The sequence below is a fragment of the Saccopteryx bilineata genome, chromosome 1 (genome assembly GCF_036850765.1).
Source record: "Saccopteryx bilineata isolate mSacBil1 chromosome 1, mSacBil1_pri_phased_curated, whole genome shotgun sequence".
In the NCBI taxonomy this organism is placed as follows: Eukaryota; Metazoa; Chordata; class Mammalia; order Chiroptera; family Emballonuridae; genus Saccopteryx; species Saccopteryx bilineata.
Genome location: NC_089490.1, coordinates 253257376 through 253329464, shown reverse-complemented (window position 1 = coordinate 253329464; position 72089 = coordinate 253257376). Strand labels below are relative to the sequence as shown.

General features: G+C 43.7%; 2 protein-coding genes across 2 annotated transcripts in view; both read right to left on the bottom strand.

Annotated features, from left to right (window-relative positions):
• Positions 1-22155: 22155 nt before the first annotated feature.
• Positions 22156-35330, bottom strand: GPX8 (glutathione peroxidase 8 (putative)). Its single transcript, XM_066253557.1, has 3 exons — positions 34946-35330; positions 34093-34354; positions 22156-22546 (listed from the first exon to the last, which is right to left on the bottom strand). Exons 1-3 carry the CDS (start codon positions 35147-35149, stop codon positions 22383-22385), a joined length of 630 nt encoding a protein of 209 aa, XP_066109654.1. The 5' UTR covers positions 35150-35330; the 3' UTR covers positions 22156-22382.
• Positions 35331-64070: 28740 nt separating this feature from the next.
• The window catches only part of GZMA (granzyme A), an 8817-nt gene continuing 798 nt past the window's right edge, over positions 64071-72089 (bottom strand). The window contains exons 2-5 of the mRNA XM_066253556.1: positions 69328-69472; positions 67531-67672; positions 67067-67336; positions 64071-64300 (exon numbers count right to left, since the gene is read on the bottom strand). Of these exons, the coding sequence (XP_066109653.1) occupies positions 64139-64300; positions 67067-67336; positions 67531-67672; positions 69328-69472 (719 nt within the window). The 3' untranslated portion in view covers positions 64071-64138. The remainder of the gene's footprint in view (positions 64301-67066; positions 67337-67530; positions 67673-69327; positions 69473-72089) is intronic.

The window sequence follows — 72089 nt, the reverse complement described above, 5'->3', positions numbered from 1 at the left end:
AGAGGAAGGAGAGGGGGAGGGGTGGAGAAGCAGATGGGCGTTTCTCCTGTGTGCCCTGGCTGGGAATCGAACCCGGGACCCCTGCACGCCAGGCCGACGCTCTACCACTGAGCCAACCAGCCAGGGCCTCATTCTAGTTATTTTAAAAACAATTATTGGCAGCCTGACCTGTGGTGACATCACGCAGGGGATAACGTGTCTACCTGGAAGGCTAAGATTGCCAGTTCGAAACCCAGGGCTTACTTGGTCAACACACATATGGGAGTTGATGCTTCCTGCTCCTCCCTCTTTCTCTCTCTGTCTCTGTCTCTCTCTCCTCTCTCTAAAATGAATAAATAAAATATAAAAAATGTTAAAAAATAAAATAAATGAGCTCAACATCCTAAAACTGTAAAAATCCCTCATATATACAAATGTATACTTCTTGTTAGGTGTGTGAGGCCTCTTAGGCTGATAAACCAAGATTCTAAAATTTACACTGTGAGAATTTTATAACAAAACGAGGCATTATTTTTCTCTTGAGGCAAAACCAATGGGTGTAAGCAAAAAGAGCAACATAAGATACCCATGTTCCTCACAGTGTGATGGAAACTTCTAGACGTTTTGTGTGTAGACACATGCAAATACACACTCAGAGAACAGGAATCATACCTCATCGGGCATGCATTTATTTCTCTCCTATTTGACAGTACCTTGGTTCTTTTATGATTTTTATTTCTTAAATATTTTATTGACTTTAACTTTATATTATCATACAGATGTGGAATAATTTAGTTAACCAACACCCTGTGGCTGGATATTTAACAAATCTTCGAAGATCATGAACATTTCCGCAATTATTTCAAAACTGAACAAAATGCTAGGAAGTAAGGAAAGTAAGCTGGTTATTTCAAAATTCAGCCTTTTGGGACTTAAAATGGTAGCACATTTTTTTTCTTTTTAAATTTTTTTATTAATTTTAATTTATTGTGCTTACATAGATTCAAGTGTCCCACCGAATATATTTCCCTCTCCCTCACCCCCATGTTCCCTTTGATACCCCCTTTGACCCCTCCCCCAATGCCCTCCCCACTTCCCCTCAAATTTGCTGTCCTGCTCTCTATAATGCTGTGTTATGTATATATAATTTCACTAATCTCTTTCCCTTCTCTGATCCCATCCTCTCCTCCCCTTTCCCTCTGACCGCTTTCCCTCTGATCCCTTTGATTCTGCCTCTGCCTCTATTCCATTCCTCAGTTCACATTGTTCATTAAATTTCTCATATGAGTGAGGTCATATGATATTTTTCTTTCTCTGCCTGGCTTATTTCACTTAGCACAGTCTCCAGGTCCATCCATGTTGTCGCAAAAGGTAAGATTTCCTTCTTTTTCACGGCCGCGTAGTATTCCATTGTGTATATGTATTATGATGGTACTTTTTAATTTTAATTGCAGTGCAGTTTTGAGTTCTGTAATCTAAGATATTGCTTCTCAGCCTTTTGGCTAAGATCAAGTGTAGTTCTGTAATCTAAGATAAATATCGAAACCTGAGGATTCAGAGGAGGGCAGTAAACAAAGGATTGAGAAATAAGAATTGAAATTATTTGACCTCAAGAAGGGAGATCTTAAAGATGACTCTATTTATATTTAATTGTAGAGGAAGAATGTCCTATAACATCTTGCATTTTCATTATGTCTCTCTCACGCTGGCAATGTTATATTATTATTGTGGATGTCACCTCTTCACCTCTAGTCTAGAGTCCCCAGAGGGTAGTGATGCCCTCATTTCCTCCTTTTCCCCAAGTAAATGCAGCTTGAAGAGAAATTTCCCTGAACAGAAGTTGAATGTACTCATGACACCTCAGAGGACGGTAGACAGACTAGTGAGAACTTAGTCCTACCCTCAGTCACTATGCTAATCTTCATAAACTTCTAAAGGAACTGCCAGCCGTGTGACTGAGCATTATGTGACTACTGAGCGTTATGTGACTGAGCATTGTGGTGCGCTATGTTTCCTGTCCTCTGAAGGAGAATTGAAGAGCTTTTCCTCGCTGCTTTACGCCTAGGAAATCAGGTCCCAGTGTGTAATACTACTGAAATATAAACATAGTGATTGTGCGAAAACTGTGACCCGTTGCTCATTTGAACTGTACGAATTGTTAACCAAAAGCTCCTGTATTTGCACAGCTATGTTTGCTCACTGGGTAAGCACAGTGGGAAGTGTTTCATTTAGGCATGATGACCTGGCTGTCCTGTGGCCAGCCAAGGGGAAATTTTTCCATCATAGTGACTCAGTGCAAGTTTTCTGGGCAGTTTTTGAATGAAATATCTAGGAGGTAGAGATGTAAAGTCTCTAAAGAAAAATTAAGAACTTGGGGCACACAGCAAAACCATGTACACGAATTATGCTGTCTCAAACATGAGGGGTGATAGAACATTTTTTGAGGTAACTAGAACCTTTCAGGTTGTTTGAATCGTGACTTCCCACAGCTGATGACAAAATAATTCACGTGGCCTGTGTCTTGTTAAACCAGGTCTGATTCCAGTGATGGTTGTTCAGTGATTGTAAACAGAAAATGTCCTTGATGTAAAATCTTCATTTATATTTGGTAACAGTAACAAAATAAAGGCTATTTGGTCAAGGCTTCAGTTAATAAAGGCAAACATCATATCTTGTCTCCTTACATGTTATTTCTGGAAAAATCAAAAACAAAACAAAAATAGCAGAGAAACAAGTTTATGAATGCTTAACTTCCCTAGCAAAATCAAGTAAGTTGCAGTTGTGGGATCTAAATATTCTTTTAAAATAGCTTCTTTCTTTATTCCACTGCTGACGTTTATTGTATAAAGTGCTATAGTGTATTTAAAGTGCTTAGGGCAGTGGTTGAACATGGTTAGCATTCAGTCAATTTTAGCTATTAGTTTTTAAAAAAAATAAAAATTCACTCAGAAAGTTGACGGGTGCAGTTACATTAGGCAATAAATTTGACCTCAAAAGAGGACAAGAGTCGAAATGAATTCAGATGATCAAAAGCAATTCAGATGATCAAAGGCCGCAGGGTAACTGAGATATTTAATGTATTTTCACACATAAGGTGAATAAGAGAACAGACCTAATTGCTTTTGCTGGTCCACAGTGCCACCTTCAGGAAAGAGAAATTTTGTTTTCATTGAGAGCAAATGCACCCTTACTGGACACAGCTAGGTCGGGTCGCTAAAGGTCAGACACAATAAAGACAATGTTTGTTGTAGTCTGACCAAGTATCACGAGGTGGTCTGCTCTGGCCCTTTCTGCCTGGCTATGGTCCAGGTCGAAGACCAATATGTGAGCTTCTACATTTGGATGTGAGGCATCAAAAAAAGTGATTAGAAATTGATGCATATGGTTCCTAGTTGAGTTTCTATTGGAACACTGTATCAGGTCATAATAGATGTTACCATTTTTTTTGTTGTTATCTCCAAGAGATTCAACATTCCCCCCTTGATAATTTCTTTCTTTAACCAGTCTCCTAAGGAAAAATTTCATTCTTTCAAATAAAAAGTAGAACTAAAGAATTACTTCTAGTACTTAAAATAGTACCCAATGGATGAATAATTGGTCAAGGCGGCCTGAGGATGTCAGACTAACCAACCCAAGGGAGGAGAAGGGGACGAGCTATGAGGTCTCCTGGGACCCAGGGCCACATTGTGCAGTGTTGAGAGCAGTGCATGCCGGTAGCCTGAACTGAGCTGTGCTAGAACCGTAGGCTGCGCACAGTACTTCAAAAAACAATGCAGAATATTGTAAACTATGTCAGTGATATTTTTATATGGATTGCCCGTGAAAATAATGTTTTGTATATATTTCCAAAACACATTTAAATTAATATCACCTATTTAATTTTACTTTTCCTTTTTTAAAAGACTTTATTCATTTTAGAGGTGAGAGAGAATGAGAGAGAGGGGGTTGAGGGAGAGAGAGAGAGAGAGAAGGAGGAGGAGCAGGAAGCATCAACTCACATATGTGCCTTGACTAGGCAAGCTCAGGATTTCGAACCAGCAACCTCAGCAGTCCAGGTCGATGCTTTATCCACCTCACTACCACAGGTCAGGCATAATGTTACTTTTCTTTATGTGGCTACTAGAAAGTTAAAAATGACATATGTGGCTTGCATTATATTTCTATCAGATGGTCCTGCCCCAGGGCATGCAAATTTATGACAGCGTTACCTGTGATAATGATACATTTACTGAGCACATACCATGTGCCTGGCTTTGTGCTAGGTGCTGATAACGAACCTGTGAGGTCCAGTTCCATAATCCCTCATGTTTTTACCCAGAAATTACAGCTGAGAGATTACATACTCTCCCAAGATATCACAGCTAGTAAGTATATAGAGAGGGGTTATTCGAACTAGATACCCCCCGGAGCCTACTTTCTCAATGTCTGCCTATTCCACTTTATCAATAACTCCTCCCATCACCTTGACTTGGAATTACAGAAGTCAGAGCGATGCACAGAAAGCAGAGACTTCAATTCAATTCACACTCTCAGTTCTATTATATAGTCGGGAACAATGAGGCCCAGGGAAGCTCAGTGACCCTAAGACCTCTTGTTGTGGAGTCATGGGTAGTTTACCGCCTCATTTGGGGTGGGGTAGGTTAGGTTATGATAAATGATAGCTCCTAAGAAGGAAAAGAGGGTTTCTATGACAGCAAGTAATTGGGGGGTGGGAGATGGCCTGAAAAGTCAAAAAAGGAATTCGTGTTTGAATAGGGTAAACATCAACAGAGTCAAAGGGGGGGGGGGGCGTGAGGAGGAAGCAGACATGGGCAGATCCCAACCAGAGAGAGGAGTGTGGCTTCTTCAGGGAAAGGGAAGGACCCTGGGAGGGGGCCTGGGGTCCAGGTAAGGCTGGAGGGAATGACATGGGCCAATCAGGCAGGGAGTTTTAAGCCCTATGAAGATCTGGCCGGTGGCTTGGCCAAGTTCACACTGTAAGTAAGTAGAAACACTGATGCCCAACCCAGATCTACTTTCAAAGCCAGTGGTGTTTTCACAACTCCATGTTATAGAGGAACAAGAGGGCCAGAAGGCACATATTGTGTGTCACTATGAGTTTAAGGGAGATAATAAAATGCATTAATAATTATATTAATTAGAAGGAGAAGCCCTAATATTTGTTGTGGAAGATCCTCTGCCCAGGCCACTCCGGTCTCTCCACATCCTGCTGCATGCACCAAGTGTGTGAGGTCCGGGCTGCTGTCCACCCAGGCTGTTTCTCGGAGCTGACTGCAGCAAGCAGTACTGACAGATGCGGTAACTTCTCCTCCTGGCACAAAGGGCTGGCTTGCTTCTGCTCACTGTAGAAGCAGCAGGTTTCCTAAACTAAGGGGTCCTTTCCTCCTATGCACCCACTGTGGTGGCAGGCATCTACCTGGGCCTCCCACACTGCCCTGTGGGATATGTGAACAAGGTGAGTTGATCTAAACCGGGTGCCTGATCTGCTTGCTGTGTTTTGAGTAATCAAGTCCCTTGTTTCTGACCCAGGAGTCTCATCTAGTGTCCGTGGAACTGCAATAGGCTATCTTATTAGATTGTAAATAGGATAAATCAAGTCTCAGACCCAAAAGTTTGTATCTAAATTATCAGTGGACCCTGCAAAACTTGGGGAAGAAAAGACAAGGTATTAGAGCAAGCAATCATAAAGAAGATAATAAGGGACAAATGTAGATTTTTTTTATAGTGAGAGAGAGAGAGAGACAGAGAGACAGAGAGAGCAAGAGAGACAGACAGGGACAGAGAGATGAGAAGTATCAACTTGTAGTTGCAGCACCTTAGTTGTCCATTGACTGCTTTCTCATATGTGCCTTGACTGAGGATCTCCAGCTCAGCCAGTGACCCCTTGCTCAAGCCAGCAACCTTGGGCTCAAGTCAGTGACCTTGGGCTCAAGTCATTGACCTTGGGCTTAAGTTAGTGACCATAGTGTCATGTCTGTGATCCCACACTCAAGCCGGTGAACTCAGGGTTTTGAACTTGGGTTCTCAGTGTCCTAAGGACTGAGTGTCCCCTAGAGTGGGCCGACACTCTGTGCCACCACCTGGTCAGGCCCAAATATAGATTTTTTTAAATTAGTCAACTTTTTTTTTTTTTTTTTTGTATTTTTCTGAAGCTAGAAATGGGGAGAGACAGTCAGACAGACTCCCGCATGCGCCCGACCGGGATCCACCCGGCATGCCCACCAGGGGGCGACGCTCTGCCCACCAGGGGGTGATGCTCTGCCCCTCCGGGGCGTCGCTCTGCCTCCACCAGAGCCACTCCAGCACCGGGGGCAGAGGCCAAGGAGCCATCCCCAGCTCCCGGGCCATCTTTGCTCCAATGGAGCCTCGGCTGCGGGAGGGGAAGAGAGAGACAGAGAGGAAGGAGAGGGGGAGGGGTGGAGAAGCAGATGGGTGCTTCTCCTGTGTGCCCTGGCCGGGAATCGAACCCGGGACTTCTGCACGCCAGGCCGACGCTCTACCACTGAGCCAACCGGCCAGGGCTAGTCAACTTTTTTAAAACTGCCTCTCCAACTCTTTACCCTCTGGCTTTATAAAAAGCAGCCCTGGTTTTAGGGCTGAACGCTCCAAATTGCCCATTGGTGGTACTCTGCTTCTTTGCATGTTCAGCTCTAGAAAACTACCTTCCCACGTGTTGGCGGGAAGCACTCCAGTGGGCATGGTGTTTCCATGGTCAGGCACAGTAGAAGGACCGCTGGCTATGAAATCAGGCTGTTTCCCAGTCCCTTGGGTCACTCTGGTTGGTCACTTGTGACCTGTATGATGCTGGGGTGGACAGAATGTCAGAGCCCCCTCGATCTACTCTCATCATTTGGCACTTAATCAGACTTTGAGGAGAAGGGCACCTTGGCCAAAGTCACTCTTGAAGTTAATCGCACGTCAGGAGCAGGAGCGTCTGGGCTGGAGTAGAACCCCACTGTTCTTTCTACCGCTCCGGTTCCCTTCTGCTTCTAGGCTGTTCTCAAGGCGTGGGGGTTTGGCACCGACTTACCAAGCTTAGCTCTAGTGGATAAACTCGAATCCAATGCATTTACTCCCCAGACTTACCCTGAAGTCGTAAATCAGAGGGTTGCGAATTGTGCCTTCTCCATCATAGCCATTAGCTAGAGCTATTGGGACCTCTGCTGATTTAGAGCATTTCTGTTTTAAAAACTGGATTGGAAGGTATAATTTATTCACACATATAATATTTATTGACCACTTGTTATACTCAGAGGCAGATTAAGGTTGGTTGAGGCCCTGGGCGCAGAAGAAAATATTGGGCCCCTTAAAAAAAAGAGAGAGAGACAGGGAAAATAAAAAACATATTAACCATATTTTAAATAAATAAAAAATATTATGTACTATGAATGCTAAAATTGCACATATGAAACCAAACTTGGTGTCATTAGAAAAAAGTGTTAAGTTAGGGTTTTGTGGGTGCTTCAGAAGTCAGGGCCCAGGGCGCACGCCTGGTGCGCCCACTGTTAAATCTGTCTCTGGTTATATTGTATTTGATACCTACTGTGTGCGGGCTTTGGATTTGAGGATACTTGTCTTGTCCTCTAGAAAGTGCTTTCTACAGACCTATTTAGTGTCCAAATACTTTTTAAAATTAGCCATGTAGGTACCAGTACATTATTCCAAACAAAAGAAAGGATTTGTACTTTCAGGGATTTTCAGGGGTTTTAAATCTCTCTTGATCCTCACCTTGAATATGCACAGTAGACACTAGTGATCACATTTTACAGATGAGGAACCTGAGTTTGAAGGGATGACATGTTTCAAGTCACACAAGTAACAAGCGGCCAGCCTAGGAAGGCCCAGAGCAACTTTACTTTAAGCACCTTTTTTTCCCCATGACTCCTGTTAATCCACTGTTTTCTTAAAATGGAGTTGATTATATTCTAAGCACAGTCCGAGTAAGGGTTTTCCTTTTGGGACTTAATAGTCCCAGCTCCATGATTTGTGAAAGGTCTTACCCTCATCTCCAGATCAACCCAGCAGAGGTACGCTGAATACCAGCTAGGTAGAAAGCCTACTCTGTTTTGAGTTAATTTTAGTACAGGGGGACAAACTGTAGTCCAGCTTCATTCTTTTCCATGTGGCTTTCCAGTTTTCCCAGCACCATTTGTTGAAGAGGCTTTCTTTTCTCCATTTAGTGTTGTTGGCCCCTTTATCAAAAATTATTTGACTATATATATGTGGTTTTATTTCTGGACTTTCTATTCTGTTCCATTGGTCTGAGTGTCTATTTTTCTGCCAATACCATGTTGTTTTGATTGTCGTGGCCCTATAATAGAGTTTGAAGTCAGGTATTGTAATGCCCCCAGCTTCATTCCTTTTCTTTAGGATTGCTTTGGCTATTCGGGGCTTTTTATAGTTCCATATAAATCTGATTATTTTTTGCTCCATTTCTTTAAAAAATGTCATTGGAATTTTGATGGGAATTGCATTAAATTTGTATATAGCTTTGGGTAATATGGCCATCTTGATTATATTTATTCTACCTAACCAAGAACAAGGAATATTCTTCCATCTCATAATGTCTTTTTCGATTTCCCTTAACAATGGTTTATAGTTTTCATTGTATAAGTCCTTTACATTCTTTGTTATGTTTATTCCTAGGTATTTTATTTTTTTTGTTGCAATCGTGAAGGGGATTATTCTTTTGAGTTCATTCTCAAATGTTTCATTGTTGGCATATAGAAAGGCTATTGACTTCTGTATGTTAATTTTGTATCCTGCGACCTTGCTGTATTGGCTTATTTTTTCTAGAAGTCTTTTTGTGGATTCTTTGGGGTTTTCGATGTATAGGATCATATCATCTGCAAAAAGTGATACCTTTACTTCTTCTTTTCCGATATGGATGCCTTTTATTTCTTTGTCTTGTCTGATTGCTGTGGCAAGAACCTCTAGTACCACATTAAATAAGAGTGGAGAGAGTGGACAACCCTGTCTTGTTCCTGATTTAAGGGGGAAAGCCTTCAGTTTTGTGCCATTTAGTATGATGTTAGCTGATGGTTTATCATATATGGCCTTTATCATGTTGAGATATTTTCCTTCTATACCCATTTTGTTGAGAGTCTTAAACATAAAATTGTGTTGTATTTTATCAAAAGCCTTTTCTGCATCTATTGATAATATCATGTGGTTCTTGTTCTTTGTTTTGTTGATATGGTGTATTACGTTAACCGTTTTACGTATGTTGAACCATCCTTGAGATTCTGGGATGAATCCCACTTGATCATGATGTATTATTTTTTTAATATGTTGTTGTATTCGATTTGCTAGTATTTTGTTTAGTATTTTAGCATCTGTATTCATTAGAGATATTGGTCTGTAGTTTTCTTTTTTTGTGCCATCCTTGCCTGGTTTTGGTATAAGGGTTATGTTTGCCTCATAAAATGTGTTTGGAAGTATTGCTTCTTCTTCAATTTTTTGGAAGACTCTCTGTAGAATAGGAACCAAGTCTTCTTTGAATGTTTGATAAAATTCGCTGGTATAGCCGTCTGGGCCTGGACTTTTATTTTTGGGGAGGTTTTTAATGGTTTTTTCTATTTCTTCTCTACTAATAGGTCTGTTTAGGCTTTCTGCTTCTTCTTGACTCAGTCTAGGAAGGTTGTATTGTTCTAGGAATTTATCCATTTCTTCTAGGTTGTTGAATTTAGTGGCATAAAGTTTTTCATAGTATTCTACAATAATTCTTTGTATATCTACGATGTCCGTGGTGATTTCTCCTCTTTCATTTTGGATTTTGTTTATATGAGTTCTTTCTCTTTTTTCCTTGGTAAGTCTTGCCAAGGGTTTGTCAATTTTGTTGATTTTTTCAAAGAACCAGCTCCTTGTTTTATTAATTTTTTCTAAAATTAACTCAAAATCGATCAAAGATCTAAACATAAGACCTGAAACAATAAAGTACATAGAAGAAGACATAGGCACCAAACTCATGGACCTGGGCTTTAAAGAGCATTTTATGAATTTGACACCACAGGCAAGAGAAGTGAAAGCAAAAATTAATGAATGGGACTACATCAGATTAAGAAGTTTTTGTTCAGCAAGAGAAATTGATAACAAGATAAACAGACAGCCAACTAATTGGGAAATGATATTTTTAAACACCTGCTCAGATAAGGGCCTAATATCCAAAATATACAAAGAACTCATAAAACTCAACGACAAACAAACAAACAATCCAATAAAAAAATGGGAAGAGGATATGAACAGACACTTCTCCCAGGAAGAAATACAAATGGCCAACAGATATATGAAAAGATGCTCATCTTCTTTAGTTATTAGAGAAATGCAAATCAAAACTGCAATGAGATATCACCTCACACCTGTTAGACTAGCTATTATTAACAAGACAGGTAATAGCAAATGTTGGAGAGGTTGTGGAAAAAAAGGAACCCTCATACACTGTTGGTGGGAATGTAAAGTAGTACAACCATTATGGAAGAAAGTATGGTGGTTCCTCAAAAAACTGAAAATAGAACTACCTTATGACCCAGCAATCCCTCTACTGGGTATATACCCCAAAAACTCAGAAACATTGACTTGTAAAGACACATGCAGCCCCATGTTCATTGCAGCATTGTTCACAGTGGCCAGAACATGGAAACAACCAAAAAGCCCGTCAATAGATGACTGGATAAAGAAGATGTGGCACATATACACTATGGAATACTACTCAGCCATAAGAAATGATGACATCGGATCATTTATAGCAAAATGGTGGGATCTTGACAACATTATACGGAGTGAAATAAGTAAATCAGAAAAAACCAGGAACTGCATTTTTCCATACGTAGATGGGACATAAAACTGAGACCAAGAGACATGGACAAGAGTGTGGTGGTTACGGGGGGAGGGGGGAGAGGGAGAGGGAAGGGGGAGGGGGAGGGGCACAAAGAGAACTAGATAGAGGGTGACAGGACAATCTGACTTTGGGTGATGGGTATGCAACATAATTGAACTTTAAGATAACCTGGACATATTACCTTTGAATATATGTATCTTGATTTACTGATGTCACCCCATTAAAAAAAATAAATAAAAAAATAAAAAAATAAAAAAAAGAAAGCCTACTCTGCCCCAAGGCACGGAGCCATTCTTTGGAGAGGTCACAAAGATAAGACAAGACCCTTGTGTTCTCGGCTTCTGATATACTTAGACATATATAAAATCTAGAATGAAGTGGACTGAAGGTGCACACCAAATGCTGTGGGCACATAGAGAAGAGCAAAAACAATGCCAGCTAAGGAGGTTGAGAAGGCTTTTTGGAGAAGGGAACAGAAAATTTCAGGGTAAGAATGGCAGGAGAAGGCGGGGAAACAAGAACCCAGAAGCGAGGTCACCTCAGCAGAGGCCTGTTTGCAAGCAAGAGCTGGGCATCCCCTACTTCACCAGGGTGGGTGGGACGAGGAGATATCGGTGCTATTGTGGGACATGATGCAAGACATGTAGATGTTGATTGTGCCGAGCTTGTGTGTGAGCTAGAGGAATTTGGAAGTTGATTCTATGTGTGAGGAAGAACCTTCCGGAGATTCTGGGCAGGGGAGACATATGACAAGCTCATGATACTGTGGATGGCTTGTTACAGCCTTATCCCTGGGTCTCCATGGTTTCACACAGGGCAGGGCACTTGCTGTGTGCAAACAGATGTGTGAACGGAACTGAGGTCTAATGAATCAGCACTGTGATATATCCGGAAGAGCACAAATGTCAGCACTTCAGAGGTGAAGGTGACTGCCACTGATAGCTGGATTTGCACGGTTAGGGCAAGGAGAGAGGAAAGAAGGTCACTTTGACTTTGCTCCAGGGGAAGGTGGCCTAGTGGGAACCTCGCGCATACAGTAGAAACAATAGTTGTTTGGGAAGAACAGGTTCTCAATTCTGTTTTGCACTAGGTTGTGTTTAAGTGCCTGAAGGAGAGCTAGTCCATGATTTTCTATTCTAGGGCTTGCATGAGCTCTCTTTTGAGAGGGCACTACGTTCATATACTTGGCTTTATCCACTGTTTTATACAGATCTGTACTCATTTCCGTTGACAGTTTCCTTGCATTCTCTAACATGATGGGGAAGTACTTGTTAGTAGCCTGTACAAGAGCTACCCTAAGGAGAAAGGGAAGGCGAAAACGCATCAAAGATGAGTACCGGGAGGTGAGGGGACCTGGTGTCTGTGCTTCAGGCTGGGCAAGCTGGACCTACCGTCTGCACTAACTGGGGCGTGGGTGGGAAGTACAGTTAAAGCAGAGACCCTCCACTGAGCAGTCGGGCAGTCGCGACAAAATGTGGCTATAGGGGAGCTGCTGATAAAGGAAGAAACAGCCCTGCAATCAGAGGTGACACCCTGCTTTATTCACTACGGTTCTGAGGGAAGCTCTCCCACTGCTAGAACCTTTACAAGGTGAGTCTGGGGAGTCCCAGGACGGTCTGAAGGTTGAAGGACTCGTTCATTCCTTCCGGGCTCCGTGCTGAGCTTGGGATTCTGGGGAGCAGACGCGCTCATGGAGTTTCTCAGTCCAGGACACCGTGGTGCCTTCTCTTCCTCGTCCCTGCTCAGCGTGGCTGTCCTGAACTCTCCATCCTGTCTTCCCCCGTCCCACCGGGCCGGAGCCGCGTGGATCCCGGGGACGGTTGAACCGCCAACGGTCCCCTGTGTCCGGTAGGCGCGCGCAGGGGCGGGCGGGCGCGGGACGAGGCGCGGTCCCGGGGCAGGCGCGCCAACGGCCGTTGCCCTGGGGGTGGTGGTGGGGGGACGCTCCCCTTCGCATCTCTGGAAATGCAACTGAATACAGTGCAGTGGAAAGAGCAAGCTGCTGCAAAACGACAAGCGCTGTAAGATCCTGGGGTGGTTCGCAGGCCAAACTCGCCGTGGGTACTCAGTTTGTGTGGACGCGCCCCGAACAGGCGGGCGCCGCGCAGGGAAGCCGTGGGCTGGGAAGCGAGGCAAGGAGCTGACCTGGCACACTGTGTATCGCTGAGATATTTAACATTTTATTATTTAGGTCGTAGTCCTGCAATTGCAAAAAAAAAAAAAAACACACGAAAAAACAACAACCCACAAAACCTGTATGGGGGAAGCCTGGATATCCATTAGTAACCGGGACCTGCTCAGACTCAGAGCTCCCACCGCCAGAGGAGTCAAGTAAAACGTTTCCACCGCCGCCCGCTCCCTCCCTCCCCACTGTGGGATTTCCTCTCCCCTCAGCTTTTCTCAAAACCCCTGATGGCTTCGCGGAGGAGCCTTCTTCACACCTTTCTCTTTATTACAAATCCACTCTTCAAAGGATAGTGGATTACAGGCACTTGGACATTTAAATTTGACATGACTGGATAAAAATTAAGGTATAATTACTCTATGTTCCTTTTTTCTCCCTAACAGTTGTGTAGTGTTTCTTTTATATGACCACATGATGTTAACTATTTTTTTGTTTCCATTTTGAAACAATTTGACTTAGAAAAAAGTTACAAAAGTATTACAAAGAATTCCATTATATATCCAGCTTCTGTAAATGGGAACATTTAACATAATCATAGTGCAATGATCATAACTAGGAAATTGGCTTTACTACTCTACTAATTGACAGATATTATTCAAAGTTCTACAATTATCCAACAAATGTCTGGGTTTTTTTTTATAGTTCAGGATTCAATCCAGGATCCGGCAATACATCTGTTAGTTTCTCCTGATCTGTGACCTATGACAATTTTCTCCGACTTTTTTCATGACTGACACTTTTAAAAAAATTATTTATTTATTTATTTTTTACAGAGAGAGAGAGAGAGAGAGAGAGTCAGAGAGAGGGATAGACAGGGACAGACAGACAGGAATGGAGAGATGAGAAACATCAATCATTAGTTTTTCATTGTGCATTGCGACACCTTAGTTGTTCATTGATTGCTTTCTCATATGTGCCTTGACCGCGGGCCTCCAGCAGACCGAGTAACCCCCTGCTCGAGCCAGCGACCTTGGGTTCAAGCTGGGGGGCTTTTGCTTAAACCAGATGAGCCCGCGCTCAAGCTGGCGACCTCGGGGTCTTGAACCTGGGTCGTTCCGCATCCCAGTCCCACGCTCTATCCACTGTGCCACCGCCTGGTCAGGAATGACTGACACTTTTTTTTTTCTTTTTTAAAAATTTTTATTTTTATTTATTCATTTTAGAGAGGAGAGACAGAGAGAGAGAGGAGAGACAGAGAGAGAGAAGGGGGAGGAGCTGGAAGCATCAACTCCCACATGCGCCCTGACCAGGCAAGCCCAGGGTTTCGAACTGGCGACCTCAGCATTTCCAGGTCGATGCTTTATCCACTGCGCCACCACAGGTCAGGCATGACTGACACTTTTGAAGAGTACTGTTGGCCCAATTATTTTTTGACTGTCCTTCCATTTAGGGTTGTTTATTATTTTCTCATTATTAAATTCAGGTTTTGTATTTTTTGGCAAAAATACCACAAAAAAAGACATATGCTGTTCCCAATGCGTCATATCCAGGAGCTCACGGTGTCACTGTGTCATTTATGGTGACATTATTTGATTACTTGGTTAATGTGGTGTGTGCTGGGTTTGTCCAATGAAAAGCTGTGATTTTTCTTTTTGTATGTAAGCAGAAGAAGCAAGTATCCTCAGAAGTACGCTAATTTTAGCATTCACGATTCCTGACTCTGACAGTACTGTGGTGTTTGCCGGATGATTTTCCTGATCTCATCCTAATGTTAAATTTCAATCTGAAGATTTAAACTCACAATGACATTTTAAATGAAGATATTTGAATTTTTTCTGTTTTACTTAGGGGAAAGAGACAATTTGGAAGTTGTGTGATGTGCTGTGGAATCAGTAGCTAACATGGAATTTATAAAAGTAAATTCATAAGTTGGAATGACAGATAACTGAATTCTAAATGAAGAAGTCACTATTCTTAGTACTTATAAAAATTTAGACTCTAAAATTCCAATTTGCATGGGTTTATGAGCTCATTAATTGAATTGGATTTTATTACTCCCTTATTGGTACCGGATCTTATAAATCGGTAAATGTAAAATAGTATGTAAAAATAGAACAAAGAAAAGAGTCTTTACTATTATTCCCAAGTAAATATTGCTATTTGTAGTTGGCATTCACAAAACTGAATTTAACAATACACCCGACTCTCCTCCAACGATCTCTTCCTTTATTTAGTCCGAATGTTTGCTTTACCAGAAGCTGGAATGAGTGGTCCTTTGAATGCGCTGCAAGGAGGGTCGAATTCTTGTGGGGGTAACTGTGAGATCTTTTAATCAACGTGCTCTTTGACTGTCAAGCAGTTCGATAAATCTCAGTTGAGGATGAAGTCACCCTAAGCAGCATTTCCCCTAACTTGTGTCCCTGTAGACGGAAAACCGGCCTAAGACTGGGTCTTCGCCTTGGTGCCAATTTTTCCTTTCAGTGTGAAAGGTTGCAGAGAGAGAGAGAGAGAGAGAGAGAGAGAGAGAGAGAGAGAATGGCATATATAATATATATTTTAAAGTCACTGATTCATATGAGTATCTGATGAACACTTTTTCCCCAAAATGCACAAACCTACAAGTTGCGCCAGAGCAAAAGCAACCCAAAGTAATGTGGGGGTGGGTGGGTGGAGGAAGGAGAGGTGATGCAGAGGGAGAAGCGGGCAGTCAGACGGTCAGCGGCCTCCCCGGTTTCCGTCTTGCCGCACGCAGCTCAGGTGGGGCGGCCGCGGCTCCGTCCTCGGTCTCCGGGTGGGCTCGTCCCCCTCGGTGGGCGCGCGCGCGCTTGGGGACCGGGCGCAGGAGCCTGCGGAGGGCTAGAGCACAGACAGGGGTAAGACCCCTCCCCCCCCGCCCCGCTGCAGGACGCGGTCTGGGACAAGGTCTCAGCCCCCTCTGCAACGACGACTTTCAGTCTCGGACGTGAACAGCGCGCGCCGTCCGCCCCGCTCGCGGCAAAGCTTGGCGCCCCCGCGCGCGCAGTCGGCCCTGCAGCCGCGGGCCGGGGAAGCCCTCCCGCTTTGGCGTCACCGCGGCACGGGCCAATGGGAAGCCGGAGCCGGAATTCCCGCTCCGCCAGCCGCCCCGCCGGCTTCTTAAAGGGCGCGCTGGCCGCTGCCCTGGGAGCAGTGACCGGAGCGCTGGCCGAAGCGGGGTACCGTTGCGAGACCCGAGTCGGGCTGCTGTGGACCCGTGGCCCAAGGCGGCCGGAAAGCCCGAGCCCCGCCGCGGCCTCGACCCGGGACGGCGTGAGAGCTGCAGAGCCGCGCGGGGTCCCGGCTGAGGAGGGCTGCTGCGGGTGAGTGGCCGGCTCCCCGCGGGGCTGCGGGTGGGGCGCCCTCCCCGTGCTGGTGCGGGACTCCGACCTGGACTCTTGAGAAGCGCGACTTAGCTCTATTCTGGAGGTCGCTTCAAAGACGTGGAACGGGGCAGCCGGAGACACCCCGCCCCCAGTGTCGCGATTTTCCTAAAGAGTGACTGACCCTCCCCTCTCCACCTGTTGCCTCTGTTTCCTTAGGACATCGCCAGGCGGGTGCCCAAGGCCCGGATCGGCGGAGGTGCCAGTGTGTCCCCGGGGGCGTGTTCCGACGCGCTCTCGGTCTCGGTCTCGAATTTGACCTTGAACGAACGCGTTCTTGCTGAAGAAGGTATTTGCTGGACGTACGTACGGGCTGATCTGAAAATACGGAGAATTAAAACTCAGCCTCTTCAATTAGCTACAGCGCTTAATCACAGACTAAAAATAGTTGCGTAAGAAGCACGATCCGTGACAGGTAATGGTGTTGGTTCGTGTCTAGGCGGCACCGTCCAGTTCCTGCCCAGACCTTGCGGACGCGGCATGGGTGCGCGGGGTCAGCAGTGCGGCGCGAGAGGGCTGCGGTCGGTCCATCGCAACGGCTGCCGGCTGCGCCCCCTCCGTCGCGGGTCAAACTCGCCCCAAAGATAAGGAAATGGTGCCATCTTGTGGACGAGAGGCGGCATAGCCCATGGCCCTTGGGTTAGTCCAGTCTTATCGTAAAAGTGGATCCGAGGTAGTCCTTTTTCTCCTTGAAATTCTGAACCCAAAGGCCTGCAGCTTCTCTTGTAACCGGTACAATAGTAAACAGACCCAAGTAACTTTTTTTTCTTATTTTCCCCATAAACAGTCCTCATATGCTTTAAATCTCTCATTATCACTTCATGTTGCTTTTCTCTAGGCTGGTGTTTCACGTTCCTTTACTGAGTCTAGTTTCAAACACATCATCATCTCTATAGATTTTTTCCTGTTCTTTATTTTTCTACATTTAAGTGGTGACACAATAAGTTGAATACACAACTGTGTCTGCAGAATGCAATGGGAGTCAACAAATGACATTTCAGCTTTTAAATTTCCCAAATACTTTAATATTGAAATTTAAACATAGCTGAAGATTTGTCTTACACCCAGTTTGCGTAGGGAGTGCCATGACTCCCAGGTATTTTACTGCTTCATACAGACAGCTGGTCTTTCCATTAGTAAATGGGAGTGATTGGGAAAGGTAGAGTTAAGTATAACTTTTAAAGTTTACTTGTACTGCAATAACCTATTTTCATATCCAGTCTTTTAACTTGGAAAACCTAAGGTATAAGCATTTTGGAAATTTTTCTTTTGAAGGTTTTGCATGATGAAATAAAACATAGGTTTTATTTCTTACAACAGTCTTGGAGGAATATGTTTTGTCTTAAGTTTTCTTCAGTGTGACTCCTGAGATTCAAGTTCTGCCTCTATGTTCACTGTTACCAATGAAACCTCAGTGACCTGAGTCAGGTAGGCAGTGTATTGTCAGCTGACTGCTTTGGGCCAATCAGCAGCCACCACTACCCTGCCACTTGCTTCTGGATAAACTCTTCTTGTTAAGGAATCTCCCTTGCTACCTTTGTGTGATGAGCTGGCAGTGTATTGTTAGCTGGTTGGTATGTGCATGACACCAGCTAACATGCAGCTGCCATCTTATTGCATATACAGTGCACCGAGGGTGAACCCTAAGTACTGTGTGTGTGTGCTTTTGGCTATGAGCCAGAGAGTAAGTATTGTAATATTATTACTGCCACTCAGTTACTCAGTTATAACACAATCGACAGCTTCATAATGGCAGAGAAGCTATTCCCTGATTATTAAAAAAAAAAATTCCAGGTAATATTTTGGTGTATCTAATACTTGTAGGCAGTATGAAAGCATTTGTGAAATATTTGTTTTAAATGTAAAATTTAGAATATAATGGAAATTTGGAATAAAAGCCTAAGATGTCTTTTCAAATTTCCAGCTGTCTTTACTATTCTTTCTGCATGATCAGTTCTTAATTCCCATTAGAGTTGGTCTCTGACATGATGTGGGCCAGACGGAGGGAGAAAAAGTGCCTCTCCAGGCGAGTCACTCACCCAAAATGTTTTCATTTGAAATTGCAAGAACATTGGGATTTTGGGGTGTGGTGGGGGATGGGGTTGAATTATTTGAAAATTTGCCTCATTGTTTCATTTTCTATGAAATCACAGGCTCATATTTGGAAGTGAGAGTGAGATTTAGATTGTGGTGGAGGAAGGATTGACCACACAGTACGATTTTAAGTATTTTCTCATTCCTTCGGAGGCCATTTTGACCCACGGAGCAGGGTCAGGCTGTCCTGGGGCCCAGACAAACAGCGTGCTCACATGGACATTTGCAACAAGGTCATGGAACCGACATTGGTGGTTTGGGCAATTATTGTAGTACACCCTAAATGAGGTGTGAGAAATATATCAGTCTTTAATTGTATTGGATGATGAGTTATTGGTAATACAGTTTTTATTCTTACCTTACTTAAATTTAAATGTTTCTAAAACCATGAGTTAAGTAGATACCTATAATTTCATTCTTATGAATTTTGCTATTCTAAAATTTCACTCTTTTTGTTGTTGCCCAATATCATTTCATTTGCAGGATCTTTGTGTTTAAATATCCCTTCCATGTGAATATTGTTTTTTAAAGTTCTTTTTAAAATTTTTTATCTTGTTTATTTAAAGGTTGAATTTCATATTTTTCATAAACATTTGTAACCTGTTGGTAAAAATAAAACCTACTACACTTAAAGGTTTGTCCTTGGCGTTTTAACTTTTGGAAACTGAAGAGCAAGAATTAAGATGCCAACATGTATGCTCAATAAACAGAAGACGCATGAGAGCTGTCCTTCAGTTCCATGTTATCGGGATGATGAGAGAGCAGGGAAGAGTGGAATCGAATGGGGGACACTGAGGACATCGGGGATCAGGAGGAAGATGGGTACATAAGGTTCAGGAGATGTTGCCAAGAAGTGAGGGAAAGAGGGGGGAGACATCCTTGGAGCCTGGAAGGAGGAGAGGTGGGGTTGATGAAAGAGCAGGTGGCTGGCTAGTTGGGGGTTTCTCCAGGGCAGCCCTGTGCTTCCCTCACCACCTCCAGAGGCTCCTAACCCCTTCTGCTCTTTATTCTCCCCCAAAGGAACCTTCCCTTGGCAAGAGGGCAAGAGGGCAAGGGATGGCCATAGCGGGTCAGCCTCGCGTAAGAAGGGAGTGGAGGGTGGGGGCCATGTGGTGTCATTGTTTGTAGGCGGAACAGTTACTGAAATTTTATTACTATTCCATGGCAAAGGTGAACTCAGGCTGAAGTTTTATTTATTTAGTTATTTATTTTTACAGAGACAGAGAGTCAAAGAGAGGGATAGACAAGGACAGACAGACAGGAACGGAGAGATGAGAAGCATCAATTATAGTTTTTCGTTGCGCGTTGCAACACTTTAATTGTTCATTGATTGCTTTCTCATATATGCCTTGACCATGGGCCTTCAGCAGATCGAGTAACCCCTTGCTTGAGCCAGTGACCTTGGGCTCAAGCTGGTGAGCTTTGCTCAAACCAGTTGAGTCTGCACTCAAGGTGGCGACCTCAGGGTCTTGAACCTGGGTCTTCCGCATCCCAGTCCAACACTCTATCCACTGCGCCACCGCCCAGTCAGGCAGGCTGAGGTTTTAAATATGGTCAGAGCATCCCTGTACTGGCTCCACCCAAACGTGACAGTTTTCTTTCAGGGAAAGATGAGTGAGTGTGACATTTTGCACATGTTGTAGCCTGTGCAAGGCCATCTTTCCAAGCATGGTTAGTATGCTTAAAGGAAATGCCTATAGGAAAACACAGCTTTTGTTTTTTTCTTAGGCTTGGTCTCCATTTCTTTTCCTTTTGTTGTAGGGTTTTCTTAGTTGGGATTACCTGCAGACAGTCCAGTCAGGCCATTTAATGTTAGTGTGATCACACAGTCTGTTGTTAGCAGCTTTTTATAACTTAGTACCTGCATGTATTTCCACATTTTGGTTCAGCCTGTCAAAATAGCACATAATAAAAATGAAGCATGCACATGATACTTTTTTTGCTCTAGATTGATCTCTTTGGAGAGCCTTATGAAACCCTGGCCGAGTCTGATTTTTAAGGATTTTGGTGTGCTAGAGCCTGCTTGAACTGGCTTGTGAGAACTGATTATTAGACTTTCAGGAATTTTGCAGCCAGTTATTAAACCCTGGGTAGATTGACATTGGCCATGTGGGAGCATTGCACCATGGGAATTGACAAAGGCTACAGATTGGGACTCCTTCTACAGAAGGTTGGTGAAACATTTACCAACCCCACTGTCTGTGTGCTGCAGTTGCTAGGAAATGTATATACGTACGGACACATACTACAGATACACAGTTACTAAGCATCGTCAAAGATGAAGTATGACTTTCAGGGCACATTTCGGGAAAATTCATGTTTATTCCAACCTCCAACCCTAATGTTACATTTGCATGCGATGGTGATCAGGAGTTAGTGTGAAGTGCCCCTTTGCTTCCCTAACAAACCCAAACAAACTTCAAGTCAATGAATTACCACAATTAAATGCCTCTCAGTCTGTCCCTTTGTTGTGAGGACAACGGAGGAATGAACACTACCTGTCATGCAATTCCTATGAGTCTTCTATTATGCCCCTCAGTTCAGGCAACTGACAATAGTCTACGTCCCAGCCTTTTTTGATACTGAGATAGGGAAGATACATACAATGCTCAATTCAAGAAAGATGCAGTCTTTTCTGTTCGCCCAGAGGTATTCACCTAAGACGTCAGAGTTATGGGGAGCAGCACAGCAGCAAACGGCTCCACCCGTCTTTTCTTTCTCTCTTTTTTTTAGATTTTTTATTCATTTTCAGAGAGAGAAGAGAGAGAGAAAAGAGAACAGGGGAGGAGCAGGAAGCATCAACTCCCATATGTGCCTTGACCAAGCAAGCCCAGGGTTTCAAACTGGTGACCTCAGCATTCCAGGTCGAAGGTTTATCCACTGCGCCATCACAGGTCAGGCCCACCCGTCTTTTCTTGCTGCACACAGAGCGTTAGAGCACACCAAAACTGACAGGCAGCCATGTGGCACACTGCTCCAGCCCCACCTGCCTCTCTCCTCCACACCCCAGGGCAAGGGTGTCTCTACCACACTGTGACTGTCCTAGAGATTGCAGGTTGAAGATACATAAGCGAAAAACCCACTTTATATGGCTTTGGAGATAATGAGTGACTCTAGGGAAGATGGACATCTGAATTGCGTTCACGGGGCCAGTCCTGGTTGCCCCCAGTGCAGCCCAATGCCGTGGGTGTGGTGCTGGCGTAGACACTTCTGCTCACCTCTAACATGAGCACATAGCTCTCCACCCAGCTGTCCTGTAGCACTGTTAGGACCCCGTGGAAATCGTAGGGCGGGTGCCTGGCAGGAACACTCTGGAAGCAACACTGAGAAAAATAAAGAAATACTGAAAACGGTTTTTTCAAATGTTATGATAATGGCATTTGTAAACGACTATTTGGCCAGACGTAGTAAAACATATTAGGAATCTGTCCTTTAAAAATCAACAAACAAAATCCTGTACATGAAAAAAGTAAAGATTTGAATCTACATGCATATACATTTTACAATGTTTATTTTGCTTTATTACATAAAAATAGTCATTTACCATTAGTTACTGCAGAAATCTCAGCCACACATGCTGTCAGGGACTCCCTGGTCTAGCTAGTGTGTCAGCATTTCCCTCACGTATGAGCCCAGAAGTGTCCAGCTGGACGGTAGGGTATGGAAGCACAGTGGTGCCTGTGTATTCTGAATTCTTTAGTGTGGTCAAACGGAGTCTTAAGTCAACTTCATGTCGCTTCTTTGGGTACTCTTTATTTTTGCTTTGGATAATCTCTGCTGTGGGGACATTCATGACCACTCGCCAGCAAGATAACATTAAAAAAAATCACCTTCCATGCCCTGGCCTATCTGATTATCAGAGAACTTAATGCGAGACCAAACCCTCAGGGAGACATTTCTGCATTTTGATGATTGCATTAGAACGACTCAATGGCATTTTCATAGATCTTCATAGGTCCTCCCTCTTTTTGATGATCATTTGTCTAATCAGATCTGCTATCTCAGGCCTGATGACTTCGATGGGCTCCTCGGGCCTCCAGGACTTCACAACATGACCCTCCGGGTTGACCAGATATTTCCAAAAATTCCATCTTGGTTCCTTTTTTGAAGAATCTAAAATATCAGAATAAATTTTCATGAGCATGATTTTATTTTTGTAGAGATTTTCAATTTTATTACAATCTGAGTGAAAAGTTAAGAATCAAGTTCTGGAGATGACGTCAGAGTAATGGCGGAGTAGGAAGCGATACCGATAAATCTCCCCCAAAACTCAACAAGATCTTCAACCAGAAACAGAAAAACCTATACTTGGAGCCTCCAGATGCTTCACAATACACCCGAAGGTATGGTCGAGTGAAAAATTGGCTAAATATATAACCAAATCCTGAAGGAAATAGGGAGTAAGAAATGCTCCGCCTTCCTCACTAACCTAAACAGGGCGGCTTTCTCTGGTAACTGTGAATATAGAAACTGAGGTGGGCAAAGGGGGTGAATACATCCAGGCCGCGCACAAAAGGCCGAACCAGGCTGTGGCACGGAGATCCTAGCGGAGGAAAAACTGTTCCTGTGGCAAGCCGGGCAATACAAGCTAACACTCGCGCCAAACCCAAACAAAGAAAGACAAGCGGGGCAGCCATTTTACCCGTTCTCCTGGTTGGTGCGCAGTTAGTGGGCGAGAGATCTCTTCCTAAGCCCCAGAAGTGGGTGTCCGTGTTGCCCCACAGAGAGGCAGGGTCAGAGGCCTTTCTGTGGGCCGAAAGCAGAATCTCTGGGCAGCCCCAGTGCCTTGGGAAAGCCGCACACGGGAGGGAGCGAGAACTAATTCCAACGGTGGAGATTTTCCGTGCTGGTGAGGGTTTCACTCAGGGAAACGCGGCCGGCCTCATATCCTGGTGTGCGCGCGCAGATAGGTAGTGAGCGATTCCTCCGAGTGCCTCGGCAGGGCGCGCCCGTGTTATCGCACAGAGGGGCAGAGTCAGGGGCCTTTGTGTGGGCAAAAGCGGAATCTCAGGCCGCCCCAGCGCCTTGCAAAAGCCGCGCACGGGGATGGAGCGAGAGCGAATTCCAGCGCTGCAAATTTCCATGCGGTTGGGGGTTTCACTCAGAGCGTGAGACTGCTGGCCAGATATCCTGGTCTGCGCGCGCAGATAGTGAATGAGAGTTTCCTCCAAGCACCCCGGAAGTGGGTGCCCGCCTGTGTTACCGGACAGAGTGGCAGAGCCAGAGGTCTTTGAGTGGGCGGAAAGCCCGCCTGATTATGCTAGCAGCTCTGACTGACTAAGCCTTACCCAGAGCCCTGTGCTGAGTGGAAATAGAGTGGGGAGTTGCCAGCTCTTTGAACCTCTTACTATCCAGGCAGAGGCAGCAACAACCCCATAGCTGGATTATCAGGCTACTAATTGAGGAAGGAAAGACTAGGAGAAAGGCTCCAGGAACACGGACTCTCTCACTGTCGGAGCCTATGAAAGCTAATGAGCCTTGACTCCCAACGAGACTAAAGCACAATACATGACATTGCCATAGAGACTTATCAACTGCAAACCTCTACCTGAGCGTGCCAAAGGGGCAGAACCTGGGGTACAGAGTCACCGACCAGGAAGAGGGAGAGAAAAGAAAAAACAAGAAGATAACCTCTCAAAATCAAGAATAATCTGCAGACTTTATAACCTATCCCATTTTATTATATTTGTTTGTTTGTTTCTCTCATCTTCATTCTTGATACTTTTTTTCCTCCTCCAATTTGGCCGATTAACTCTCTGCCGGTCTTACTCTCTCCTCTCCTTGAACTACACTACCCATAAGTGTTACATCTCCCATTATCTTTTTTCTCCTCTTCCTTTCTCTCTATGAGGGTTGCACTCCAAAACCCTTAACTCTCTCTCTCTCCTTTCTTTTTTCTTCTTTTACTGGTTCCCTCTTTTTTTCTCTCTCTCTCTTTCTTTTCTCCCTCTATATTAGTTTCTTCCTTTCTCCTTTACATCTCCTCTCATTCAAACCTCAATAACAAACAAATTATCTTATCTGGGACTCAAACTTATGTTTGTGGCATTTTGGGGTTTTTTTTACTTCACCTTTTTAACTCACTAGCAGTGCTCCCATCCCTGGCTCTCCATTTTATCTAGTTCTTGTTCCACTAAATACAATAGTATTTTTTTAATTTGTCCCCCCATTTTTCTGTTCTCTTATTCCTCTCATCATAACTCTTAGACAACACCAACACCTAAAAGCAAATCATTTTATTCTTGACCCAAATTTTTTCCTTATTTGCTTTTTGTGGGTCCATACCGCCCCCCCCTTTTTTTTTTTCCTTTTTTTTGCCCCTTTATTACTTTTCCCCAATTCAGGACCTCCATCACAGGCATTGTTTGTTATAATTCACAGTTCACCACAAGATTTTCTCAAGAAAAAGGGGAGAGGAGAGGAAAAAAGGAGGGGGGGAATAATTTCCTTTTTTTAAAAATTATTATTTTAATTTTCTTTATTTCATTATTAATTTTTTTTTAAAAAAACAACTCTTTTTGATTTTTTATTTTTTTAACTTTTTATTCTTTATTAAATCTCATTAATACTATCAACAAAACCACCCTCAGATGCCATTAAGGAAGAGAAAATCGAATATCATGGATACAAAAGAAAGAGAGGTAACACAGCTAGATGAGGAAAAATCTATGGAGAAAAAATTTAATATATTGGAAACCTTGGAGCTAAATGACAGAGAATTCAAGATAGAAATCCTAAAAATCCTCCGAGATATACAAGAAAACACAGAAAGGCAATTTAGGGAGCTCAGAAAACAACTCAATGAACACAAAGAATATATGTCCAAAGAAATTGAAACTATAAAAACAAATCAAACAGAGATGAAAAACTCAATTCACGAGCTGAAAAACGAAGTAACAAGCTTAGCTAATAGAACAGGTCAGATAGAAGAGAGGATTAGTGAAATAGAAGACAAGCAACTTGAGGCACAACAGAGAGAAGAAGAAAGAGACTCAAAAATTAAAAAAAATGAGATAGCCCTACAAGAATTATCTGACTCCATCAAAAAGAATAACATAAGAATAATAGGTATATCAGAGGGAGAAGAGAGAGAAAATGGAATGGAGAACATACTCAAACAAATAATAGATGAGAACTTTCCAAGCCTGTGGAAAGAACTAAAGCCTCAAATTCAAGAAGCAAACAGAACACCGAGTTTTCTTAACCCCAACAAACCTACTCCAAGGCATATCATAATGAAATTGACACAAACCAACAGCAAAGAAAAAATTCTCAAGGCAGCCAGGGAAAAGAAGAATACAACATATAAAGGAAGGCCCATTAGATTATCATCAGATTTCTCAGCAGAAACTCTACAAGCTAGAAGAGAGTGGACCCCAATATTTAAAGTCCTGAAAGAGAGAAACTTTCAGCCACGAATACTATACCCATCAAAGCTATCCTTCAAATATGAAGGAGAAATAAAAACATTCACAGATACAGAAAAGATGAGGGAATTTATCATCAGAAAACCCCCACTCCAGGAATTACTAAAGGGGGTTCTCCAATCAGATACAAAGAACAAAAAAAAAAACAGAGCCACAAGTAAAAGCTCCAAGAAGAACACAATAAAACCAAATTTAAACTGTGACAACAACAAAAAGAAAGAGGGGGAGAAGATGGAGATTAACAGTAGCAAAGGACGATGGAGTGCAAAAGTACTCACAAAATAGTTTGCTACAATGAACAGGGTAGGGACCCTTTTCATTACTCAAAGGTAACCACCATTGAAAAAACCACCACAGAAGCACATGAGATAAAAAAGATAGCAACAGAGGAAAGATGTATGGAATACAACCAAATAAAAACAAAAGATAGAAAAACGAAAGAGAAGGATCAAACAAGACACAAAACTAACAGAAAGCAAGATATAAAATGGCAATAGGGAACTCACAAGTATCAATAATTACACTAAATGTAAACGGATTAAACTCACCAATAAAAAGGCACAGAGTAGCAGAATGGATTAAAAAAGAAAATCCAACTATATGCTGCCTACAGGAAACTCATCTAAGTAACAAGGATAAAAACAAATTCAAAGTGAAAGGCTGGAAAACAATACTCCAAGCAAATAACATCCAAAAAAAAGCAGGAGTAGCAATACTCATATCGGATAATGCTGACTACAAGACAGGAAAAGTACTCAGAGATAAAAATGGCCATTTCATAATGGCTAAGGGGACACTGAATCAAGAAGACATAACAATTCTTAATATATATGCACCAAACCAAGGAGCACCAAAATATATAAGACAGCTACTTATTGACCTTAAAACAAAAACTGACAAAAATACAATCATACTTGGAGACCTCAATACACCGCTGACGGCTCTAGATCGGTCATCCAAACAGAGAATCAACAAAGACATAGTGGCCTTAAACAAAACACTAGAGCACCTGGATATGATAGACATCTACAGGACATTTCATCCCAAAGTGACTGAGTATACATTTTTCTCCAGTGTACATGGATCATTCTCAAGAATTGACCATATGTTGGGCCACAAAAACAACATCAGCAAATTCAGAAAAACTGAAGTTGTACCAAGCATATTTTCTGATCATAAAGCCTTGAAACTAGAATTCAACTGCAAAAAAGAGGAAAAAAATCCCACAAAAATGTGGAAACTAAACAACATACTTTTAAAAAATGAATGGGTCAAAGAAGAAATAGTGCAGAGATCAAAAGATTTATACAGACTAATGAAAATGACAATACAACATATCAGAATCTATGGGATGCAGCAAAAGCAGTGATAAGAGGGAAGTTCATATCACTTCAGGCATATATGAACAAACAAGAGAGAGCCCAAGTGAACCACTTAACTTCCCACCTTAAGGAACTAGAAAAAGAAGAACAAAGACAACCCAAAAGCAGCCGAAGAAAGGAGATAATAAAAATCAGAGCAGAAATAAATGAATTAGAGAACAGAAAAACTATAGAAAAAATTAATAGAACAAGGAGCTGGTTCTTTGAAAAGATCAATAAAATTGACAAACCCTTGGCAAGACTTACCAAGGAAAAAAGAGAAAGAACTCATATAAACAAAATCCAAAATGAAAGAGGAGAAATCACCACGGACACCGTAGATATACAAAGAATTATTGTAGAATACTATGAAAAACTTTATGCCACTAAATTCAACAACCTAGAAGAAATGGATAAATTCCTAGAACAATACAACCTTCCTAGACTGAGTCAAGAAGAAGCAGAAAGCCTAAACAGACCTATCAGTAGAGAAGAAATAGAAAAAACCATTAAAAACCTCCCCAAAAATAAAAGTCCAGGCCCTGACGGCTATACCAGCGAATTTTATCAAACATTCAAAGAAGACTTGGTTCCTATTCTACTCAAAGTCTTCCAAAAAATTGAAGAAGAAGCAATACTTCCAAACACATTTTATGAGGCCAACATAACCCTCATACCAAAACCAGGCAAGGATGGCACAAAAAAAGAAAACTACAGACCAATATCTCTAATGAATACAGATGCTAAAATATTAAACAAAATACTAGCAAATCGAATACAACAACATATTAAAAAAATAATACATCATGATCAAGTGGGATTCATCCCAGAATCTCAAGGATGGTTCAACATACGTAAAACGGTTAACGTAATACACCATATCAACAAAACAAAGAACAAAAACCACATGATCTTATCAATAGATGCAGAAAAGGCTTTCGATAAAATACAACACAATTTTATGTTTAAGACTCTCAACAAAATGGGTATAGAAGGAAAATATCTCAACATGATAAAGGCCATATATGATAAACCATCAGCTAACATCATATTAAATGGCACTAAACTGAAGGCTTTCCCCCTTAAATCAGGAACAAGACAGGGTTGTCCACTCTCTCCACTCTTATTTAATGTGGTACTAGAGGTTCTCGCCACAGCAATCAGACAAGACAAAGAAATAAAAGGCATCCATATCGGAAAAGAAGAAGTAAAGGTATCACTTTTTGCAGATGATATGATCCTATACATCGAAAACCCCAAAGAATCCACAAAAAGACTACTAGAAACAATAAGCCAATACAGTAAGGTCGCAGGATACAAAATTAACATTCAGAAGTCAATAGCCTTTCTATATGCCAACAATGAAACAACTGAGAAGGAACTCAAAAGAATAATCCCCTTCACGATTGCAACAAAAAAAATAAAATACTTAGGAATAAACATAACAAAGAATGTAAAGGACTTATATAATGAAAACTATAAACCATTGTTAAGGGAAATTGAAAAAGATATAATGAGATGGAAGAATATACCTTGTTCTTGGCTAGGAAGAATAAATATAATCAAGATGGCTATATTACCCAAAGCAATATACAAATTCAATGCAATTCCCATCAAACTTCCAATGACATTTTTTAAAGAAATAGAGCAAAAAATCATCAGATTTATATGGAACTATAAAAAACCCCGAATAGCCAAAGCAATCCTAAAGAAAAGGAATGAAGCTGGGGGCATTACAATACCTGACTTCAAATTCTATTATAGGGCCACGACAATCAAAACAGCATGGTATTGGCAGAAAAATAGACACTCAGACCAATGGAACAGAATAGAAAGTCCAGAAATAAAACCACATATATATAGTCAAATAATTTTTGATAAAGGGGCCAACAACACACAATGGAGAAAAGAAAGCCTCTTCAATAAATGGTGCTGGGAAAACTGGAAAGCCACATGCAAAAGAATGAAACTGGACTACAGTTTGTCCCCCTGTACTAAAATTAACTCAAAATGGATCAAAGATCTAAACATAAGACCTGAAACAATTAAGTACATAGAAGAAGACATAGGTACTCAACTCATGGACCTGGGTTTTAAAGAGCATTTTATGAATTTGACTCCAATGGCAAGAGAAGTGAAGGCAAAAATTAATGAATGGGACTACATCAGACTAAGAAGTTTTTGCTCAGCAAGAGAAACTGATAACAAAATAAACAGAAAGCCAACTAAATGGGAAATGATATTTTCAAACAACAGCTCAGATAAGGGCCTAATATCCAAAATATACAAAGAACTCATAAAACTCAACAACAAACAAACAAACAATCCCATAAAAAAATGGGAAGAGGATATGAACAGACACTTCTCCCAGGAAGAAATACAAATGGCCAACAGATATATGAAAAGATGCTCATCTTCTTTAGCTATTAGAGAAATGCAAATCAAAACAGCAATGAGATACCACCTCACACCTGTTCAATTAGCTATTATTAGCAAGACAGGTAATAGCAAATGTTGGAGAGGCTGTGGAGAAAAAGGAACCCTCATACACTGTTGGTGGGAATGTAAAGTAGTACAACCATTATGGAAGAAAGTATGGTGGTTCCTCAAAAAACTGAAAATAGAACTACCTTATGACCCAGCAATCCCTCTACTGGGTATATACCCCCAAAACTCAGAAACATTGATACATAAAGACACATGCAGCCCCATGTTTATTGCAGCATTGTTCACAGTGGCCAGGACATGGAAACAACCAAAAAGCCCGTCAATAGATGACTGGATAAAGAAGATGTGGCACATATACACTATGGAATACTACTCAGCTATAAGAAATGATGACATCGGAACATTTACAGCAAAATGGTGGGATCTAGATAACATGATACGAAGCGAAATAAGTAAATCAGAAAAACCCAGGAACTGCATTATTCCATACGTAGGTGGGACATAAAAGTGAAACTAAGAGACATTGATAAGAGTGTGGTGGTTACGGGGGGGGGGGGGGGGGGGAGGGAGGAATGGGAGAGGGAAAGGGGGAGGGGGAGGGGCACAAAGAAAACAAGATAGAAGGTGACAGAGGACAATCTGACTTTGGGTGACCGGTATGCATCATAATTGAACGACAAGATACCCTGGTCTTGTTATCTTTGAATATATGTATCCTGATTTATTGATGTCACCCCATTAAAAGAATAAAATTATTTAATAAAAAAAAAAAAAAAAAAATAAAATAGAAAAAAAAAAGAGAATCAAGTTCTAGGATTGTCATAATGTCAAAAACAAAACAAAGGAAAACACCCAAACAAAGGAAGACCCAAGACTGGGGTAACCCCACTCATGATTCTACTGACCTAGACTCATGGTTTATTTCAGATTTGTTGACCTAAACTAAAAATTTATCTTGCCACTAGCTCAAAACTTTTAGTATGTTAACATTTTAAAAGATAAAAATGATATTTTAAAAGTCCTTTGTAAAGGGGATGTGTGGATTACTTTTTGTAATAAAGACATTGATGTTTTTAGCTGAAAATGGTAAGAAATTCTAAATATATTGAGAAATTATGACATTTTTTTGATGCTTCTTAATTTACATAAGAAATGTAGATTTCCCCCATTTATATATTCTCCATTTATGTGCATTATTATTGACTAACATGAATAAAATATGACTAAAATTTATCAAGTGTAGAGATCCTTGCATTACGACAGTCTTTTTTTTTTTTTTTTTTTTTTTTACAGAGGCAGAGATAGACAGGGACAGACAGACAGGAACGGAGAGAGATGAGAAGCATCAATCATTAGTTTCTCGTTGCGTGTTGCGACTTTTTAGTTGTTCATTGATTGCTTTCTCATATGTGCCTTGACCGTGGGCCTTCAGCAGACCGAGCAACCCCTTGCTGGAGCCAGCAACCTTGGGTCCAAGCCAGTGAGCCTTTTGCTCAAACCAGATGAGCTTGCGCTCAAGCTGGCGACCTTGGGGTCTTGAACCTGGATCCTTCCGCATCCTAGTCCGACGCTCTATCTACTGCGCCACCACCTGGTCAGGCACATTACGACAGTCTTGACATATGACGTTCACTCCCATAAAACCTTAAAAAAATTAAGACATGAGTATTTCGGCTTATGCCATTAGCATAAGAAAAATTTTTTACATTCATTTTTTGTCATTTTTTTGTTACTATAGTACAGTGTACAGTACAGTATATTTATGTCCTTTTCTTTTTTCTGTAGCTTAGTTGTGTTTTTATGTTATAGATCAGGGGTAGTCAACCATTTTATACCTACCACCCACTTTTGTATCTCTGTTAGTAGTAAAATTTTCTAACTGCTCACCAGTTCCACAGTAATGGTGATTTATAAAGCAGGGAAGTAACTTTACTTTATAAAATTTATAAAGCAGAGTTACAGCAAGTTAAAGCATATAATAATAATTACTTACCAAGTACTTTATGTCGGATTTTTTGCTAAGTTTGGCAGAATAAATTTTTATAAAACAACTTACTATAGTTAAATCTTTTTATTTATACTTTGGTTGCTCTGCTACCGCCCACCATGAAAGCTGGAACGCCCACTAGTGGGTGGTAGGGACCAGGTTGACTATCACTGTCCTAGATTATGTGTTAAGATAGGTAAGTGACTTAGGCTAGGGTGTGTTTCGACTGACACCAAAATTTGTGTTACGCCACTGTTGTAGGAATGGAACTGTGTCGTAACCCGAGGATCTCCTGTATCTACTATGTGCCTAGTAATGTGTGCTCAGTGTGAGGTGGGTGTTCGTATTATCCCCATTTTGCCGATGAGAAAAGTGGAGGCCTGGACTCCAGGTCACATGGCGAGTGAGCTGGTAGAACCCAGAGTGACAGCTGGACTTCCCTCCCCAGAGCTCAAACTCTATTACCTCCCAGGGGACATGGCGAAGCCGGCAGGTGTTAGGAGGAAAATGACAAGTTCTTTCTGTACACATGGGACTCAGGCACATGTGGGACACACAGTTGGTGGAGGAAGGTGGACATGTGGCTTCGGGGTTTAGAGACAGAGCCTACTCAAGGATAGGGGATAGAGTAAGACGAGCCCAGGAGGATTTGAGGGAGATCAGTAGAGTTAAGGGCGGATGGAAAATAGGAACCGGAAAAGAGAAGGGGCCAGAGTGGAAGTCACGGCACCATGACCACCAGGTTCAGGAGCATGGAGCCAGAAGCCAGACACAGTGATCTGAGAAGGAAGTGGAGAGAGGGAAGCGGGGAAAAAGATGTGACTATCCCGTCAAAAACAGGGAGGAAGGAAGTAGAAGTAACACACCAGAGTTGTTAAATGTGGGGAATACTTTGGTTTATGCTCGAAAAAGAACCAATGAGGGATCAGAGGTTAAAAATAATAAAATTTAGCTTGACTGGTGGTGGCACAGTGGCTAGAGCATTGACCTGGGACACTGAGGTCTCATGTTCGAAACCCCAAGGTCGCTGGCTTGAGTATAGGCTCACCAGCTTGCGTGTGGGGTCGCCAGCTTCACATGAGATCACTGATATGATCCCATGGTTGCTGGCTTGAACCCAAAGGTCGCTGGCTTGAGCAAGGGGTCACTGGCTCAACTGGAGCCCTCCTGTCAAGGCACATATGAGAAGCGATCAGTGAACAACTACAGTGCCTCAACAATGAGTTGATGCCTCTCATCTCTCTCCCTTCTTGTCTATCTCTCTCTCTCTTGCTCACTAAAAATAAAAAAAAATTGTAGCCCAATATTTACTTCTATGTGCTTGACTGTGCAGTGCACACTGTGGCAAGCATTTAAATTGGTTATTTCATTATTAGAAGCATTACCGATTAAATCAAACATCAATGACTCAGTGTGAGCATATTGTTACATTAAACCCTTCTTCAAATGATTTTGAAAAATAGCCATTTTCTATAACGGAAAATGTGTTTCTAAAGACAATACCCGTCAGTCAGAGAGTGGCTCTCTCTAGCTGACGTAACATCTTTGTGTGAAAGAGACAAAGAAGCTCTCCCAGGTGGGTGCAGTCCCTCAGCACACGTCTTGGTACCTGGCTGGGCTTCAGTCCCCTTTGCCTGCTCACCCAGATGCCCTGCACACCCTGCACACCTCGCATGCTTTGCCCACCTTGCATACCACGCACGCCTGCACACCCTGTGCGCTTTGCACACCCTGCACACCCACATGACCTGCACACCCTGCACACCATGTACACCCTGCATGCCTCTACACCTTGCGTGCCTGTATACCTTGCACACCCTGCATGCCAGCACCAGGGTCATCAGTTACTGCCCAGTTTGGCCACCACATGTCAAGTAACTTTTTCAGTAAAACAATCATAGGAATAAAATACAGTGGAAAAGATGCATTTTGTCTTTCAAGAAGTTAAAATGTCAGTTTCAGGGAAGCATCACTTCTAGGACAGTGGTCCCCAACCTTTTTTGGGCCACGGACCGGTTTAATGTCAGAAAATATTTTCAAGGACCGGCCTTTAGGGTGAGACGGATAAATGTATCATGTGACCGAGACAAGCGTCAAGAGTGAGTCTTAGACGAATGTAACAGAGAGAATCTGGTCATTTTAAAAAAATAAAACATTGTTCAGACTTAAATATAAATAAAACAGAAATAATGTAAGTTATTTGTTCTTTCTCTGTGGCCTGGCACCAAATGGCCCACAGACTGGTACTGGTCCGCGGCCTGGGTGTTGGGGACCACTGTTCTAGGAAGTTCAAAAGGATGGAATTTTGGCTCTCACAAAACTTTCCCACTAAAACATTTTTGACTAAGCGGAAAGGATGGCCCCGAGAGATACTTTGTGTTTAAAAACCAGCAGCAGCGAACAACTCTGAGCTGGCCAGGCGAGACAGATCCTTACCAACGAGAAATCTGAACGCGGGCTCTGCTTCAGGTCCTAGAATCTTGATCTTGTGGAAGATGGGGAAGGTGACCCCGTAGGTGCTCCTGGCGAACGCCGCCGCCTCCCTGCTGGGCCGGGGCTCGGCCTCCCCGAACTGGTTGCAGGGAAAGGCCAGCACGCTGAAGTGGAAGGGCCCGAACTCGCGGTGCAGCGCCTGCAGCGCCAGGTAGTTTCTGTCTGTGAGCTGGCAGTCGCTAGCCACGTTGGCAACTAGCGTAACCTCCCGGAAAGAGAGAGAGAGAGAAAAAATCCAACCGGAAAGTGAAGCAAAGAAAAGATAAAAAAAATTCTGCAACTAATTAAAATCCTAAACCCAGTGGAGAGGGTGAATACAACCCCAGCCACGATGGTTAGTTCACAGTTGCAGCTTATCCATACCCAGCCTCCCAGAAAAGCATAACTTGGCTGCCTGGGCTCAGGCTCTGAAAGATCGCCACCATTAGAAAGTATCCGTACTCAGACAGCTTACTTCTTAAAAAAGATTGTCTATAATCATCGATAGAATGCTCTTTAGTGCTGCTCGTGTCTCCATAGTCCCAGGACTAACCAGAAGGAGTTCCTAAACAACTTCATGTATTCAGCACATAAAACATTTTTAAACAGTTAAAGCGAATCAGAGTTCATCCATTAGAAGCGTGTAAAGTATAAACTATGAGAAGTCTGATGGCTAACGGGGGCAGGGCGGGTATTACTAATGACATCACTGTGGATGACGAGTTTTGGCCAGTTAACAGCGGAAACTGAGTCCCTTAAGAGAGCACATGGAAAACGTGACCGAACAAAGCCATACGAATGAGGAAGAGGCACTTACTTTGCCTTTAAACTTGTCCAGTGACACGGGTCTTCCTTTTGCATCTTTCACTTGGAAGGTGTAAAAGCTGCTGGTTTTAGGCTTCAGGAATTTCAGTTGCAGGAGGAACAGCATGACCGTGCACAGCACCATCGACAGCAAAAGGGCGAACACCTTGGCCTTGGGCCCTGAGCATCTCAGAGGCTGGGCGCCCAGCGGCTCCATCTTGGGTGATTCCGGAGGGAGCTTCGCTCGCTCTGCACTGGAATTCAAGGAGGGGCTGAAACTTGAAACCGGCCGCAGTTTAACTGGAAAACCAGGAAGGACAGACGAGCTCCCCCCCCACCCCCCACCCCAGTGTGGAGGAGCAGAAAGACCCTCTTCGGACAGACAGGGAAGGGAGGGGGACCCCTGGAGGACGTAGAGAGAGAGCACGAAAGAATCTGAAGGCGGTTTATGATGTCCCTTGCAATTCTTGCGAGAGAAATCGGGACATTCCTGGTAGCTCTCTTAACACCGTCCCAACAAAGAAACGATCTCACCAGAAGATGGTGCCCTTGTAACTTGAAAGCTGTGAGGTACTCCCAGCAACTGGTTAGGTGCAGAAGGCTGGGTACCAGGCACCCAGAGCCCAACAATTCAGCGTGCAGATCTATCAACATGATGTGAGACCTGAAGGTCGGGAATATTGTAAGTATGGATTTTAAACCTGCGCTAGGAGCTCGAGGAGTTTATAGTGGAAATGGCAGTAAATCACCTGGAAAGGCTCCTTACTCTGACCTTATCTGGCTAAGGCAATGGCAGGTGAATTTAGTCAAAATACATAGATAATAAACCGTGATGGCTTTACAAAACCTTCCTCTAACACAGAGGAAACTATAGTTCAGTGTTTTTCAAAATCTTGATAATGACCCACAATAAGAAATGAACTTTACAGTCTAACTCACAGACACACGTACCCCAGAAGTTTCATTAAGCAACCGTCCCCACCAGAACATCAGTGCACCTTGCTCAGTCAATTGCGTGTTTAAAACACCTAGTTCTGACCCAGGAAAATAATTTCATGTTTCACTAATGGGATGCAATCTCTCGATGAAAAATACCTATAATAAACGAAGGAATTTAACATGATAATTCACCAAAAAGGCAACCCCCTCCTCCCAAACACCTCATCTAGCTGCTCTATTTTTATCTTTATTTTCCCTCTGGCTGCCTCCTGCAGGAGGTCTAACTTTACTGTGGGGAAAGCTAGGGGTAGCTACAGAGAGGGAGCAGCATTTCCTGAGACCCATGGTTCCTTCCGCGACCTTGGAATCAGCACCACGGAAGCCTCACTAGCGGTTTTGAATTAAGGTGTTTTGCCCCACCTGGGCCTGACTCTCTTGTTTCCAGAAAGGTGGGGGACGTGCAGGGGACAACGTGAGAAGTCTGTGGGAAGGCCCCCCCCCCCATCACTACAGAGCTCTGGCGTGGCTCTGCTTCTCGTCCCTGCTTCTGTGGGGCGCGTGTCTGGGTGCTTGGGCGAAGCCCACTGCTTAGCCCTGTAACACCCATCAGAGACCAATAAACAATTTTACTTTCTGGCCTGATGAGAACAGAGATGTATTCTCCTGTGAACATAATTTCTCGGGAAGCACAAGAAGGTACACAGCATGCACTGCGTCACTGAACGGTGACAATTCTACATTGGTGACCTCTGGCTGAATTATTGAGCAAGTCAGGGTTCCTGTGTTTGTAATCCCCGAACGCTGCTGTCAGCTTACATTCCCGGCCTTGCAACTGCAGGTGGGGCCCTTAGGTTTGGGGTGCTGTTCTCACCTGAGTGCTTGTGGGAAGTACAGCATCTCAGGCCCCTCCCCAGAATTATCCTAAGATCCCCTAGTGACAAGCACACATCGGAGTCTGAGAAACTTGAGACTGCAGTCTTATTTTGGTTTTCAGAGCAACAGGCCTCCCTGGTGTCCCTCTGCCTCTCACAGTGGAAGTGTTTCGTGTCTCTCTGTCTGCACTAGATAATCCAACTGTTCGAACACTTGCGTCACAGGCACTTGAGGCTTAAAGTTCATTCATAGGACACCTGCTGGTAAACAGAACCAGGTAGAAAAACCCCATTGTGACCATGCTTTGAGGGAAGGAACAGAGGGCTTTCCTCTAGGAGAGAGCTGACTGATCACACCCTAGATTTGGATAAAATCATTACGACAGGTTCTAGTTCATTGTTTTGTAAGTGCAAAGATTCCCACCGAGTGACCCAGAGCTTGGCCTTGGAGAAGCCCAGGGTCATGCTATATATACTTGCAGGGTGTGGCAGCCAGCATGCCAGGTCTACAACCAGAAACAGAACAGTTGTGCAGGCCCGGAATTCACAGCAGTTTGACCAGAAAATTCACTCTATATGAAAACTACTTTGAAAGCCTAAGTGAATCCCTTGTCAAGGGTGAAATCAGAGCCATTTTGTTAATTTTATGATTCTTAAGACTTAAAAACATGATCTATAAATATCCATATAGGCCATTTAACCAAACATTCAGTATCTCAGTGAACACAAATAGATTTTGGTCCTTAGACATTCCTTCTTTCTTCATTGGACAGAATCTTTCTCTGTCTATATTGTAATATCTTTCTGGGGGACCTGACATCATGGCGTCCATGTTTTGTCTATATTAAAACGTTCTCAGACTATAAGTCTATCAACATTGCAAATTTGTCCGCATAAGGGACATTATGCTGAAAAAACCACCAGAACTCTTTCAGAAAGTCAAGTAAGATTTCCCAAAGGAAGGGGAAGAGATTGACGAGGACAAGGTCAAGGTTAAGGAAAGCTACCGGGTCAAGAATGGGATAAAGGAGTTGACTCAGTTAATCAACCCACTCAAGGAACTGTAAGCAAGACAAATAAAATTTAAGTAAGCAAACCAGCCTCACACTAATTTGAAGTCAATTTTCAAGAAAGACAAGAAAATGCATGAAATAATTAAGGAACAATGATAAGGAAGCAAATTACTGAGTGCTAAAATAAATGACATGTTTGTAGACAGCTTTATACTACACACGTGTTGTTTATAGAATGAATAAATACATATTAAAGGACGTCATGTGTAGTATAAAGCTCTCTACAGTCATAATTGTTTGAAATAGAAGTTAATAACCCACCTAAGGTTATGGAACTAGGAAGCAGAACAACCAAAGTTAGAGTTTAGGAGTTTCAACCTCATAACCAAAATTAGTTCAGCTACATTAAGCCAACTCAGTAATAGATAAAATATGTTGACTTAAAAGAAAACATGCAGGCAAGATTGCCATGGTGTCTAGTGAAGGAATTTTATTTTATTTTATTTTAATAAGAAATCACCAGAAAGGTCTGAGAGTTATCTGGAAGGGGTCGCAGGACGGCTGCTGGCAAGTCGAGCTGAGAGGTGCCGTGTCTTCCTGCAGGCAGCCTTGGTCCAGGCCCTGCAAGGGAAGGGACAGATGCTGAAGACGCCCTGGGGTGCCCCCAGTGGAGGTGTCAGCAACGGGGAACAAAACCTCGTGAAATGTCCTCCTGAAATGTCCCGACAGTGTTTGCTTGGGCTGTGCTGCCCGGCAGGATGAGAAGGCACTGAGGTTCAAACCGAGAAGATGAACATTTTGGTCTTTGTGACCAAATTTCAAATAGCACTGAGTCCTTAAATTTGAAATGTCTGTGGACAGGACACTGCTCTGTTGGGCTTGGGGTCGTGGGGCAAGTGGTGTTGGTGCCGGGGACAGAGGTCCAGAAGCTAGGGAAGGGGCCTTGGGAAGATATGCCTGAGAGCTAATGGGCCCCCTTTGTTACGTTTGTCTCTGCCACGGGGTTCTGGGAAGAATGGGGCATCACCAGCCCGCCTCTCCTGGAATGTGCTAGTCCCACCCTCTGCCCCTCCTCGCCCCGAGTATTTGTGTCAGATGATTTATCATCAGATAGGTATGTGCCTCTATTTCATTCTGTCACTTCCTGACCTTATTTTTAACTTCCCTGGGTTCCTATTTACTTCTTCGGCCCTGGGACTCTGAATTCCTCCCGATTTAGTGTCCATACGATGTGAACTCTCGAGGTAAACAAGGCGGACTGAGGTACTTGGAGCATCGAGTCATTCATCCTTTTTCCCTCCTTTGTCTTATGTTTGTTACCTTCCTCTTCCTCTCTATTAATAAGCGCTTGAGTCATTTAAAACTATGTGGCAGGCATTTCCTCGGCAGGGGGTAGACCCCGGGACAGAAGTTGGAAAACACTGGAGATGAACCAGCACAACCTGCAGGGTGTTTCCTACGCGGCACCGTGGGCGCACGGCCTCGCTGACCAGAGCCACGTCTGCATGCCGCTTATTTACTTCACAGTCTCTGTCCCCATCGACCCATTCATTTTATTTCATTTTTATACTTTAAGTCAACATTGAAAAATTTCAAATGCACAATAAAATACAATATTTTAAGAAAGATTTGTTTGTGCCACAGGACTGACTGAGAACTATCCTTTATAGTAAAAAATGTCATGAAAAATGGCGTCCAGAGTCTTTGAGAGTTCCTTGTGTGGAATAAAACTTTGCCTCCTCTTGTCCATTGGTCATGGTCTTGTCATAGGAGCAATACACAGTAAGTTTTTTTTTTCCCATAAACTTGCCTTCCTTTAAATATTTGAAGACAGTCCCTTTTGGGTCTCTTTCCTCTCAACTAAGCTCCCCCCCTCACTCCCCGCCTGGGTGCCCACACTCCACTCATGTGTTGCTCCGTTACTGTGTTCCGACCATCTCTCATCACAGTTCTTGTCCTCAAAATAAACTCAAGATTTGCACCCTGGCCTGTCCATCTCCCCCATAAGGAATGGTTCTGGGGCTGGACTCAGTTCTCGGGTGGGTTTTGACCAGTCCAGAGAAAACTGGGTTTGTTGCTCTTGTTCTAGATGCTGATTTCCCCTTCGTGATGCCTAAAATCATACTGCTTAAAAAACATAATTGTGTTCCACTGTTGATTCGCCCTGGTGGTTGTCTGGCACTGATGGTGACGTTCACCACGTGTCTGTTCTTGCCTGTGTCAGGCCCCTGCCGTGCAAACACCTCTCAGTGGGAGGATGTCTCGTGGATCCACATTGAAATTAATTTTGCTGATTTTGGTCCTTGCCCCAGACTTTATTCTGAATTCCATTTCTCTCCTTGCATATTTTAACTATTTTCTGAAATTGGGATAAGCAATTTTTGATAAATAAACCTCTGTTCCAGGCGCTGATAACCAGGGGCGAGCCTAAGGGCGGGGACGACCACCCTGCAGTCCACCTCGGCTGACCTGGGTCCAGTGACCCTGGGGACATTGGGCCCTAGCAGCGACTGCTTACCTCCAGACACTTGTTCTTCCTGCTGTGAAACCGTGACAGTATCTGCCTGTTTAATTTGGGGAGCATTTTTCTTGTTTTTTATGATTTTCATAGATAAGTAACAGGTATCGGTTTTGGGGGTGTCACTATTCTGAAGTTTTATCTCTCTGGCCCTGGAGACTTGAACTTTATTTAAAACCCCCAGATGAAGATGTATTGTTTAATTTACCTCACTCTCCCATTTCTGCAGAAATGTTGACTACGCTCAGTCCAGTTAAAACCATTCCTTTCAATGGAGAAGAAGGAAAGGAAATAGCTTCCTTCCTTCCTCTGGATTCTTTCTGAAATCTCTTGTGACTTTGTAGCACTAAAGCCTCTAAGGGAAGAGGTTTGCTTGTTTGTTTATTTATTTATTATAGAGAATTTAGATGCCAGTTGATGTCCTATCCTCTGAAAATTGTAAGATAAAAAGGCAAAGTCTAGGGTCTTCAGGAGTTTGTAATGTCGTAGAGGAAATAAGTAGAAGATGAGCTGTCTGTCTTAGTCTGTTTGTGCCGCTATAACAAAAGACCACAGTCTGGGGCGCCTGTAAGCAGATCTTCCTGTCTCATTGTTCCAGAAGTGGGGGACCAGGGTGCCAGCATGGTCAGTTGAGGGCTGTATTCCAGGTGGCAGACTTCTTGTGTCCTCACATGTTCGAAGGAGCGAGGGAGCTCTATGGGGTTACTTTTAATAAGGGCACTGATCTCATTCACGGGGACGCCCCCCTCATGACCTAATCACCTCCCATAGGCCGCACCTGCTAAAACCATCACTGGTGGGGTTTAGGATTTCAATGTGAATTTTTGTTGGGGGTGGAGACACAGGCATTCAGACATAGCATGAGCAAAGGAGCTGTAGGTACAGGAGCTGGGTGGATGTGTGAGTTCACACCCATTCGGGTTCCTTTGGCTGGTTGTGTTTGTGCATAGCCTGCTCCCCGGGAGGGGGAGGAGGGAGAATGGCTTTGATAAAAGCCATATAAGTGGATGTGACCTGGTTCTTCACTGTGGTTTTGATTTGCAAATGCTGTCATTTCCAATGGTTGCAGAGTATTCCTTTTATGTAAATCACGTAACTGACCTGACCAGTGCTCCGTTGGTAAACTTTGAGTCCCCCCCACATCCATCATTTCCCCCCCTAACCCACATCCATTATTTTGCCCCTGTGGACACATTTACTGCAGCAACATCCTGATATTCTCAGCTGAGAGCGTGGACTGTGGTCCCAGACAGACGAGGTTAGGGTATGGCATCCCCTTCCTGCCCCCTGGGCAGTCTTAGGCAATCCCTTTAACCTCGGAATCTCAGTCTCTTCATTGGTAAAATGGAAATAAATAGCAGACCAGCTTTACTAGACTTCACCAAGGATTACACAGGAAATGTATCAACTCCTTGACGGGTGGGCTTGGATGCGAGGAGCCTCACAGGTGCTGGGTGGTTTTGCTAGTCTTCCCTCACATCTCTGATTTCCTCCTTAAGTTCTTAGAGATGACACTTTTGAGTCACGCTCATGAAGGCTTTTGGCCCTTTCCAGATGTTGACTCAGTGCATCATCAGAGCGTGCCAACAGTTGTGATGACGACCCCAACACTGGGAACTGTCATTTAAAAAATCACTGCTTACATCTCATCATTGTTTTAAATTTGCATTTACTTGATTACTAGGGTAGCTGATTATTTTTGGAATCTATAAATACTTTTTTTTGTTAATTGCCTTCTTACATCTTAGACCCATTTTTCTTTCATTGGGTTGGTACACTTATCTAGATTTCTCCAAGAGCTCTTTATGTTAACCAACACACTTGCTATTTCATTAAAAAAAAAGAAAAGGTAACTTATTTCCAGTTTGTCACTTGCATTTTAACTTCACATCACTACAGGCATGGCTCACATACAAGACGTATAAGTGTCAAATGCCCGGTGTTTCTCAGAGGGATTGATGGATGTCGGACGAGGTAGGGCTCAGTCTCACCCAACTGTGAAATGAGGTGGTTTTGGATTAGGATATTGCTTTTTATTTCCAGATTTGAAATTTTATGATTTTTCTATAAACATCTTGAGTGTTCAGGGTAAATTGTTACTTCAACTTCATATTTTATATTGATATGTAATAGTAATAATTGTAAACATAATTCCTCCCTACACTTTAAGTGTTTGTGTGTGTGTATACATACATACATACATACATACATAGTATAATATATGGTATATGTTTAAAATATATGCACTAACATTCTCCCAGGTCACAGAAATGACTGGAGGAGTTGTTTATAGTTCTCTTAAAAACTTTTACCTTCTGCATCTCTGAGGTCACCATAGATGACAGCTAGTTGTCGACTAGGCCTTTGATGCTGTTGCTACCCCTTACTCTGACTTAAGAGCAGCTTGGTGAAGAGGCTGTCCGCTGGGGTTCCTGCAGCCAGTAGCCCCTTTACCACAGGGGGGCAGCAAAGCCCAACCAGGGAGTTGGCAGCCTTCTCCCTTAGGGAAGAACATCCAACCACTGACCTCCTGGAAGCTTCTGGGTCCCTGCTGAGGACAGTGCCCAAGGAAAAGACTGCAATTGCAGGTGAGGTCATCAATGCCACAGGCCTGTTGTGAAATGTTAAAAAGGACACATTCCTGAGTGAAGCTTTGTCTTACAGCAGTGTCCAGTGTCACCCTTAATCACAAACTACCCTTGCACCTTCCTGCACTAGGAGGAGGGATGGGCAGAGGGATTTGCTCGTGGTCATGTAGCGCGTGTCCATGATGGATGAGGCAAGGTCCCATAGGGATTTCCTCCAGGCAGCGTGACCCTAGCCCAGGCCAACTAGATATGCTTTGCCGCATCATTTTACACTATTGAGCTGCTGTATTCGCACACTCGTCAAATGTGCGAATATGTCTTCCCATGCAGAGACAAGTGTTTCAGAGGCTGCTGCAGTCGGCATCAGGCCTCTCATCTTGGCGTGCCCCCCCCCGCCCCCTGGCACTAGAGGCCACCGAGGCAGAGGTCACCTCTGAACCCAGGACTCTGGATGCGGCTCTGTGCTGGCCCCCACCCTTCCCCTGCAGGATTTTGGAGGGTTGAGAGCCTGTGTCTTCACATTCTGTTCTGCTGTGAAAGGCACCAGAGGCTGACCTCCAATCAAAGGGATTATCTTGTTTTAAAAATCAAATTCAAAGCTAAACATTTTTCTTGCAGTGTCCTATAAAGAATCACTGAAGACTCCTATCAAAGGAAGTTTTATTTTAAAAAAATTTTTTTTGTATTTTTCTGAAGTGAGACGTAGGGAAGCAGAGAGACAGACTCCCGCATGCGCCCAACCGGGACCCCACCTGGTATGCCCACTAGGGGCTGATGCTCTGCCCGGCTAGGGTGTTGCTCTGTTGCAACTGGAACCATTCCAGTGCCTGAGGCAGAGGCCATGGAGCTGTCCTCAGTGCCTGGGCCAACTTTGCTCCAATGGAGCCTTGGCTGCTGGCAGGGAAGAGAGAGACAAAGAGAAAGGAGAAAGGGAGGGTGGAAAAGCAGACGGGTGCTCTCCTGTGTGCTCTGGCCAGGAATCAAACCTGGGACTTCCACATGCCAGGCTGACACTCTACCACTGAGCCAACTGGCCAAGGCCTCAAAGAAAGTTTTGCAACAAATAACTCCTCTCCATTTCTGCAAGATGCCTCAGGCCCTGCATGGAGGCTGGAAGCAAGCTGTCACCTCAGAGGGCCAGGCAGGTGAGGAGAGGAAACTGAAGACCTCACATCTGGATGAGATAGACAGCTGAGTCCTGAGTAGAGGGAGGAGCTGGCTTAGCTGCTCTGTCCAATCACTAAGAAAGTGATCGGTTCCCATAGAATGAGTGCATGAGTGAAGGGCAGGATAGAGGCACTTCATAAATAAAAAAAGTATTCCACAGTCAGAACAGTGAAAATGAGAATAACCATTAAAAAAAAGTACAGTCTAACCTGACCTGTGGTGGCGCAGTGGATAGAAGGTTGACCTGGAACTCTGAGGTCACCAGTTCAAAACCCTGGGCTTGCCTGGTCAAGGCACATATGAGAAGCAAGCAATGAACAACTAAAGGGAAGCAACTATGAGTTGATGCTTCTTGTTCTCTCCCCATTGTGAAATCAATAAATAAAATCTTAAAAAAAAGAAAGGTTAAAAATATAGTAAAATCATACACATTACAGTGTGCTTTCTCTCAGCCAAAAGGTCTCTTGTGCAATCATTTCTAACCCTTTGTTGACTTGATCTACCCTTTGGGGTCTCTTGGGATAAGTTCATTCTTCCTCTATAAATGATCTTTTAAAAATTTAAATATTTAGTCTGTGTTGGTGTTTTCTGTGTCTTAACTAAGCTAATTTAATTCTTTTAAGTATCTTATTTTTTATAGTTTTAAAATCTTAGGAGTCTGCCTTAAATCTTTGGGGCACACTAAGTGTAAGTAGCAGAAGGGGGCCAAATAAGACGATTGACTTTGGATCGTGGGCAAACAATGTAAAAAATAGTTCACATGCTATGGAGACATATACTTGAAACCTATGTGTTCCTATGGACTAATGTCACTCCATGAAATTTAGTTTCTAAAAAAAAAAGGAAAATAAATAAGTAGCATGTTTTTAAATTTATCAAATCCACCGAAGAGCCTCTGAAGGAACCAACATTTCATTTAGAAAGCTCTGTACTAGAAAACTCATAAATTATCAGTTTGGCAAAATGACTCAGTGTGTGCTTACTGTGCTTGGCAGATGTAGCTCACTAGAGGCGCAATACAATATTGTGACTGTAAAATGTAATTATTTGGACTCACATGCAATTGGAAATAAATGCACTAGAGCAGGCCTTCTGCGAGGGGCTTTCTTGTTGGGTAAGGACGTGGGGGTGTGGATAGCCTGGGAGTTCCTCTGCGGCCGCAGGGACGCTGCTGGCCCCAGCCCAGGTCATGTTACCAGCACCATGGTCCTCTCTACCCTCTCCTGCTGAGTGGAGTTTTCACGGCCCCGACCTTCTGGGGACTTCCCCTTTCCTTGGCCTTATGCTGTCTGGTCACTGGTGGAAGCGGAGTTCGTGGCTCTGTCTGTGGGGGTCACAATGGAATCAGCAAGTGACCATCATTCCAGCGATTGTTACCCAGCTGCAGCATCATCCCGGCCTCACTGAGGGACCTGGGTGGGGATGATGGCTGCTGCTTTACTCTTTTTTTTTAAATATAAATAAATTTTATTTTAATGGGGTGACATCAATAAATCAGGGTACATATATTCAAAGAAAACATTTCCAGGTTATCTTGTCATTTAGTTCTGTTGCATACCCATCACCCAAAGAGAGATCGTCCTCCGTCACCCTCTATCCAGTTTTCTTTGTATCCGTCGCCCTCCCCCTCTCCCTCCTTCCCTCCCCCCACCCCCCGTAACCACCACACTCCTGTCCATGTCTCTTAGTCTCGTTTTTATGTCCCACCAATGTATGGAATCCTGCAGTTCTTGTTTTTTTCTGATTCACTTATTTCACTCCGCATAATGTTATCAAGATTCCACCATTCTGCTGTAAGTAATCTGATGTCATCATTTCTTCTAGCTGAATAGTATACCATGGTGTATATGTGCCCCATCTTCTTTATCCAGTCTTCTATTTTTTTTTACAGTGATTAAAAGCCTTTAAGCAAAATCTTGGCCAATACAGCAAGCATCCATAAAAGAGTAGTGTCCTTAACATGTTCACCAAGTCCAAGTTGGCCCCATCACCATGCCAAACCCTTGAAAAATGCAACCCAACCACAGTTCAGTCTGTAAGGAGCTGTCATAGGGAGCAGGAGTCCAGGAAAAGTCCACATCCAGGAAAAGTCCACATGGCACTGGAGTTGTCACCATTCTATACTTTGCAGCTCATGTCCAAGTCCCAATGACTGCTGCTTCTAGCTGGTAATGATTCAGGTAGACTGGAAAAGTATACCTGAATTTTCAGCATGCATGGATATGGAGCTTCTGTTCTCCTCTGCCTGGAGAGATGAGACCAGGTTACTTTTCCCTGGAGCTCTGCGACTGTGGCATGGTAAAGAGAACCTTGGGATACACTAAGCTGAGTGGCAAAGGTAGATTCATACTAGAAGTTGGCAAAAGGGGGAAAGAGAGCTCTAAATTAGGAGTAGGTCCCAGCCTGAAATATGAGTGGGGCATTGAGGTAGGAGGGATAAAGGAAACACTATATATTAAGCAAAGCAGCAGAAAATAGGACTATCAACACCCACAACAGAGATCTTTGAGGGAAGAATAAAAAACCTGACTATTCAGGCAAAACATAGTTAAGTGGCCCTTGTGCAAATGAGATCAATTTACCTGCTTCTTGGAAGAAATACCCTAGGCTCATACACAGTGTCGTAGATGGGGCCGACGGCCCTGGGCACCTTCAGCCTTCAGTGGCAATCCCCAGCTTTCTGGGCAAGGTTAGGTCATAGGTGGCTGGAGCGGGGCTGGAAGAGACTGAACCCTCCCTTAGAGGAGCGAGGGGGAAGCCTACCTTCCAGTGTCCCTGTTTCCTCACAGCAGAGGCATGTAAGCCTGGCAGGCTTTAGCTCAATGACCTTCCTTTCCACTATTGAAGCAGGATCCAGATGGCATCCTATGAGACCCCTTTGGGGCGTTGGAGCCTTTAAGGGTGTATCCTAAAAGCTGGTAGTTCCCCTGATCTCTATTGGGCTTTTTCTGCCTCTAGGTATCTTAAAAGCCATGCTCAGTAGATCTCGCTGAGGGGTTTGAGGATCCCCATCTGCCTATATAAATCTTTTCCATATATCTGGAGCTATTTGGAAAAAGACAAAACAGTGTTATTAGCTGGATCTAATAAAGAAGGTAGTAGTTTGCAGGCGAAAAAGATTTGGTGTCTCCTGTTCATCAGCATTCAAAAGAAATGTAATTTTTTTTTAAGTAAAAAGTATGATATGGTAGACCCGTAGGAGTTCCAGGATATGGCTACCCCCTTAAAAAAATTTTTTTTAAAAATTGACCTTAAAATGTTTGCTGAGTACACTTTAATAATATCTTAACTTTAAAGATTGTAAGCATGACAAAATACAGTGAATGCTTTTGCTCCATATGCAGGAGCAGTTTCAGTTTAGCCAGTTTAGGAAATCCAATAATAGAACAATGCATATAGACAATGAGCTATAACATGCTTAGCAGCCTCTCCTGTTCTGACAGAGGTTACTATAGATCTGGAATATGTATCCACTGTAATGTGGACATATAACTGTTTTCCAAATGAAGGTATATGAGTAACATCCATCTGCCAAAGTTGTCCTGGTAGGGGTCCTTGAGGGTTAACTCCAAATGAAAGGGCAGTATAGGACCCCTTGGACAGGATTTCCCAATCTGCTGTGCTGCTTCCTGAGAAAGTTGAAACTGTTTACACTGGGCTGCAGCGTTCTGGTGATGAATAAATAGTATGAGACTGACTTGCTCTGTCTGTCATGGTTGATCTATATAATTTTCTTTTGGGTAGCTTGATCAACAAGGGCATTCCTAGGTCCTGGCCGGTTGGCTCAGTGGTAGAGCCTTGGCCTGGTGTGCAGGATTCCCGGGTTCGATTCCCAGTCTGAGCACACAGAAGAAGCGCCCATCTATTTCTCCACCCCACCCCTTCTCCTTCCTCTCTATCTCTCTCTTCCCCTCCTGCAGCCAAGGCTCCACCAGAACAAAGTCACCCTGGGCACTAAGGATGGCCCCATGGCCTCTGCCTCAGTCGCTAGAATGGCTCTGGTTGCAACAGAGGAACACCCCAGATGGGCAGAGCATTTCCCCCTGGTAGGCATGCCAGGTGGATCCCGGTCAGGTGCATGTGGGAGTCTGTCTGACTGCCTCCCCATTTCCATCTTCAGAAAAATACAAAAAATAAATAAATAAAAGAAAAAATACAACAATAAAAAAAATAAAGAAAAGAAAAGAGAAAAAAAAAGAAAAGAAAAGAAAAGAAAAAAAAAAGGGGGGCATTCCCTTGTGCTAAAGCTCCAGGGAGCATGAAGTGAGCTTCAGTATGTCCTATGAAACATGGAGCTCTATGTTGACATACAAGTCTTTGAAGAAGGAGGAACTGCTGAAATAGTTCATCAGCATTTGTCCCTAAGACAGCAGTCTCTATAGTGGAAACACCATAAATATTTGCTGTCTGTCTATACATTAAAGGGGGAATATGGCAAATGCTGAAAAACCATGACCTCTGTGTCCCTCCCTTCCCCCAACCCCCTTCCTCTCCTCCCCCCACCCTGTAACCCCAACACTGTTGTCCATGTCTCTGAGTCTCATCTTTATGTCCCACCTATGTATGGAATCCTATAGTCCTTAGTTTTTTCTGATTTACTTCTTTCACTCAGTATAATGTTATCAAGGCCCATCCATGTTGTTGTAAAAGATCCTATGTCATCATTTCTTATCGCTGAGTAATATTCCATAGTATATATATACCAAAGCTTTTTAATCCACTCATCCTCTGATGGACACTTGGGCTGTTTCCAGATCTTTGCTATTGTGAACAATGCTGCCATAAACATGGGGGTGCATTTCTTCTTTTCAAACAGTGCTATGGTGTTCTTGGGGTATATTCCTAACAGTGGTATAGCTGGGGCAAAAGGCAGTTCAATTTTTAATTTCTTGAGGAATCTCCATACTGTTTTCCACAGTGGCTGCACCAGTCTGCATTCCCACCAGCAGTGCAGGAGGGTTCCCTTTTCTCCACATCCTCGCCAGCACTTATTCTGTGTTGTTTTATTGATGAGCGCCATTCTGACTGGTGTGAGGTGATATCTCATTGTGGTTTTAATTTGCATTTCTCTAATCATTAGTGATGTTGAACATTTTTTCATATGCCTGTTGGCCATCTGTGTGTCCTCTTTGGAGAAGTGTCTATTTCTTTTGCCCATTTTTGGATTGGATTGTTTGTCTTCCTGGTATTAAGTTTTACAAGTTCTTTATAAAGTTTGGTTATCAGACGCAATGTCAAATATATTCTCCCATTGTGTAGTTTCTCTTTTTATTCTGTTCTTATCGTCTTTAGCTGTGCAAAAGCTTTTTAGTTTGTTAAAGTCCCATTTGTTTATCCTGTCTTTTATTTCACTTGCCTGTGGAGACAAATCAGCAAATATATTGCAGCGAGAGATGTCAGAGAGCTTATTGCCTATGTTTTCTTCTAAGATGCTTACGGTTTCACGGCTTACATTTAAGTCTTTTATCCATTTTGAGTTTATTTTTGTGAATGGTATAAGTTGGGGGTCTAGTTTCATTTTTTTGCAGGTAGCTGTCCAATTTTCCCAACACCATTTGTTGAAGAGGCTGTCTTTACTTCATTGTATTTCCTTACCTCCTTTGTCAAATATCAGTTGTCCCTAGAGCTGTGGGTTTATTTCTGGGTTCTCTGTTCTGTTCCATTGATCTATATGCCTGTTCTTATGCCAGTACCATGCTGTTTTGAGTACAATGGCCTTATAATATAACTTGATATCCGGAAGTGTGATACCTCTCACTTTATTCTTCCTTTTCAAGATTGCTGAGGCTATTCGTGTTCTCTTTTGGTTCCATATAAATTTTTGGAATATGTGTTCTATATCTTTGAAGTAAGTCATTGGTATTGTAATCGGTATTGCATTGAATTTATAGATTGCTTTGGGTAATATAGACACTTTAATGATGTTTATTCTTCCTAACCATGAGCACGGTATATGCCTCCACTTATTCGTATCTTCCCTGATTTCTTTTATCAATGTTTTATAATTTTCCGAGTACAAGTCTTTAATATCCTTGGTTAAATTTATTCCTAGGTACTTTATTTTTTTGGTTGCAATGGTAAAGGGGATTGATTCCTTGATTTCTCTTTCTGACAGTTCATTATTAGTGTATAAAAATGCCTCTGATTTCTGAGTATTGATTTTATATCCTGCCACCTTGCTGAATTAATTTATCAGGTCTAGTAGTTTTTTGACTGAGACTTTAGGGTTTTCTATATACAATATCATGTCATCTGCAATTAATGATACTTTTACTTCTTTTTTTCCAATTTGGATGCCTTTTATTTCTTTTTCTTGTCTGATTGCTGTGGCTAGGACTTCCAGAACAATGTTGAATAAGAGTGGTGAAAGGGGGCACCCCTGCCTTGTTCCTGATCTTAAGGGTATTGCTTTTAATTTTTGTCCATTGAGTATGATGTTGGCTGTGGGTTTGTCATAGATGGCCTTTATCATGTTGAGGTATGTTCCCTGTATTCCCACTTTGCTGAGAGTTTTGATCATGAATGGGTGCTGGATTTTATCAAATGCTTTTTCTGCATCTATTGAAATTATCATGTGGTTTTTCTCCTTTCTTTTGTTTATGTGATGAATCACATTGATTGATTTGCGAATATTGTACCAGCCTTGCCTCCCAAGAATAAATCCCACTTGATCATGGTGTATGATTTTTTACATATATTGCTGGATCCGGTTTGCTAATATTTTGTTGAGGATTTTTGCATCTAAGTTCATCAGGGATATTGGCCTATAATTTTCTTTTTTTGTGTTGTCTTTGCCTGGTTTTGGAATCAGAAATATGCGTGCCTCATAAAAGGAGTTTGGAAGTCTTCCTTCCTCTCGAATTTTTTGAAATAGCTTGAGAAGGATAGGAGTTAGTTCTTCTTTGAATATTTGGTAGAATTCACTTGTGAAGCCATCAGGCCCAGGACTTTTCTTTTTTGGAGTTTTTGATAGCTGTTTCAATCTCATTTGTTGAAATCGGTCTGTTTAGGTTTTCTGATTCTTCCAGATTGATTTTTGGAAGATTATATGATTCAAGGAATTTGTCCATTTCATCTAGTTGTCTAGTTTTTTGGCATACAGTTCTTCATAGTATTTTCTTACAATATTTTGTATTTCCATTGTGTCAGTTGTTATTTCTCCTCTCTCGTTTCTAATTTTATTTATTTGAGTCCTCTCTCTTTTTTTCTTTGTGAGTCTCGTTAAAGGTTCATCGATCTTGTTTACCTTTTCAAAGAACCAGCTCCTGGTTTCATTGATCCTCTGTATTGTTTCTTTAGCCTCTATGTCATTTATTTCTGCTCTGATCTTTATTATTTCCTTCCTTCTACTAGCTCTGGGCTTTACTTGCTGTTCTTTTTCTAGTTCTTTTAGATGCAGGGTTAAGTTGTTTATTTGAGCTTTTTCTAGCTTCTTGAGGTATGCCTGTAATGCTATGGACTTCCCTCTCAGGACTGCTTTTGCTGTGTCCCATAAATTTTGAGTTGATGTATGCTCATTATAGTTTGTTTCTAGGAATTTTTAAATTTCTTCTTTGATCTCAATGTTAACCCATTCATTATTTAATAACATGCTATTTAGTTTCCAAGTGTTTGAATGTTTTTCAATTTTTCTATTGTGGTTGATTTCTAGTTTAGTGCCATTGTGACCAGAGAAAGTGCTCGATATGATTTCAATCTTCTTAAATTTGTTGAGATCGCTTTTGTGCCCTAACATGTGGTCTATTCTAGAGAATGTACCATGAGTGCTTGAAAAGAATGTATATTCTACTGTTTTAGGGTGAAAGGTTCTGAAGATATCTATTAAATCGAGTTGATCTAATATGTCCTTTAAGTCTGCTGTTTCTTTGTTAATTTTCTTTCTTGAGGATCTATCTAATGATGTTAATGGGGCATTGAAATCCCCTACTATTATAGTATTGCTGTTGATCTTGCCCTTTAAGTCCATCAAAGTCTGCTTTATATATTTAGGTGCTCCTATATTAGGTGCGTAGATATTTATAATGGTTATATCTTCCTTTTGGATTGCTCCCTTTATCATTACGTAGTGATCTTCTTTATCTCTAACTATGGTCTTTGTTTTAAAGTCCATTTTGTCTGATATAAGTATTGCTACCCCAACTTTTTTTTCATTTCCATTTGCATGAAATATTTTTTTCCATCCTTTATCTTCAGTCTGTGTGCATCTTTTGATTTAAGGTGTGTCTACTGTAGACAGCATATGTATGGGTCCTGTTTTCTTATCCACGCAGCTACCCTATGTCTCTTGATCGGATCATTTAATCCATTAACATTTAAGGTTATTACTGATATGTAATTGTTTATTGCCATTTTATTCTTTAAAACTATTCCTCTTTTACTATATTCTTTTTTTCCTTTGATCTGTTTACAACAGGTCCCTTAGCATTTCTTGCAGCCTTGGTTTGGTTGCAGTGAATTCCTTGAGTTTTTTTTTGTCTGTAAAGCTTTTTATTTCTCCTTCAATTTTAAATGATAGCCTTGCTGGATAAAGTAGTCTTGGTTGTAGGTTCTTGTTCTGCATTACTTTGAATATTTCTTGCCATTCCCTTCTGGCCTCAAGTGTTTCTGTTGAGAAGTCAGAAGTCATCCTTATGGGGGCTCCTTTGTAGGTGATAGTCCTTTTTTCTCTAGCAGCTTTTAATATTTTCTCTTTATCATTTAGCTTTGGTATTTTAATTATGATGTGTCTTGGTGTTGGTTTCTTTGGGTTTCTCCTTAATGGAGTTCTCTGTGCTCCCTGAACATGTGAAATGTTTTCCTGCCTAAATTCGGGGAAGTTTTCTGCTATGATATGTTTGAACAAAGTCTCTATCCCTTGTTCTTTCTCTTCTTCTTCAGGAACCCCTATTATATGGATGTTATTTCTTTTCATGTTGTCACAGAGCTCTCTTAGAGTTTCCTCCGACTTTTTGAGTCTCTTTTCTTTTTTCTGCTCTGCTTCCGTGCCTTTATCTATCTTGTCCTCTAACTCGCTGATTCGATTCTCTCCTTCATCCATCCTGCTTTTAATTCCTTCCATTGTATTCTTTATTTCAGATATTGTATTTGTCATTTCTGACTGATCCTTTTTTATTATTTCAATGTCCTTTTTTATATTTGTTATCTCTTTATTTAGGTTTTTGTAATGGCCATCTATGGTTGTTCTAATATCTTTGAGTATCCTAACAATCGTTATTTTAAACTCTGCATCTGGTAATTTGGTTATATCTGATTCACTTAGGTCCTTTTCTGGGGATTTCTCTTGGTTTATTTGTGTTGTACTTCTCTGCCTCTGCATTTTCTCTTTGCGAGAGTGGCTGTGATGACGCGCTTGGGTGTACAAGCGTTGTTGGCCTTGGCCTTTGCCCCGCCCCCGTGTGTGATGTTATGCTGGGTCCTGAGGGCACTGGCGAGCACCTTTGCTCAGCTGCGGGTCTCTGCCTGTTTCTGGGCTTTCGCCCTACCCTTGCAGGAGGAGCCCGCTTAAGGGACGTCTGTTAGCCTTGGCTCTACCGCGGGGCAGGGCTGCGTGCTCAAGCTCAGCTCAGTAGCAGAACTCCACCTCTTCTGGGCTTTTGGCTCCACCCCCACGAGAGGAGCCAGCTACCAAGTCAGACCGCAAGCCTGGGTTGCACGGGTGGGGCAAGGCTGAGCTCCTGCGCCCTTGCTCAGGGGCTAGTCTCCACCCTTTCTGGGGTTCTCACCCTTCTCCCACAGGCTGGATTATAGGCTGCCAGCAGCTGAGCTTGACCGCTTTTGCACGCCCCCTTCTCCCCAGCCGGGCAAGATTGAGCTCACACCTGAGCCCAGTGGTGGCCAGCTGGCTTCTGCCCCTGCCAGCAGAACTGCGCTTTTGTCTCCCGCTGCCACCCGCCCTCTCGCGAGCCCTCAGCCGTGTGGATGGGGGCGTTGCAGCTTGAACCCTAAGACTCACTACTATAGACCCAAAAGCTCCCTCCTTCTATGCGACTCTGCTCTGAGTGCCGCGGGGGAACTTGTTTGTCTGCTTTCCTACTTCCCTTTGCTGGTATTGCTGTTTCCAGGGGAAATATTCACTTCAGCTTTGGGGAGTGACTCATCCCAGGGATTAGGGTGACTATCTCCCAAAATGTTTCTCCCTGTGCCTCCTAGATTACACTCTCTTCCTGTTACTCTGGTCCTTCCCTCTCTCCCCGTCCCCAGGAGCCCCGGGTGAGTGGTTGTGAGAGAGTTCTGTGCAGTCCCTTTAAGAAGAATCCTGGGTCTGAGAAATCAGACTCTTTCTCACAAACAGTATCCTGACTTGTTTCCAGCTAAATACTGTGCTTACGCCTCTTCTGGGCTCTGGGGCTGCAGACTGGGGCTTTGTTCCTGGGGCTCAGGACCCTTCCCCCTCTGCTAAACTCACTTCCCACCACGCGAGTCTCTCCCTGCTGCCGTTTGCTCTGGGGAGCTGGGCAGCCCTCTCTGCGTTTCTGCTTTTCCTACTAGTCTCGGTGTGGCTTCTTCAGTGTTCCTTGGTTGAAGAGTCCTCTTAGTTTACTTCTGCTTTACTCTTTATGAGGGTGTCTGTGGTCGTGATCAGTTAGGGGTCAAAGAGCATCATGAGAGCAGAATTTGAGTGGGGCCTTTCACCGTGGCAGTGACCATGCACCTTCGTGGGGTCCCAGGGGTCACCTGGAGGATGTTTCTCTGGGGAGGACCCCAGAGCCATGGAAACAGATGGTCAGGACTCTAATGTCCAGCCTGAACATGAACACTGCACAAGGAGAAGCCAATATATTAACCATATGTATTTGGATAGGACCCATTTGGATGTGAGGCAAAGGCCCATCTGGTTCTTCCAAAATCAGACTTCATATTTATGCACAGGATACATCTTGTCATTTCAACTTTCCAATTCACAGTCTGAACAATAACTTACAGTAGTCATTTCGAATCCCGTCTGAGTTGTACATGTGTGTTTCTAAAGAAGTGTTCTCTTTGTGTGTTTGTTTCCAGAAATGCCTAAGGCAGCTGTTTTTGTCCCAGGAGGTGGCTCAGCAGGTTACTGGGAAAACGCAGCTTTGTAGGCAATCCCTGTGTGCTTGGCAAGGTTGGGGCGGGAGCTTTTCTGTCTGTGCTTTCTCCCTACCCTGCTCTCTCCTTGCCTCCCTTACTTCCTTAATTCACATATGTTACTTTATTCTTATTAAACTCAATCATACAATTGTACAATTGGACATAATCCTTGTAATTCTCTGCCTTAAACATCCCCACCCTTAGTCCTGTTTCCTAAAGACATCCCTCCCCCCCATCTGCTGTCTAATAATATTCAGAAACTGCTCTTTCTCACAAGTTTAGACTTCACCATGACTTCCTGGCACAGTGATAAGAGCTCAGTTCTTTTGTTTCATTCACCTCCTTCTACAGTGTCTACTTGTATCACTCTTCCAAGTCCTTCTGCTATTCTGCTGAACTCACAGTTTGGCTGGCTGTACGGTTTCGTTTTATTCAGAATCTTGAAGGTTGTTCTTCAGCGTTTCCTAGCGTCTAATGTTGAGACGTCATGTGTGACTGTGACTTCCTACATAGCTTTCTTTCTCTTAGGAAAATCTCTTGTCATCAGTGTTCTAAAAATCTCATGATAGTAAAGCTTGGTATGGGTATTTGTTTGTTTTATCTATTTTTTAACTCATTGTAAATGAAAAGCCCACAGTGGATATTTTCAATCTTGGAGACCAATGAGTCTGTGCTCAAGTCAAATGAACCTGTGTTCGAGCTGGTGACCTCAGAGTTTTAAACCTGGGATCTCAGTGTCCTGGGTTGACGCTCCAGCCACTGAGCCACTGCCAGTCAGGCACACTAGCTCAACTTTTAAAGCACTGAATAATATACTCTATTGTCTGGATTTACCACAGTTTATTATGCATCCACCTATTCAAGGGCATTTTCATTACTTTCAAGTTTTGGCACGTATGAATAATTGACCTGTTGTCTATTCCTTTGATCTATTTGTCTATTCTTTTGCCAGTACCACACTGTCTTGAGTACTACAGTCTTTAGTAAGTCTTAAAGTTAGATATTGCTGGTCCTTCAACTTGGTTCTTCTCCTTCAATATTGTGTTGACTATTCTTGGACTTTTCCACCATCATATAAACTTTAGAATCAGTATGTCAATATCCAAAAAAAAAAAAAAAGAAAAATTAAAACATACTGGGGCCCTGGCCGGTTGGCTCAGTGGTAGAGCGTCGGCCTGGCATGCAGGAGTCCTGGGTTTGATTCCTGGTCAGAGCACACAGGAGAAGTGCCCATCTGCTTCTCCACCCCTCCCTCTCTGTCTCTCTCTTCCCCTCCCACAGCCAAGGCTCCATTGGAGCAAAGTTGGCCCGGGTGCTGAGGATGGCTCTATGGCCTCTGCCTCAGGCGCTAGAATGGCTCTGAATGCAACAGAGCAACGCCCCAGATGGGCAGAGCATCGCCCCCTGGTGGGTGTGCCGGGTGGATCCCTGTCGGGTGCATGCGGGAGTCTGTCTGAATGCCTCCCCGTTTCCAACTTCAGAAAAATACAAAAAACAAATAAACAAAACAAAAAACAAACCAAAAAAACCTTACTGGGACAGCACTGAATCTATAAATCAAGTTGGCAATAACTAACAATAATATTGAATCTTCTTATCAATCAATGCACATGCAATAGCTCTCAATTTATTTGGATTTTCTTTCTTTGATAACAATTTTGTAGTTTTCCTCCTATAGATGTTGCAGATGTTTTGTTAGATTTATACCTAAGAATTTCATTTTGGGGAGTATATTTTAAATTAAATTTATTTATTTATTCATTTTTAGAGAGAGAGGAGAGAGAGAAAGGGGAAGGAGCAGGAAGCATCAACTCCCATATGTGCCTTGACCAGGCAGGCCCAGGGTTTTGAACCGGCGACCTCAGGGTTCCAGGTCGACACTTTATTCACTGCACCACCACAGGTCAGGACTCATTTTGGGGAGTATTAATGAGAAGTTTTCAGATCAATTTTCTAACAAACACTTAAATATGTAATACAGTAATTAACTACAGTTACCGTGCTGTACATTATACCCTTGTGATTTTTTTAATTTTATAACTAGAAGTTTGTACTTGATTTTCTTTGAAGCCTTTATTGGCAGCACTTGGTAACTGTAGTAACCTTGCATTTCTGCTCCCAGCCACAGGTGTTCACAGCGGCCACGGCGGTTGGGAACAACACTGCTTCTTGGGGCAGCATTGTGGTGCTAACCCGCTTTTATCAGAAGCCACGTGGACATGGAGGTCATGTTACTTGGGTGGGCTCATTTCCTGCTGAACATCATTGTCAGGTTGATCACAAGCCCAGTGGTTGGAGAGCTGAGGTGACAGTGGCCTGTGGTTTAAGTTTAGTGGGGGTATTTTGATGAGAATGAGAATTAAAACTGAGCAAGAAGCTGCAGTCCTAACCTTGGAGAGTCATGGGTCAAACCAGCCAAAAGTAACTCTCTGTGCTCTGCTGCAGAAACAGTGAGAAAAAGAGCCGAAGCCAGTGCACCCATATTTATTGACAAAGACTTGAGAGCAGGGCTCAGGTCTACCAGGTAACTACTGATGTGATCGACACATGGATACGCAAAGGTTTCTTTGGTTTTAGAATCTCAAGTGACAGAATAAATAGTCAAAGCATGACGTGGTGTCTCTGTGCATTCCCCCAAAGAGCCGCCATTCCCTTCCAGTCTGGCAGGCATGGACTTTCTATTAGACAATGCCACTGGATCCTTTAAAAGACATTTGTTTAAATTAATACTGAAGCTTTCTTTGTTTCCTGCCTCTCCTCCCCCTGCAATGTAATTTGGGTTTATCATGATGACCACTTTCTTTTTCACTTTGATGTTTCTTAATATCTTCAAGGATAAATATGTGTCCAGGATCCTGGAGATGTGTAGAACTGACACTATCTTTCTTTCTATCTTTATTTATTTTTGAGTTTTTAAAATGGATTTTTTCTTTCTTTCTTTTTTTTTTATTAAATGAGGGGCAGAGAAGCAGGGAGGCAAAGAGACAGACTCCTGCATGTGCTCTAACTGGGATCCACCCGGCAAGCCCCTTACAGGGCGATGCTCTGCCCATCTGAGGCTACTGCTTTGTTGCTCGGCAACCAAGCTATTTCAGTGCCTGAAGTGAGGCCATGGAACCATCCTTAGCACCTGGGGCCAAATTGCTCTAACCATTTGAGCCATGGCTGCAGGAGGGGAAGAGTGAGAGAGAAAGAAAGAGAGAGAGAAGGGGGAGGGGTGGAGAAGCAGATGGCAGCTTCTCCTGTGTGACCTGGCTGGGAATTGGACCCGGTACTTCCACACACTGGGCTGACACTCTACTGCTGAGCCAACCAGCCAGGGCCTTAAAATTGATTTAAAAGAGAGAGCATGGGAAAGAGAAACATTGATTTGTTGTCCCACTTACTTGTGCATTCACTGGTTGATTCTTGTTTGTGCCCCGACCGGGAATCAAACCCCGGTCAGAGTCAGATTGTTTGTTTCTTGTAGGCTGCGGGGATGGAGTTAGAGATGAAGCCTTTCATCGTAAAAAGTTCATGATATAAACTGTTCCATACTTCAACCTGAGACACAGGAGACCGCAACTGGCCAGGTGCTCCAAGGCACGACGTGACTGTGTGGACCTGTCCTGCTCTGGCCAGGTCGGGTGGAGTTTTTGGTAAGTAAATGGGTGAGCACACGTCGGGGAGTGAATAGATGAGTGTTCCTAATTTGGCTATGATTGTCACTCGTGATGGTCATGACTTCTCGTCCTTGTTCATGCATGTGGAGATGCAGGGATGAGCACGGACAGCGAGCTGTGTCTGATGTGCGGAGTCAGCACCGTAACTCCTCGTCCCTCGCTTTAAGGAAGAACCGGCAGTGCGGGAGTGTGTGGGAGGGAGACACGGAGGAAGGTTGAGACGTTGTTCTACACTGGGAGACCCCTGCCGAGTGTGAGCCTCTGCCCTCCCCGGCAAGCCACTGTTCTTTCTCAACAAAGTTCATCCTTTTTTTTACCGGGTACTTCTCGAAAGCAGGACCCCATGATGGGGCACATGGCCCAGCCTTGTCCTCAGGGGTCTCAAATCCCCATGGGTGTAATCTGGAATGTTAAAGAGGGTTGAGGTGAGCAGGAATCTCCTTCCCCCGAGCCCCGGGAGACAGAAAGCCGAGTGGCGGCTGGTGATGGCACAGAGTGTGGGCGTCCCGTCTCTTGTAGAGCTCTGATGACACAGTGTGCGCTTCTGTCCACTCAGCCTGTCTGCTAGCCAGCCTCTGGAATTGGTTTATGAAGTCTCTTCGACGTGTCAGGTACTCTCTGGGTGCTGGGGACGCACAGGTGAACGGGACAGACAATATCCTTGCCCTCACTGAGTGTACCTACACTTCTGTTGAAGAGACAGACAGAAACCAAACATATACAATGGTCGATAGTGATAATACCATGACTCTCTCCGAAGCATCTGAGAATGTCATTTGACAACATGACAGCACCCTCAGTAGAAAGACTCCCTGCTTCAGGGGGTCAACCTGGCTGGACCCCTGGTTGGCCTCAGGATGGCCTGTATGTCCTTCAGCTGTCGTACTGCATGGTTTGGTAAATACAAAATACAGGTGGCTCTGGCAGAGGCTCTGGTGGCCACGCGTGAGTGTAACAGGGACACGTGGTGATTCTGTGTACATTTTAATCATAAGAGGAGCAATTCACTGGACCTTTCTAGTTTAGAGAAATACCTTAAATCAAGCCTTAAAACCCACTTCTTTACAAAATGACAATTCTAGCAGCGAGGTGGGCCCTTCAGCGAGGTTTGGGCATCTGATAGATGTCCAAACCAACTTGTTGATGCTTGGAATTGAGAATGAACTTGGGTGCATGCCCTTGTTTCTCTGGACTCAGTGGACAGTGAACTCTTTAGCTTTAAGGCCCTGACATTAGACAGAATTCCGGAGAGTGTATTTAACCTTTTCTCCTTCTCTTAAAATGGTTATGGTTGGAGAAGATGTAGTTAGTTTTGAGTATTTAGACACTAATTTTCATCTCCAGCACAGTTCCTTTTGTATATAATTTCCCCCCAAAATAGTTAGCAGGATGGTTGTTACACAACCACTTGTCATGTGGTCAGGTCACTTTGGAAATTCTGTGTTGTACAAGAACAGCTTTTATTTCCCGTGGCCACTGTGTCAAAATCTTGGATACAGTATGTGTTCTGAGTCCCCCAGAGGAGTTAGAGGCTTCAGTGTTTCCCAAACACATTTGGGAAGTCTTTTTGCATGGCATGTCTTGTGATGGTTGGTCCGTGAACACACTTCAGGGAGCAAACCACAGGTGACTGGTAGAGTATTGAACTTACATTGTTTCCACTGTGAGTCAGTGTTTCCACATAGGTCAAGGACACTCTGATGTTGGATATTTGGTTCAGGGTCTTTCAAATGGGGGTGCGTGGCCCATTAGATCATCGATTTAATGAGTCAAAATAAGCATTAAAAATGAAATAGAACAGTATAGATTGGAAAAAAATGAAAAAGTAGGTATCATTTATGAAACTATTGTTGTAACTGTGAGAACATGTGCATGCCTATATGTGGGGCCACTGCACAAAATGTAGTTTGCACCACGGGCTGTGGTAAAAAATTTGTAAAGAGGATGTTCTAGCATGGTCACGCCTAACTAAGCCTCACCCTGTGAACCCCAGTCATGATTCTCTGGAGGAAAATTCCAGTGAAAGAATTTAAAGAAACCCAAAACACTAATTTGAAAGAATATATACACCCCCATGTTCATTGCAGCATTATTTACAACAGCCAAGATTTGGAAGCAGCCCAAGTGGCCATCAGTAGATGAGTGGATAAAAATGCTGTGGTCCATTTACACGACGGAATACTACCCGGCTGTAAGAAATAAGGAATTCTTTACCCTTTGTGACAGCATGGATGGACCTGGAGAGCATTATGCTAAGTGACATAGCCCAGTCAGAGAAAGACAAGCACCGTACGATTTCACTCACATGTGGAATCTAATGAACAAAATAAACTAATAAGCAAAATAGAGACAGACTCAGAGACACAGAGAACAGACTGACGGCTGTCCGAGGGGAGGGACCTGTGAGTGTGACCTGATTTGGACAGAGGGTCTCTGTAGATGTAGGGAAGTTAAGGATCTCGAAATGAGATCATCCTGAATTATCCAGATGAGCTTGAGGTCCAAGACACAGAGGAGGAGGTGATGTGAGAGCAGAGGCAGAGACTGGAGCCATATGGCCACAGATCAAGGTGACCAATAGCTGCCAGAAACCAGACGGGGCAAGGGATGGAATCTGAAGCCTCCGAGGGAGCCAGCCCCGCTGACCCCTTGGTGGTGGACTTCTGGACCCCAGAGCCGGAGGAGAGCAGCTTTCGGTGGTCTGAAGCCACGTGGCGTGTGGCGGGTTGGTGTGGCAGCCACAGGAAACCAGTAGAAGGAGAGACGGAACCAACACCTTAGCCTCTTGCAATACCTCCCAGGGCCCACCCTGGCTGGGTTCACCACAGCAGAGGCGCCGGCGGCCAGCCCTCAAAGTGGTGGGCTGCAGAGGAGCCCTGGTCCTGGGAGGGGATTCGGGGCCCAGTCTCAGCACCAGCCCTTGCACCACCAGCTGTCTCTTCCTTTTCCCACAGGCTACAGGGCCAAGTGCTGCACTGGCTCTGAGTCTGGGCCAGACCTGCGTGTTTTCTGCCGCTGTGGACGGCACAGCCTGTGTGAGGAGCTGTGGCCACAGCCACTCGCCTGAGTGCCAGCTTCCTTGTTTCTAAGTGACGGTTGTGATTCAGGCCTGTCTCCAGCGTGGTGTTGTTGTGAGGGTCAAACTAGATGGGGTGCTTTTCCTGAGGTGGATGCCTGTTCTGACCTTGCTCTGTTGTTTGCTCTGCTTCCTGCCCTTGCACGTCCCAGACATTGTCTTTGATCCTCCAGTATTCTCTCTCTGTTTACTCTTTCCCCCCTCCCTTTCCTCTCCTTCACCCCTCTCTTCCTCCCTCTTCCCCTCTATTATTCTGACCTCTGTCACCATGGGTTATTCTGCCTTATGCCAACTTCAGATAAATGGAATCACATAGACAATATTCTTTTTTTTGGGGGGGGGGTCTGGCTTCTTTCATTCAACATTCAGCTTGTCAGATTAACTTGTGTTGCTGCACGTAACTAGTTTGTTCTTTGTCAATGTTGTGTAATACTTCGTCACATGAATGTACAACCATTGTTTATCCATTTTATTGGGGATGGATATTTGAGTTATTTTCAGTTTTGACCTTTAAGAATAAAGCTTCTATGCATAGTCTAGAACAGTGGTCCCCAACCCCCAGGCCGTGGACCAGTACCGGTCCGTGGGCCATTTGGTACCAGTCTACAGAGAAAGAATAAATAACTTACATTATTTCTGTTTTATTTATATTTAAGTCTGAACAATGTTTTATTTTTAAAAAATGACCAGATTTCCTCTGTTACATCCATCTAAGACTCACTCTTGATGCTTGTCTCGGTCACGTGATACATTTATCTGTCCCACCCTAAAGACCCGTCTGTGAAAATATTTTATGACATTAAACTGGTCTGTGGCCCAAAAAAGGTTGGGGACCACTGGTCTAGAACATCACTTTGGTGAAATTGCTAGGTCACAGGATATGTGCACATTTAGTTTTAATAGTCACTGCCAATTTTCCTAAGAAGCTAGATTTACATCTCCACCTGCTATGGACAAGGGTGCCACAGCTGCCTTGTGAGTGGACTACACAGTCAATAACAGGTGTGCCGGTAGGGGCCGCCTGTCCTCTTACTGCTGTTAGGACCCTACCTGGGAATCAGGAGTTAGAGCGGGTGGGTACACAAGGTATCACGCTAGTGACTCTCTTGGAGCCTTTCTTTTAGAAATTGGCACCAGGTCTTACTTTCTGGTACAAGGTCCTCATCCCTACTGCGTGTAGATTCATTGGGGGCCCATTGAATTCCAATTCAATAGAAATTTACAGAGGTAGGTAGGGTTTGGGCATTGGTCATACTATAGAGCCTGGTAAGTCTAAAGGGCAGGCATGGTTGAAAACCATTGTTTTAGTCAGTTTTTAAAGTATGTTCTTTTTTCGTTGTTAAGAGGCTGTCTCTGAGTGTTGCAGTACGGTCTTGGTTCAGGTACACATTGTGTGTGAGTGTGTATGTATGTACAGATGTGTATAGTGAGTAGTCATTAGTGTACACACACACACACACACACACACTCCTAAAGGAACGGAGAGAAATCAAAGGAATCTGTTCACACCATCACATTTTGAAGCAGCTACCGAGTGCATGACTATCCACTAACTTCAATGTGTTGAACAGACATTGTGGGGCTCTTTCCAAAGGAAACTTTCTGACCATGGTTCTTCCCACTGAGGGAGGCAGCCACTGAAATCACTGTGGTGATTGGACCTACCCAGGCTCAGGGACCAGGCAAACCAAGAAATCACCTCGATAATCCAAGGCTCACCTGCGAACTGTTGAGAAAGGAGGCTGAGTGTCTGTTTATACTTTTCTTGGCTGGCCAAGCAAGAAATTTGTGTGTAACCCCTAGAATTTTAGTTTCTGTTTCTCAGTGGCCTTTGGAGCACACTGAAAGGCATTTCCAGTTTCTATTTCTCCCAGAGACTCAGGCTTTCACATATACATCTGAGTAGCAGGTGTTGATGCGGAACAATGGCTTCCAAAGGGCATGCTCATTTCCTTTGAACCCAAACGCTCCAGATTGGCTGTTTGTGTTTCCTGCAGAGCTGCTGAGCCCATGTCTGAACCCTTACCGGACAGACTGACCTGTGTGTCACTCCAGCTGGCTCCTGTTGGGACAGGGCAGCGAATAATTCAAACAAAACTCGCATGACCCTTTGACACATGGATGACACTGGTGACATCGGTCCCCTGCTCTCTCCCTTGCATTACCCACAAGGTCACTCTGTCACTCTGCCTCACTTTGTAGGTGGGATTCTGCCCACTGAAGTGACAGGAGAGAAACAGGCACAGTCAGGCAAACCGACTTTATTTACGACAGGAGAAAGAGGTGATTGCAAATGAAATGAAATACAGTGATCTAAACCGCCCCCTTCATAGTCTTAATTATCCAGTTTAGGTACTTCTGTGAGAGGAGGGTGTAGATGCCAGGTCCTCGAGGGTCTCCACACCTTCCTGGTTTGCCAAAGGAAGTGATGCCCCTGAGAACGCCCTCACATATCAGAGGGCCTCCAGAATCTCCCTGGAAGAGAAGAGGGGTGGTGGGGATGAGCATCAAACATGACCGTTGCTGAGCCAAAGAAGTCCCATTTCATGTGGAATGAAGACCAACCTTCACTTAATTGAAAATTAGTGCTTAAAAAAAAACCCAGAAGGGCCCCTGGCCAGTGGCTCAGTGGATAAAGTGTCAGCTCAGTGTATGTTTGTCCCAGGTTCGATTTCTGGTCAGGGCACACAGGAGCAGTGACCATCTGCTTCTCCACTCCCCTCTCCTCTTTCTCTCCCTCTTTTCCTCCTGCAGCCAGTGGCTCCATTGCTTTGAATGTGGCCCTGGGTGCTAAAAATAGCTTGATACTCAAGCATTGGTCCCAGATGAAGTTGCCAGGTGGATTCCAGTTGGGGCACATGCAGGAGGAGTCTGTCTCACTATCTCCTTTCCTCTTACTAAACACCCCCCCCCCCACACACACACACAAACTCAAAAGGTTGAGAATTATGTCAATATTTTAAAAATTGCTTGATTTACTTATAAACTAGTGAAAATTTGACATGAAACTTGTATTATGGTTTATGTTATCCCGTAATCCTGAGACCCATTTTCTGCTTTAGAAAGGAGACCTACTGGTCATTTTCTCAAAATATTTTGATACTCAAGGGGCAAAACAGTCACATGCGGATGGGACTTTGAGACAAAAGGTGGAAACCCTGTCTTCTATATAGTTTCTCCAGCAGATACTTATCCTCCCAAAGAAACAAAAGCAAAGCAACCCTTGCTTTCACCCTCTGAGACAGATAGAAACTTCCCCCCACGTCCCCCGTGAGCATCTGACACTGGGCCGAAGCTCTCGAACCAGGGACTCCACTGCGGAGCCCACTGATGCCCTGGGGGAGGCTCTGGTGAGCCATCACTCACCGCTTTATTCCCCCTGACAGTCCCTCTCCCTGTGTGACCATCCATTCTCTCCCGGGGTTCTAGGACCAGCCAATTTTAACCTACCTGAGGTCTAGAGTCTGGGCTGGTGGTGCCACGTGGAGGGCCACTCAGGTTTGCACACAGAGCTGGGCGGGTGCCAGGCCCCGGGGGCCCAGCTTCCCTCCAGCTACGTGCTGGACCTGGGGCCACCACTTTCCTGGCAAGAACTGATCTAGGAGTGCATGAAGTAAGGAACCATGTGAGGAGCTGGGGTCCCGCCTGCACAGATATATTTCTCCTGCTTAACGTAGAGCCTGAAGATTTTAGAGTGAGTCCGGCAGGTGTAATTCATCAATAGCCATTGAGAGAACAGGAAAAAGGTGGCTAAGCTTTGATGGTAGAGGCTGGCAGGTGGCAGGCATCTTGGGACACTGTTGTGGCTTTAGGGTGTTGTGGGTGGGTTCTAAAGGCATGCAGGTCTGGGTTTCTGGGTGCTCCGAGAGGAGAGTGACCGAAGAGGGAAAGGGAGGAGGGCAAAGAGAGGGGTTTTGCCTAGCGTTGTCCTGCAAGCATGCCTCTCAGAGTCTGCTGATGTTTAGATAAGCACCTGGGAAGAGGGAGAGGCCTCTGGATCTCAGGGTCTGATAGTGCCCCAGCCATGCTCACTGCATGTCCCTCTTCAGACGGGGCTCTCTCTGTGGGGCCTTTGGAAAAGGTGACGAGCCAGCACTCAGAGCCTACATATCTGTACAGTGCTGCTTCTACCTCTATCCTCACTAGGGGCCTTGCCCCATCCCTTCCCTCGGACTCTGACATGGAGGACATGTTCTCTGTGTGGGTCATGCTTGGACGTTGTTTCCTGGGGACTGAGCTTGGATGTAGGAAGCTATAGGGTCTCGCCTGGGAGCCTCCGTGGGGTTTGGGAAGGACAGGCATTTCAGACTCTCCAGGTTAAATGGCAGAGGAGTTTTTGTGGTGTGCTGAGATAGGGGGAAAAGGGTCTGGAAGTCCATAGGGAAACCCTGACTTTGGCTCTCCTGAATGTTACATAGTTTATTGTTTTTTTTTTAATGACTCTATTCTTTAATTTTTAAAAAATTTTTCAATTACAGTTGACATATAATATGATATTAGTTTCAGGTGTGCAACATAGTGATCACACATTTATATACCTTATGCAGTGATTCCCCTGATAAATCTAGTACAACCTGGCATCATACACTTATTACAATATTGTTGACTATAGTTCTTATGCTGTACTTCATATCTTCACGACTATTTATAACTGCCAATTTGTACTTTTTTTCTTTTTTTAAATTAATTTTAATGGGGTGACATTGATAAATCAGGGTACATATGTTCAGAGAAAACATCTCTAGGTTATTTTGACATTTGGTTATGCTCCCTTCCTATCACCCAAAGTCCAATTGTCTTCTGTCACCTTCTAACTGGTTTTCTTTGTGCCCCTCCCTGCCCCCAACACCCTCCTTCTCTTCCCCCCACCCCGTAACCCCCACACTCTTGTCCATGCCTCTGAGTCTCATTTTTATAGTTTTAATTTTAGATCTACATATGCTAAATTGAAGAACAACAACAAAAAAACCCCACATTGCTTCTTGGGTAGTTTTATATGAAATCAGAAAGATGCCTTAGATCAACCCACGCACTAGCCGGAAACTTGTCATTTTTGATGAAACCTCACTTAGGCTGAGAACATTAACTTGTTTGACTGGAGTTTTCTCAAGCTTTTTTTTTCCCCTAAAAAGCACTAGGTCTCTACAGGAGCCAACACCATCAGAAGACCTGGCGTGACATTGTTTTCTATTTCTGCACAGTGTAATCCAACAGCCAAAACGTGGGACCACTTGTACTTACGTTACATGAGTCCTTTCCACCTTTGGGGCTCCCAGCACAGATCATGTTCAGTCCAATCACGGGATTGTAATTATAGTGCTTTGGGTCATTGCAGATCTTTCTGTTTATGACAGTGAGGCTGACTTCCATCAGGGTGTCGGGTTTATGTAACTTGTTGTTTATGGCCCCCCATCCCGCAACGAGGCACAGGGTTCCTGGTTTTACGTCGTCCCCCTTTTTAGGGAGATTCAGGATCGTCACATTTTTATTAATTATTGCTTTCTTTTTCAGCTGAGGAAGACAAGCAAAAAGAGTGAACAGAATGAGGTGATTAAAATATTCACATTTTTATAAACCCCAGGGACCCCCCCCCCCCCCGCCATGTAGCTACAGTCTGTAGCTATCGGGGCACCCAAGAAAGGTTGCCATGTAGGTGGCCAGATTGTAGGAGTTCCTAGACTTTGAAGTCTATCAAAGTTACGTACCTGTAGAAGTTGAAGATCACCCTCATGTGTGTCCTTATCATAGCACGGATAGGGAAACTTTTTCTTCACGTACATGATCTGTCTTTCTGGCTCATTCTTGGTTCTTGAGTGAGCCCCAAGAATGATTTTGGATGTTGAGTTCCTGAGAACGGACACAACACTATTAACAAGTTTATTTTCTTAATCAGGGGCTGAGCATATTATGAGCCGATCAGTTTCATTGCCCCCTGTATAAATACGCTTGCCGTGGAAGTACTACTTATTATAGCTCAGGGAAAAAAATGTGTGTACTTTAAAGAATAAAAAGCAAAACATTTATGAATTCATCATCATCATCATCACTAGCATAGAATAGGTTGACTGAAAACAAATAAGAAGAATTCCATGGCAATTAAGCCAAATCTTGGGGTCTCTGTTGGGGTTTTAGTACAACGCCCCCACCCCTGTTAGCTGTGATAGGGAAGCCCTCGATTACTGGAAAACAAAGGTCTCAGTAGGCTAGAGATGGGAGCAGTGACCTTCAACCTGTTTCCTCTCACGACACATATAAAGTAATTATTAAGGTTCTGTGGCACACCAAAACATATTTTTTGCTGACCTGCCAAAAAAATAAATAGGTATAATTTTGATTCATTCACACTAGATGGCTGTTGTCATTTTTTAATTTGACAGTCTGAGGGAAAAGAGGTCAGTGTCCCTGGCTAAAAAGTCAGGTATTGCCTGTTTAAAAAATTCTTGCGGCACACTGGTTGAAAATCGCTGATGTAGAGCAACTCACTGAAGGCATCTCTGTAGGACAACAGCAAACTTCAACAGAAGAACTTGCCGAAAGAGATGGTTCCATGGAGGTCCCCATTTGCTGGACATTGAGTGTGTATATATTGGAAGGATGGTGGTCCGAAGAAGGGGACCACATCGATTCTCTTACTTTATGCTGAAGGTTCATTTTGATTAACAAAATCAAAATACTCTCTGAGGTATTAATAATTAAGGCTATTACCATTCACAAGCTAGTATAAACTATACCAGCCTGATAGTCACACTGCCATTTTGACACCAGCTGACATTAGTCTCACTTCAGACATTAGAATAGGGCTTTCAGAAGAGCACAGTTCAATGATGAAACGTTCTGTAAATCTGCACTGTCCAAGAAGGAGTCGTGAGCCCCACCTGGCTAACCAAGGGTGCGAATGTGGCGAGGCTGATTTAGGAAATAAATTTGTAATTTTACTTACACTTTATTAACTTAAATTTATATAGCCACATGTAGTGTACGTAGCTCACATGACAGCAGCCTCCACATTGGACAGCGCAGGTTTGGAGGCTTGACCGGGGGAGTGGAGGAAAGACCTGTCCTGGAAGAGGTTTGCAGGTGGCCGTCCACAGAGACGCTTGGAGGTGTGGGGGGAGCTCACAGAAGGGGAACACAAGGCACTGGAAACAAGCTCTCTCTACTTGGCAGTTGTGCTTAGGCCCCCCCAGGGGACTGGGACTGGGGACCTGGCTCCTGCTACCCTGTGGTGAAGTCAAGACCAGAAGCAGAGCCTTTCTGAGTGTGGACCCGAGGCTGGGAGGGGACCCGCAGGACAAGACAGGGCATTGCGTCCACACTGCTCTCGTTCTCTGGCTCAGCCTGGGCTGTCCTCCTGGCTGGTGGTATGGTGGTGGTGGGGGGGGCCAGGATCCAGAAACGGAAGTCGTGTGGGTTCCCATGGTGTCAGTGAAATTTACTCTTTAAATGAACATGCACCCGGTTAGACTATGCCCACACACTTTGTTTCAACACGGAGCACTTACAGGGCGCAGTGGGCTGCGGTCAGCACCCAGGTGGCTGCGATCAACGCCCCGCCGCAGAGAGTCCTGTTCTGGCCTTCAATAAGCACCATATAGGGTCTTGAATGAGGAGCCAACTTCTTTCCTCCAATGATTTTGACACAATGATCTGTCAGAAAAAAAAAAGGCAAATCCTGTTTGTGTGTACCCTGGAGAGAGCTACGGAAAGCCATGTTTCTTTTTTTAATTTTGGATGGGGGGCAGAGACAGAGAGAGTCAGAGAGAGGGACAGATAGGGACAGAGATGAGAAACATCAATTCTTCATTGCAGCTCTTTAGTTGTTCATTGATTGATTTCTCATATGTGCCTTGACCGGGGGGGGGGGCTACAGCAGACCGAGTGACCCCTTGCTCGAGCCAGCGACCTTGAGCTCTCTGGTGAGCCTTGCCCAAACCAGATGAGCCTGCGCTCAAGCTGATGACTCGGGGTCTCAAACCTGGGTCCTCCACATCCCAGTCCAAGGTTCTATCCACTGCACCACTGCCTGGTCAGGCGGAAAGCCGTGTTTCTGAGACTAGCGGTACTGTTCCTGTTGGGGAGGCAGCGCAGACGACAGCATCCTCCCCCCTCGCATGCAAGTGTCCAGATATCCGAATGCAAATCTGTCCCTGTTGGACCCTCCGAGAGATCCTACCCTCTGCAGCCACGGAAGCCTGGCCATTGACAGGTCCAGAAGCCTCCAGGCTGGAAATCTGACCTCAGGCCGCTGTTGCTTGCAAAGGGCAAACAGCTGTGCATTGGTCTCCATGGTAACAGTTGCTACAGGAGCTGCTAGAGACGAGGTCAACCTTGAGTGCCCCCCACCCTTCCCCTTTCAGGCCTGGCGTTAATCTGAGGAAGGAGGGAGGCTTTTAGAAGCCCCAGAACTTATTTACCCCAAGTCTTTGTAAAAACACACAACTTACGAGCGGAAATTAGCAGCACCTTTTCGCTGTGACTTTGCCTGTTAGTTCTCTGGTTACCGAGAGACCTCATTTTATTGAAATCTGCACTCTCCTCGTTCATAAAATGTGAGAATAATACTTGTGGCACCCGAGGCTCCCCTTCAATCTTCAAGAGGAACCCCATTGTTTAATCTAAGTAAGCTCTTGTCCAATGAAGTAGGGATAGGGAGGAGAGGGAGACACTATGAGGAGAGAATTCTGCCCTAGTCAGACCTCCTTGATGATAAACCAAAAGTCTAGATTCATTATTAGAGAACAGTATGACCCAGACGCAAGGCAAGCTGTCCATGTTGGTTCAGAAGATCCTGGCCCGTCGTGAAATCCTTTCAACTGCCCTCCTCCCTACACCTGCTGTTCTTGGAGTTTCCTCAAGTATTTCTCCTGACTGTTGCCTCAGACCTATGGGTCCTTAAATAGGGCACAGTGCCTGGTCCTCACTGCTAGGTCCACAGTCAGGTGTAAATAATGAGAATGAGGAAAGGAAAAGAGATTGACCACAGGGCTCTAATTTCTAGGAGGGCCTGGGAAGGGGAAATTCTGGGCTCTAGCAGTAAAAGGAGAAGGAATTTAGAACATCTCTCTCTCTTTTTCTTCTTCTCATCTCAATTTTTTTCCTGGCGCATGTCAGGTAAGGATAGATTCCAAACGTGCCTCTTTGGACCGTCTGGGCTGCAGAAACCCACCCAACGGGACACTGTCTTTTGCAGAGTCCCATGTTTGGTGAGCACACGCACCACCTCTGAAAGAAGCCCACACTTCCCACAACCAGCCACTCCTAGGAGGGCAGGGAGGAGACTTTGGAACAGGTGAGAAAGTTCTAAAAACTAGCAATGCCTATATACTCGGTTTCTCTTCAGATTGTAAAAATCTTTTCCCTTTTACTAAAAACTAGACATTCTTAGTCCCCAACCAGAATCAAAACAAATTGGAATTGGGGACCAGGGCTGGGATGTCAGCATTGTTTAGAAACCCTCCAGGGTGCTCTGCTGTGGGGGAGGGTTGGGTCCAGAGCCTCACGTCTTGCTGAGCGGGGTCTGTCCCCTTGGTGCCCCCACATTGCTCTCTCTGACTGCAGGAGCCAGGCTGAGCAGAGCAAGGTGGTCTTGCTGTTTCCTTTGAAGAAAGGATGTAATCGGAATCTTAGCTGCTCTGTTTTCACTGTTGTGGAGAAGTTGACAAACCTGAACATCGTCCTACTGTAGACCAAGCTGATGCTATACCCACACCTTGCTCCCAAATGAGCTACAACCTTGGATTTAATTTTTTTTTTTGCTCATTTTTAAGTGCAAGATGAACTAGACAATTTCCTTGGACATTTCTGGCAAGACAGGATGTTGTATCAGCAGCCCCTGTTCCTCACTCCTACCTCCAAAACGGATGGAACCCTGGGGAAAACCCACAAAGCTCAGCCCAGCCCTGGCTGAGAGTGGTCCTCCCTTCCTAGAAGGGCTTGAAAGAAGATCCAGAGCTGCTGCCCTCTGAGTGGGAACGCCATGAATTTTACAGCCTCTCAAGCTGATGCTCATGAGACGCATGCAGAACCCCACACATTGATTATTACTCAGTGCCCCAAAGAATTGATACCAAACGCTATAGCACTTCCAGGGAGCTGATGTAGGGACAGTCTCACTGCCATAATATCTTCCCAAGGACATACTAGCCTAGAGAAGTAATGACAATAATTCTAATCATTCTGGATTTGTTACAGGTGTGTGGGCCAGATTCGTTCATTTTAATTGTCATTAAAACGACCTGCATTTTCTGAAGCAGGGAAGGCTGAG

Bases quoted from the DNA above. Each gene is read 5' to 3' on its own strand.
- GPX8 (XM_066253557.1), bottom strand. From the start codon at position 35,149: ATGGAGCCGCTGGGCGCCCAGCCTCTGAGATGCTCAGGGCCCAAGGCC. The intron at 34,355-34,945 runs GTAAGTGCCTCT...TCTTTCCGGGAG, and splicing joins TGGACAAGTTTAAAGGCAAA to GTTACGCTAGTTGCCAACGT. The intron at 22,547-34,092 runs GTAAGGATCTGT...CTGATATTTTAG, and splicing joins CGCGTTCAGATTTCTCGTTG to ATTCTTCAAAAAAGGAACCA.